The 59,651-nt window shown below is 35.7% G+C and overlaps 1 protein-coding gene and 1 pseudogene across 1 annotated transcript; one reads left to right on the top strand and one right to left on the bottom strand.

Annotated features, from left to right (window-relative positions):
• Positions 1-13,596: 13,596 nt before the first annotated feature.
• On the bottom strand, positions 13,597-29,628 carry LOC138312617 (rab proteins geranylgeranyltransferase component A 2-like). The gene is made up of 17 exons (XM_069253423.1): positions 29,573-29,628; positions 28,474-28,540; positions 28,027-28,093; positions 25,845-25,981; positions 25,314-25,620; positions 24,631-24,747; positions 24,041-24,161; positions 23,686-23,801; positions 23,104-23,210; positions 20,425-20,499; positions 19,155-19,199; positions 18,912-18,971; positions 18,588-18,648; positions 18,190-18,286; positions 17,874-17,963; positions 17,335-17,480; positions 13,597-15,985 (listed from the first exon to the last, which is right to left on the bottom strand). Exons 1-17 carry the CDS (start codon positions 29,619-29,621, stop codon positions 15,611-15,613), a joined length of 2,037 nt encoding a protein of 678 aa, XP_069109524.1. The 5' UTR covers positions 29,622-29,628; the 3' UTR covers positions 13,597-15,610.
• Positions 29,629-29,849: 221 nt separating this feature from the next.
• LOC138312618 (TBC domain-containing protein kinase-like protein) lies at positions 29,850-58,730 on the top strand (annotated as a pseudogene).
• Positions 58,731-59,651: the final 921 nt, after the last annotated feature.

Raw genomic sequence — 59,651 nt, 5'->3', positions numbered from 1 at the left:
ATTCGGCTTCCGTACAAGGCAGATGGTTGCCATTTGTGGTGTTCGAACATGTCGCTATAGAGACATATCTATTTTATATAGTACACATGCTATTGCTAGTTCTAAACTTAGACATAATGAAGCTGGTCAGGCCACTCTGTCGTTGTTTGGAGGAAGAGTCGTCAAAGATAACATAAAATTGTCGTGTCACGGCAGTGTCTTCTTTATAAGTAATGGTATTATGTATATGAGTATCTCACTAAGGTATTCCAGTTACTTTTTGTGGTGTATCGTATAAACTATCTTTGACTCCGAGATTCAAATTTGCTCTATACATTCATGTTGACAGAACGGACAGGTTTCGGGAACTTCTTATGGAACCATTAGGCATCCCTGCCTGGAGACTGGATGTTAATCTCTCATTATTTGTTTATTTCATATGTGATAATACGTTACTCACTTAGAAAACCTTCAAGCCTTAAAGTCACGAGAAAAAACGAACCGGGTAACCAAGTCACAAGCCCGGCCGGAAGGATACGAGTTCCAAATCCACAGAAAATAGGAAGGCAGTTCAATCCTGATGTCATGATCTCTCCTGTAGTGTATTACCATTTCTAACTGTGATTTAATAGCATGACAATTCAGACTATGACACTAAAATAGGTTTCGTACCTACAGAATCAATCATTCACTCTGGCTCTACAATAATTTATCTCAGCGAGAATTCACAGATGATGAAGAGTTTGTTTTTTAAAATGGATTGATGTGACGTTTGTGTCACTCTTGTTTTGTTGATGCTTTCCAATATAACAGACGGTCCTGGTGTCGATAGAATCTAGCCATAAAAATAGCCTGAACCTGAAACTAATTTGCAATAGGAGAAGCAACTTTAGCAATTTTTATTACTCCCTGATATGTAGTAAATGATGTATTAAAAATTCCCAAATAATCCCAAAAGGGGAAAATTGAAAATATCAGCTTTTACTAAGACCTATATAGCCTCGCAGATAAGCACTGTAGATTTAAGGGGGTAGGGTAATAAAATTATTCTTTCTTGGAAAATGTAATTGCAACAGAAGCAACTATGCATTTTTCTTACTTCCTGATATGTAGTAAATGATGGTGTATTAAAATTCCCAAATAATCCCAAAAGGGGAAAATTGAAAAATATCAGCTTTTCTAAGACCTATATAGCCACGCAGATAAGCACTGTAGATTAAGGGGGTAGGGTAATAAAATTATTCTTTCATGGAAAGTATTTTATATGTACACAGTATATACTTGCAATATTAAATAAAGATAGATTAAACTTTGTTATGATATTTGTTTCTGTAAAAATCATTCTATTATGAAGGTCAAATAAAGGTCAAAACTGACGAATTGGTGAAAAAATGATGAAAAACCAGCAGTGCTTTCAGATTTACTCTCTTGTAGGTTTATAATGCATTTATATCACTTAAATCATTTTCATCTTTGCACAAAGTTAAAATAAATTCATACACACTACAAAATATAACCATGCCAACTATATAATGTCCCATTACATTGTTAGCTCGCTACTCGGAGCTTACGGAATCACTTTGGTGTCAGTGTCGGCGTCGGTGTTAGAAATCCCATGTTAAGGTTTTGGTTATGTATTGTAATATATACTGCTATTTTTAACAACTGACATTCATTTCTACAATATACTTAGATTAAAATTGTTATGATAAGTATGGACAAGCATTTAAAGAAGGACAATGCTGGATTTGGAGAATTTCAAGAGGCCCAATTGGCCGAAGTAGGCAGGTTAATCAACTACGTATACAGAATATCTATTTATTAATGACCATATCCACCGTAATTAGCGCCCATTTTTACTCTTTCCACACTCATGGCACATTAATCTGTCACAGTAAACATACATACTCCTTCTTTCCTTTGATTACGCATTAGTACGTAATGATTCACATATGGAAGACTCACAAGTTCATGGAATACGATGCCTGTAAGCATCACACAGTTGTACAGTGAACTGCGTTCAAGCGTCCGGAATTGCTTTTCGGTTCGTTCAAACAACCAATCACATCGTTAAATTCATCGGATGATGGGGGCATTTATATTAACTTCAGCATTAAGGGAGTGGGACGACTGGTTCACCCGTCAGTATAATGTCTTCGGCGGAATGCTTCAGTGATATAGCACTATAAAAAGGCCAAGACTTCCACTATACAACACGAATATACAACAGTCTCCCAAAGCAATCTAGTTAAAATTAGACTTGTAATTCCGCTCCCACTACGATATTCTACGTTACGCTTCAATACAAGATCTAACGATACCCCGTTCGGGGTCACCTCAGCATGACCCCTGGCCTAGATTTGAAGCCAATGAAAAATTGGCAATGACGTCATACTTCGATTTATGTATTGAAGCGTAACTTAGAGTATCGTAGTGGGAGCGGAATTACAAGTCTAATTTTTTGTCTCCCAAAGCTGCCACCACGCTCTTCATACACACAACACACAGCATACATGGGAGGTCATCCCTACATGATCTTAGCTGTTAATAGGACGTTAATTTAATCAAACAAACAAGTAAGCAAACAAACAAATCAATTCCTCCAGAAGAGGGGAGGGGGCGCCAATTACGGCGAATACAGCATGTATATAAAGAACTAAAATGATTAAGAAGCGGAACCTATATATGACGTCAAATTGTTTAAAATGTAATTAGCGAAGTGATGTGACAGTATTGTCCTTGTACCAATAGCTTACCTTCAAATAATACAGCCTCATATATGCATGTATATTATGGTTTGTGTCATGGGGATTGGTTGTGGTCTACAACATTACGTTGACGTTGTATAAAGTGATATTCTAAAAAAAATAAGAACAGTTTATATTTTTGGCGGGAACCCACTGGTTACATTATACGTTAACTTCCATAGGTACATGTGTGTAGAAAAGCGAAGTTCAATTTTCATCTATACTTTAAAATAAACTTTAATCAAATCTAATTACAATCAGACTTGGGACCAGAGGAAATAATTCGTTATTATAGAAATTTGATATAGAGTTTCTGAAACTATAAGTTAATTAAAGTCATAGGCCGATTGCAACCCGAATCAACATAGTTATCAAGCTAACTCACAAATTCCGAAGTCAGCAACAATGTCTACTTTGACAGATTTTCCATTATCGACAATTAATTGTACACTTGTTTGATCGTATTTGATTTTCTATAAATTAATTCCCCTTTTAAACCCCAAGTTTCACTTTAAAACAAGGCTACATCCAACACTTTCTGGGGAAAACATTGTTATAGAGCAAACATTTTCTTGAAGGGACCACGAAATCACTCCTATCAAAAGATAATTCGTTATAAGGAAATCCGCTATACATTTCTCAAAGAAGTATAAATAAAGAGGAGCCATAAACCCAAGATTTGAATTTACTTCGTAATAAATAAAAATGCGTATCAAGCAAATTCGTCTTAAGGAAGTTTTACTGTATATTGACTTTATTCATCACTGTGTGCATTTACTACTTATTCAGAGCTACATCTATATGCCCTTTGACATTTGTTTGTTAAAATATTTATTTCATTTGCTTGATATTGTTGTTTCTGTTATTAATAAGAAGGTGTAAAAGTCTATAACATGATGACTAGTTTCCACTGTAAAGTCATTTTTCAATATGTATCCATAAAGAACATGTAGAAGTTGATTATCATATACATGTATGTTCATGTAGTTATAGATTAATTGGAAACATACATACATGTACATCCCCAACCCGCCAAGTTCACTTTTTAATTCTGCTTCTTCCAGTTTCATTTCTAAATATTTCCTCAAATATATAAATGCTCTGATTGGACATTGTTTTACCGTCTTTGTGAATTTGGTAACCGAACTCCGCTAAAAGAGTTTATACAAAAGTTTTTGACGTCATCAAGTTAATGACTGTTTAATGAAGGTTTAATCCTCGATTAACTTTTAATAGACCTTTGAACAACTGGCCCCAGATAAATAAATACATGGAACTAACTGACCATTAGTATCTGTTATATGTAGAGCTATGACACGTATTAAGAAATAAAATGGCAATAAAGTAAAATAATTACAAAAATAAAAGAAAATAGTACATATAAAATACACAGTTAAAAACAAAAACAATAATGACGTCACAAAAATCCAAACCACTCTTCGGAATAAGTATTAAATATTGAATTTTATCGAAAATACAAAATGTATGTGTAAAATGGAAATTTTGATCAATATCGCGCTAGTACAAACAGGCTTCCATACTTTTTTCGTCAATGAAACAGGGTTATCAAAACTGGCAACTTTTAAAACTTAAATACATCGTAATGATAGAACCATTACTCATTAAAGATAAATTAAAGCAAACACTGACAAAATATCGAAATTCAGATATGTTTTATTTAACATAAATGCAATATTATGTCGTCGTCAAATTGTACTTCCGTCGGGTAGGTTACCGTCAACGATCGCTAACCATTTCAACACATCTGTGAAGTACATGGTACTATGTATAATATAACTTAAAAAAATCATGAACTTAGCTCACACTATCATAAATCTGCCAATGATGCACGATTGTCAATAATCAGCGCTTTTGTTTATGTGAATTGTCTACTCATGCCAACATTGTAGCTCTTTTGCGCCTCCTTTGTGGAACTCTTCCGATCTACGGCGGCCCATACGGGACACATTTACCGGCGGTGTAGATGGCTTTATAAATAGGTAAAATTAACCACTTTCCCCTTATGGGATTTTTTGGGAATTTTTACCAGTTACTTATAGTCGAAATCTAAAAACATTCCAACAAAAATAATTTCTGTTGCAATTAGTTTGACGTTAAAACCTAGTTTGACTGGTCTAATATGGGCCTAGAGAAAGAGAGCGAAGGTTTATTGACACGTTGACACTTGGTATATATACAAATGCACAAGTACATACAAGTATGCACAAATTTCATTTCAAGAAGAAATAGATTTTCCTTTATAATTTCATTAATTCGCCTAATGTTTCTATGATAAAATCGACCGACCATTAATTGGCCTGACAGAACATAGACCAGAAATTTAAGATATAAATCTATGTCTCTGAGTAGACACCTTAATTTTAAAGTTTACTAATTCACTCTACACGCACCACTGTGTGTTGAACTTGTACAAAATGATTAAGGTGATCTGTATTTTAAATAATCAAATTGTATAAGTGTCATCAAGTTGCAATTATCACTAAATTTAATTAAATATCAATTTACTTACGGTTGTGCTTATCCATGCAGTAATTTACTGTATATGTGATAAAATGAAAGCACGAGCACATTTTTTTCGACCAGATGGTAATTTGATATATAACATACAGACGTACTGCACACTCGAGGAATGTCAATGGAAATTGGGCGTTCATTTCCACGTTTAGGGTGGTACCACCGGGAAAACAGACCACAGACGAAAACGTTTAAGATAAGATGAGATAAAAAGATATACCGTCCTCTAAACTAGTCAAAGTAACAATTAATCGAGATAACGGATTTTTTTAAAGATCACCGAAAGTGAAAATTGATGCATGTACAAAAAGTTTTAAAAGAATTGGAATAAAATAACTTTAAAGGTAATTATTTTATTGTCACAATCAAATACACTTCTTCCAGGATTAACTTCATGTACATGAATATGACCACCTTTAACTATCCAGGGGTGAAAATCGCATGAAATTTGTCATTAAAAACAAAAGGAATTATGTTTGTTTGATTATTTTAACGTCCTATTTAACAGCCAGGGTCATGTAAGAACCATGTTCAATTGTTCTATCTTTCACACTTAGTCTCATTTGTCCAACAGAATACCTTACCTGTTTACCTAAAGACACCGGCCTCCCATGTATGCAGTGTGTGAAGTGAAAGGTGCGGGTTTTGGGAGACTACAGTATGTTCGTGTTGTGCCTTCTTGTATAGTGGAACTGTTGCCCTTTTTAAGTGCTATATCACTGAAGCATGCCGCCGAAGACACCAAACAACACACCCCACAGGGATCTGAGAATTAGTTACATATTATTTAATCAAGGACCCACCACAGCACAGGGACCTGGCACGAAAATTTTTAACCAACAGTATACATATATATATATACATGTATACTGTTGGTTAAAATTTTCGTGCCAGGTCCCTGTGCACAAGAGTGCCCGAAGACCATTTTTTTTAGACATTTTAGAGGTCTAGAAGATTAAAAACGAGAAAAATCATACTCTACATCCAAAGAAAAGAGTATGGTTTTTATCGTTTTTTAATATAGACCTCTAAAATGTCTAAAAATGGTCTTAGGGCACTCTGGTGGGTCCATGATTGATTAATCTGTAACTAATTCTCAGATCCCTGTGATTATACTGACAACGGGCGAACCAGTCGTCCCGCTCCCAGTATGCTAAGCAGGAGCAGAAACTATCACTTTTCTAGACTTTGGTGTGTCTCGGCACACAGGGGCCTAACACAATGAAAATGGATGTTGTCATACATTTTTTGTATTTGGTGGATGGACTGATGAGTATACATGTATATGACTATCATGTGATTTTTTTTTTTCAGAAAATATGAGTTTTAAAAAATTATTTAAACAAGAGATCCCAGAGGGATCTTGGCGCCCACCAAAGAATAGTCTATGTCTGACAAACGAAAGAGGGATCTTTTCTCTGCTTTTTAAACTTTTACTACATATTAATACATGTAGGTTGCCTAGGGCCCTTATAAAATTTGAGAAAGATCATATTTGAGTACCTTCTGAGATAACAGTAACAAATTTCAATAATAACAAGAGGTCCATGGGCCTTAGCGGTCACCTGAGTTCGGATATAGAATGAAACAAAGACATATAAACACTATATATTGGCCCATCAGGTCCTTGAAATCAGTCAGTGATTTTATAACTGACTTTTCAATCTATGAAGAGTATCTGGTTCCATCAAATCTGTGAATTCAGAAGATTTTTTTTTCCAATTTTAGTCAATTTGACCCCTTTTGGCCCCACCCATCTACCCCTGGGGTTTGGCCAGGACCAAAATGGATATGATGCTGAAATGGGTAATAATTTTAACCAAGTTTGACTCATTTCCTATGAAAATTAAGCAAATAATGCTCATAAATGTGTTTTTTCCACTATAAACTATAATAGATTTGCCCCCCTACTCAGGGGTATGTCAGAGATACCAGGACCATGAAATTCACAATTTTTGTAAAGGGCCTTAAAAAGACCTTTAAATCTATGAAGAGTATTTGGTTCCATCAAATCTGTGAATTTAGAAGGAGACTTGAAATTTTAGCCATTTTGACCAATTTCGGCCTCCTGGGGGTCGGCCAGGACCAATATGGATATGATGTTAAAATATTATCTCAGGCTAACAATTGGTACAAAGCTTGACTCATTTCCTATTACAAATGACCAAATAATGCTCAAAAATGTGTTTTCCCTATATTAACTATAGTAAACTTTATCCCCTCCCAGGGGGGGGGGGGGGGGGGAGGAGGGGGAGGGAATGTGAGACCCCATTGCAGGGTCATACAATTCACAATTTTTGTAAAGTGAAATTGGAATTTCTGAAGAAGATTTTTGAAGTTTTAGCCTATTTGATCCCTTTTGGCTCTACACCTCAGGCCCCTAGGGGGCTATGACCATATAATTCGGTTGATACAACTCAAATACAATTTCGGTTGACCTTTGACTATGGAAGGTTTCTGCAAAATTTCAACAAATTTGGTTAAATAGTTTTGGAGAAGAAGTCAAAAAAGTAAACTGTTTATCACCATACGACGCATGACGCACGAAGACAGACAAAAGGCAATTAGAATAGGTCATTTGAGACTTCGTATCAGGTGACCTAAATGTCCAATATGCACAACGAAGGTCCTAGGGGAACTTACATATAAAATTTGAGACAGATCACTTCAGTACTTTCTGAGAAATAGCGGTAACATTCATTAATAATCAAATTCCAAGATGGTGGCCTGTCGGCCATCTTGTTGACTGATTGGTCCCAAAATGCAATAGCACAACTAGACCAGTAGGGGAACCTTCACATGAAATTTGAGACAGATCCCTTCAGTACTTTCTGAGAAATAGTGGTAACAATCTTCAACTATCAAAATCAAAGATGGCGGCTTGTCAGCCATCTTGTTCACCGATTGGTCCCAAAATGCGATAGGCACAACAAAAATCCTAGGGGAACCTGCACATGCAATTTGACACAGATCGCTTTAGTGCTTTTTGAGAAATAGCGGTAACAAACTTCAATTGTCAAAATCCAAGATGGCGTCCTGTCGGCCATCTTGTTCATCAATTGGTCCCAAAATGCGATAGGCACAATAAGAATCCTAGGGGAACCTGCACATGCAATTTGACACAGATCCCTTCAGTACATTTTGAGAAATAGCGGTAACAAACTTCAACTGTCAAAATCAGGCCAGGACCAAAATGGATATGATGCTAAAATGGGTAATAATTTTAACCAAGTTTGACTCATTTCCTATGAAAATTAAGCAAATAATGCTCATAAATGTGTTTTTCCACTATAAACTATAATAGATTTGCCCCCCTACTCAGGGGTATGTCCGAGATACCAGGACCATGAAATTCACAATTTTTGTAAAGGGCCTTAAAAAGACCTTTAAATCTATGAAGAGTATTTGGTTCCATCAAATCTGTGAATTTAGAAGGAGACTTGAAATTTTAGCCATTTTGACCAATTTCGGCCTCGTGGGGGTCGGCCAGGACCAATATGGATATGATGTTAAAATATTATCTCAGGCTAATAATTCGTACAAAGCTTGACTCATTTCCTATTACAAATGACCAAATAATGCTCAAAAATGTGTTTTCCCTATATTAACTATAGTAAACTTTATCCCCTCCCAGGGGGAGGGGGGGGAATGTGAGACCCCATTGCAGGGTCATACAATTCACAATTTTTGTAAAGTGAAATTGGAATTTATGAAGAAGATTTTTGAAGTTTTAGCCTATTTGATCCCTTTTGGCCCTACACCTCAGGCCCCTAGGGGGCTATGACCATATAATTCGGTTGATACAACTCAAATACAATTTCGGTTGACCTTTGACTATGGAAGGTTTCTGCAAAATTTCAACAAATTTGGTTAAATAGTTTTGGAGAAGAAGTCAAAAAAGTAAACTGTTTATCACCATATGACGCATGACGCACGAAGACAGACAAAAGGCAATTAGAATAGGTCATTTGAGACTTCGTATCAGGTGACCTAAATGTCCAATATGCACAACGAAGGTCCTAGGGGAACTTACATATAAAATTTGAGACAGATCACTTCAGTACTTTCTGAGAAATAGCGGTAACATTCATTAATAATCAAATTCCAAGATGGTGGCCTGTCGGCCATCTTGTTGACTGATTGGTCCCAAAATGCAATAGCACAACTAGACCAGTAGGGGAACCTTCACATGAAATTTGAGACAGATCCCTTCAGTACTTTCTGAGAAATAGTGGTAACAATCTTCAACTATCAAAATCAAAGATGGCGGCTTGTCAGCCATCTTGTTCACCGATTGGTCCCAAAATGCGATAGGCACAACAAAAATCCTAGGGGAACCTGCACATGCAATTTGACACAGATCGCTTTAGTGCTTTTTGAGAAATAGCGGTAACAAACTGCAATTGTCAAAATCCAAGATGGCGTCCTGTCGGCCATCTTGTTCATCAATTGGTCCCAAAATGCGATAGGCACAATAAGAATCCTAGGGGAACCTGCACATGCAATTTGACACAGATCCCTTCAGTACATTTTGAGAAATAGCGGTAACAAACTTCAACTGTCAAAATCCAAGATGGCGTCCTGTCGGCCATCTTGTTCACTGATCAGTACCAAAATGTAATATGCATAACCAGGGACCTATGGTAACCTGTACATGAAATTTGAGACAGATCCCTTCAGTACTTTCTGGGAAATAGTGGTAACAAGCTTCAACTATCAAAATCCAAGATGGCGGCTTGTCGGCCATCTTGTTTACCGATTGGTACCAAAATGTAACATGCATAACCAGGGGCCTATGGTAACCTGTACATGAAATTTGATAGAGATCCCTTCAGTACTTTCTGAGAAATAGTGGTAACAAGCTTCAACTATCAAAATCCAAGATGGCGGCCTGTCGGTCATCTCGTTGACTGATTGGTCCCAAAATGCAATATACACAACTAGACCCCAAGGGGAACCTACATGTGAAATTTGAGAGAGATCCCTTGGTCTGTACTTTCTGAGAAATAGCGGTAACAAGCTTTAAAGGCCCACTACCTTTCCGGAGCAAAATTTAAAGTTTTCTTAAAAACATAAATAACATAAGAAAATACATATCGATGGCCAAATATCAGGTTACAACACCAAACATATGCAAGATTTCATGATAAGAGGGGAGAGCCATTTCGCTGTTTTGCCGTCTGGCACAGTGATAGTCAACTACCGAGTGGTATTAAGGACGATGGCAGGAAACATAATAAAACCCGCATTATGAAAATTAACATTTTAATTGTTTTAATTATTGTTCAGAAGATGATGATAAGTGTAGTATTAACGGTAAGTTAATAACTTTTGTGAATCTACAAGGCCCAATACCTTCCTGAAATGGCTTTTAATCTTTAAAATGTTAATGTAAAACAAGATCGATAATTTTGTAGAGTCGCAAAAGTCGTGGGTCGTAGTATGTTTCCCACCGTCGTCCTAAATACCACTCGGTAGTTGGCTATCACTGCGCCAGACGGCAAAACAGCGAAATGACTCTCCCCTGTTATCATAAATTACGCAAGAAATCTTGCATATGTTTGGTGTTGTAACCTGATATTTGGCCATCGATATATATTTTCTTATGTTATTTATGTTTTTAAGAAAACTTTAAATTTTGCTCCGGAAAGGTTGTGGGCCTTTGTTAACTATCAAAATCCAAGATGGCTGCCTGGCGGCCATTTTGTTTACCGATTGGTCCCAAAATGCAATATGCACAACTAGGGCCCTAGGGGAACCTACATATGAAATTTGAGAAAGATCCCTTCAGCACTTTCTGAGAAATAGCGGTAACAAGAATTGTTAACGGACAGAAGGACGAATGACGGACCACGGACAAAAAGCGATTTCAATAGCCCACCATCTGATGATGGTAGGCTAAAAATCGGGATATATACTATTCAGATCTCTTATTATTTTTTTTAAATCACATGACTGTCATATATATATATATACTCATCAGCCATCCAAATATAAAAAATTGTATGACAATATCCATTTTCATTGTGTTGGCCCCATGTGTCTTGGCATGGGGACAGAATAAGGCATGGGGACAGAACCCAGAGCTTTCCACACATGGGCAAACGCTCAACTCAAGGCCAAAAATGAGGCGGTGCATTAGGAAAGATAAAGTCAGTTAGGAAGAAGAGAAAAGATAACATCCTAAATTTAGTCACCTTTTACGATCATGCAATAGGGACAGCAGGTACAATTCTAATGCCTTAAGGAATATGCCAATTATAAAGAAATTGTCTAATATATAATCAAACCTATGTTTGACAGTTGGAGTCCGATGGGAAAGCTAATGATCTCTGTAATGCTATTCAAAAAGTCTGAAAACTGCATGAATCAATTTTCTTTTACTGATTTACAAAAGTTATAATACCGTATTTGACCACAAATAATGCCCATCTATTTCCCCCCGAGCTACAATTTATGCCAGCGTTTATATTACAGAGGATAACCATATCTTCATCAATGGTCAAGCGTGAACTAACATATATATGTAGAACAGCTCTAGTTCAATGTCTGTGTACCTGTACTCATACATAAAGGTACACTGGAAGTGAAAGGGCACCAGTGAAAGACTATGCAGACTAATATATTACAAGATGATTAGGCCAAAAAAAATAATATGTCTTGTTTAGGGTTACCTGACCGACCTTCATTTTTTTCCCCCGACCCTAATTTTTGTCAACTTTTCTAGGAGTTGGGATTTCGGTTTCAGACTCCAGTTCCGGCCATAATTTTTAAGTGAAAGATTTAAAAAAAAAAAAATTCTCCCGACCTACTGACCCTATTTTTTCTGCCAATGTAACCCTAAACAGACATACTTTTTTTGGTCTTACCATAAATCCCTTTGGAATATTGTCATTGTAAGAATTATTCTACTGGTTGAGATGTAGTTCAATTTTTTAATTCACATATATACTGTGGTCCCATGTAAAGGGGAAAATATTAAATTTTGAACAGAAACGCAACTTAACTTTCTATCCATGTTTTACCTGGTATCAAACAGACCATTAATTCGTCATATGCTCCATATTGACTATGTAGCCAGACAAGTAGGTATTACAGTTCAAAAATACAAGAGGCCCAGCAGGCCTGTATCGATCACCTGGTTATTGTAATGCAAAGTAATATGCTTATAAAGTCCTAAATAGTAGAGATTTAAAGGATCTACCTCATTTCCCTTCCCTGCCCCCTGGGATCATAGCCAAAATTTATACAAAATCTAGCTGTTCCTCTTCCCCAAAGGAATTTTTTTGCCAAATTTAGTTACATTCCATTCAGAACTAGTAGCGATAAAAAACTTTACCTCCATTTCCCCTAATGGGCCCCGCACCTCCTGCCCCTGGGGACTCAGAGTTAAAACTTATACAAACTGTTCTTCTGCCAACAAGGATGTTCCTAGTCATATTTGGTTACATTCCATGGAGAACTCCATGAGAAGTAGTGATTTAAATGATTTACCTCTATTTCCCCTATTGGGCCATGCCCCTCATGCCCGGATGGGCCAAAGCCAAAATTTATCCAAACTCTGTTCTCCTTCCCCGAAGGATGTTTTTAGCCAGATTTGGTTACATCTATCCAGAACTCTAGGACTAGTAGCGATTTAAAAGATTTACCTCTATTTCCCCTATTACCAATTGATACAAACTCTGTTCCCCTTAACCTAAGGATATTTCTAGCCAAATTTGGTTAAATTCCATGCAGAATTCTATAACTAGTAGCAATTGAAAGGATTTACCTCTATTTCCCCTATCAGACCCCGCCCCTCCTGCCCCTAGGGGGTCGGAGCCAAAGTTTATACAAACTCTGTTCCCCTTCCCCCAAGGATATTTTTGGGCAAATTTGGCAACATTCCATTCAGAACTCCATGACTAGTAGCAATTTAAAGAATTTACCTCTATTTCCCCTATTGGGCCCGCCCCTCCTGCCCCTTGGGGGTCAGGACAAAATTTATACAAACTCTGTTCCCCTTCCCCCAAGGATATTTTTGAACAAATTTGGTAACATTCCATTCAGAACTCTAGGACTAGTAGCGATTTGAAGGATTTACCTCTATTTCCTCTATTGGGCCCGCCCCTCCTGCCCCTGGGGGGTCAGAGCCAACATTTATACAAACTCTGTTCCCCTTAACCTAAGGATGTTTCTGGCCAAATTTGGTTACATTCCATGCAGAACTATATGACTATAGTAGCGATTTAAAGGTTGATCGACAGATGGATGACGGACGACGGATGCAGCGCCAAGATATAAACTTACAGGCCCTTTGGGCCAGGTTAGCTAATAAATACTAGTACATCCCATGGACATTTCCATTTCAATTTTATTAACATGTGTAAAATAGTCTAACAATTGTCTCACATATAAGTTATATAAGTAGACATTTATACACACATGCTTTTTATTTAGATGTACTGCTGTGGAAAATAAGAGAGATATATAATTTTAAACACTGTTCCTATTCTCAACGGGGATGACAATGTAAACAATGTAGACAGGTTTTACACTTGGAAGCTAACACGACCACCATATACAGTGTAGAATCACAACTGTTATTGCTATCAGTATAAAAGACAAAATCTGAGTAGATATTAAACATAATTATGGGTTTTGTATATAACTTATAAATATTCAGCTAAAAAAAAAAAAGTCATTTGCTCATATTAATTGATACAATTCTAATACTAGTACATGTATATATTGTTTGGGTAATTTGAATGGGATTCCTAATTTGCATTAATATCATTGATAAGTGTGTTTTCAAGATTAAATTTGAAACCATTAAGTTTAAATTTTACACTCTATCTAGATCATTGCAACAGTTGTCATTCTGTCTTTTTCTGATGACTAGAAGATGATCACATTTGTAACACATTTACGATTTCATAATACACATTTACATTACAGCTAATGATATTGCTAAATCCATCAATTATAAAAGTTTCTTTTATTTCTTGACACTTAAAACATGATATTAACTCCACCGCCGACAAATGGTGTTTTTTCACTATCAAAAACAGGAGCAGACGATTTAGTATTTTTCTTCAGTTGCAAAAGTTACTTACTTTACACCATTACCAACATTGAAAAGTTTAAGCTTCTAATTTTACTTCAAGTTAAAAATATGAAAAATAATTAACTGCATCCCGAAAAAAATCTGTGGCACTATATCCTTTATGGAATAAAGTACTGATTGCGCATGCACCAAAGGCAAAATAAGTTATTTTATATTATTTTTTGTGTTAATTAGACATATATATATACACGATAAAACGTCAATTATTGTTCAAATAATAAATATCATTTATGCTCTGATGGCGGTGGAGCATCTTTAACAATTTCTCTTCGCGAACAACAATAACATACAAACATACATTGTAACAAACATCATATTTTCCCCGATAAAAAACAATTATTTCTTGATCACATAAAAGAACTTTGGTACAACACTATAATTGGCTCATAGATAAAATAAGGTTTGATTTCCAAATAGTCCCACTTAATGTAGATACTAGGGGGTTAGGAAAGCTAGTGTGCTAGGCTTCGTTATTACCTGAACAAATTTCTTAAGCCCCATCAATCAAAACAGTTCCAAATGTATGAGGAATTTCACCAAACACACACACACATCTTCACAGAAGATCATAGAATACATACACAGGTATGAAACAAAGGGGAAGCCAGGGTGCCGTATAAGTACTGGTATATGCACTTTTAACTGGGGTACACTGGACTATACATAACCAGAAAACTTCTCAACATTCCTGATTGTGAATGTTCCTGACTGACGGATGCTGTTTACTTTGTCAATAATCAAATCCATTTCTGGATTTTGAGTTTTCTGGACTACCGGCGTCCAGATTATCGTGGGTCCCCTGTATATATAGAATATATAATATAATGTGTAACCACAGCACCCCAAATCTCCCCAAAATGTTACATGTCTTCCTGATATCATACATGGAGTGAAACAAAGCACACAATCACAGTATTAAGCTTGTGCATGTCCTGCAAACATGATGGATAAACAGGTAATTAAGCACATTTTTAGGATTTACAAATGTCCATTCTGATCTATCGAAGTTACTTCCCTTTGTTTTGATCTGTCTGTACTTGCGGAAGTTACCAGTTTATATACTATAGTATATGCTGACATCTCAAGTATGAATCAATACAATATCATCTATATTTATTTGAAACTTCATTCAGGTTGTCCCAAGTCTTTGTTACAACAGGCTTTTAATGATTTTACTTTTCTCTACGATGAGTTTTGTTCTATTCTCTGATGTGTTAGGTATCATCCGTTTTCTTCTGAGTATTTAGGATTGATCCACCTGTATCTCCTGAGACAAGTTATTTTTTCCTTTCTCTGACTGGCTAATTGTTGAATTATCTGTATAAGGTGTTAATTCATCTGATGGTGTTGATGTAACCTCAGTGCCTTTCTTCTCTTCAGTTTCTTTGCTCTCGTTGCCTTCATTAGATGCTGTCTTGTCCGTTTGGCTGTCAGTAACTGTTTCTGTAACAGTGCTAGCCTCTGTACCAGTTTCTTTATTTTCCTCTGTGAAATCGGACTGTTGATTGCTTTCACCCACTGTAGCCTCATTCTCATCCACATATATAATATCCTCTGGGTTTGGAGGTCGCGGCAGGAATTCCTCATCAGGCATAATATCAGCAAAGATCTGCCGGGTCTGTGAAAGATTGGTAAAATTAATATGTCTGGTAGGAAACAGTATACATTTGCTTTAGTTTATTTTGTTATATGTCCTTTTAACAACCAGTCATTTTAAGACATGCCAGGTACGGGGAATGCTGGAGGAACTAGTGGAGAAAAATCACCAACCTATGGTCAGTACCTTGCAACTGCCCTAAATAGTTTTAAAACGAAACAATTTGGTTTAAAATTTAATCTTGTGGATATATATCTAGGTTTAAAGCTCTCATATATATTACAGCAAATTAACTTTCAATTATCAAATGTAAAAACAATATAAACACAAGGACATAGTCATCCAGATCCCCCGCCAATGGAGATATCAAAGCTGAAGTAAGTTTGATTGTGGAGACTTATGTGTATGAAAAAAAACAGGAAAAAGGAAGTTGAGCTAAAAAAAGATGGAGTATAATTCAAGTAGAGCGGGGCTGCAATTGTTGAATCAGGAATACAGCCTTGACATTTATATAAGACTATATACACAAAGATGGGTGGAGTTTTGCAAAGTTACATTTACCATTTACCATGATATTTTCAGCAATGTTTCCATGGTAATGGAAAAAGTGCAAAAAATGAAAACCTTAAAATAGCAAAAGGTACTACTAGACCATAAAAAGAATGTGTCTATGAAGTTTCGTGGAAATATCTCTGCTGGTTTTAGAGTTATGCTCCGGAAATGAACCTGCTACAAAAATATGATATTTTCAGCAATGTTTCTATGGTTACAGAAAAAATCACTAAAAGTGAAAACCTAAAAATAGCGAAAGGCACTACTAGACTATAAGAACAATGTGTCTATGAAGTTTCATGGAAATATCTCTGCTGGTTTTAGAGTTGTGCTCCGGAAACGATTCTTACAAAAAAATCTGCCATTTTCAGCAATGTTTCCATGGTTACAGAAAAAAGTACAAAAAGTGAAAACCTTAAAATAGCAAAAGGCACTACTAGACCATAAGACTAATGTGCCTATGGAGTTCCGTGCATATATCTCAACCGGTTGTCCAGTTATGCTGCGGAAACGAACCTGGTACAAAAATATGATATTTTCAGCAATGTTTCCATGGTTACGGAAAAAAATGCAAAAAATGCAAACCTAAAAATAGCAAAAGGCACTACTAGACCATAAGACCAATGTGTGTATGAAGTTTCGTGGGAATATCTCTACTGGTTTTAGAGTTATGCTCCGGAAACCATTCGTACGGACGGACAGACGGACGGACGGAACCCATTTGTATATCCCCCGCCAACTTTGTTGGGCGGGGGATAATAAATGCACATTTCAACGAAATATATACACATCTAGGATGATACTGGAGGCAAACTTACCTGAGTTACAATATCATTAAGATCTATTTCTGGTCCAGGCCCGGACAACAGAATTATATTATCAGGAGTTCTCTCCCCTCTACTCAAGTCTTCATAATAGGTCTGACTGAAGTACATGGACCACAGGACATTAGGCTGCTCTTTATCTAAAATGTAAAAGGTTGTTAATTTTAATTGTTTTTGTGTTTATTAGTTTAACATCCTATTAACAGCCAGGGTCATATAAAATCGTGCCAGGTTACATTTTTTGTATTTGATGGAAGAAAGCCGGATTATCCGTAGAAAAACCACCGAATAGCGGCCAGTACTTTGAAACTGCCCACATGGGATTGGAACTAGCCACTCAGAGGTGGAGGGCTTGTGGTAATATGTCAAGACATCTTAACCACTCAGCCACTGCGGCCCCATGTTAAGAACTCATTATCAAGCTACATGGTAATATAAGCTCTTTACCAGCAAATGTACAAGTCATAAATATAAAGACTAGCTAGTATGCACAGTGACATGTAATATTTTGCAGTAGAAAATTTTTAACTGACCTGTAGAATCAAATAACTTTTGTGTCACAGCTTTCAAATCGTCCCGGGGATGGATATCTCCTGATCCAGCCCTAGACATGTGTACAGCATCTGTTGTAATAAAACATATATAGTAAATTTAGTGTAAAAATTGTATTCACTGTTCTTATATTGCAGTAATTGATAAGGCTCTGGTACTGTGGTAAGGATAACACTTACGAAGGCCTTGAGGACAAGTCATGGATGATAGGGGTAGTTCTAGTACAGCTGTATATAAACTTATGAAGGCCTATGGCAAGCATGGATGATAGTTCTAGTACAGCTGTATATAACTTACGAAGGCCTTGAGGACAAGTCATGGATGATGGGGGCAGTTCTAGTACAGCTGTGGGTCGATCTCCATCATCAGAATCAGGTAAATACATCAATGATAGCTAAAACAGAAGTTTGTTGGTATCAGTAAACTTCCCTCTCATAAAAAGTAGAATGTCAAGAATGAACCTAAAAGACTATGCTAAAAATCAACACTTTTTTTAATTAGATTTATAGAACCCTTCGAATACCATATTTTTTCACTGTAAATATGTTATGGTATGTCTTTGCAGATTAAATCTGATTTATATTTTGTTTATCCCAATTTACCGTAATTAAATATACAGATTACCACAAATCCTCAGATTGTCACATTTATCTTGTAATACAAACCAACTTCTGACTTATTTTATCAATAATTACCTGTTGGTCTTCTGTATGTAAAACAGACTTATCTGTGATAAATATGCCTCGGTTCACATGTCTGGAATGTATGCAGAATCCATATCAAAATTTTCTCAGTCCAAGATGTATTCACTTTGCTTCAGATAACCAATATATCACAATTGAAATTTTACATTCATTATTTTAAATTGATCAGCAAAACTATTCACGACTTTTGAATTATTTTAAAATAAGATACTACATTGAATAGTGAAGAAATGTTTTTGACTATTAATGTCGAACTGAAAATAATGTATTTGATGTGTTGTGTATAATTTCTATTCCAGGTTAAGGGACACTTACCGTTTTGCTTTGTACTTCAAGTCTTCTGGATTTGCATAGGAGGATTCAATAATGAAATACCTGAGAAAAGAACATTTAATCCCTTTTAATAGTACAAAATACTTTTTTTTTAATTACCGTAGTCAAAAGCTTTTAAGATCTTCATTGAAAATGCCATTTAATCTTTTTTTTTTGTCTCATATAAACTCATGAAATATTAAGCTACAACTATCAAATTGTATTGTTCTACATTGTATTACATACTTGCAATTAACCCTTTGTCCATTAGTCAGCACAACACCTGCACATCTGTAACAGTAAACATACAAGTCTTTTTATACAGTAAAACCTGCAATAGCAGACACCTCTATATAGCGGACACCTGTCCTTAACAGACAGTGCATCACTATATAAATGTAATGTATATAGCGGACACCTCCTCAATGCGGACAGCGGATACTAAATTTAGTCCGTAAGTTGGTAAAATTTCCATATAACGGATGAAAATCACTGTATGAATTGAATGTGTATAGCGGACACTTTCTATAAAAAAGCGGAACTTAAATTTAACCTGAAGACAGTAAATATTCTATAATACAAACAGAGGACATTATCGGTACAACAGAGGAAGCCATATCTTCCTGCATTGGTCAATAAGAGTATATAGAGTATTGTAGTATCTTACATGAGAGCTCTTTACTCGTTTCACTCTGTACCACCTGACAACTATCAAACTTACCTACTGAGGCTCTGTACCACCTGACAACTATCAAACTTACCTACTGAGGCTCTGTACCACCTGACAACTATCAAACTTACCTACTGAGGCTCTGTACCACCTGACAACTATCAAATTTACCTACTGAGGCTCTGTACCACCTGACAACTATCAAACTTACATACTGAGGCTCTGTACCACCTGACACTATCAAACTTACCTACTGAGGCTCTGTACCACCTGACAACTATCAAACTTACCTACTGAGGCTCTGTATCACCTGACAACTATCAAACTTACCTACTGAGGCTCTGTACCACCTGACACTATCAAACTTACCTACTGAGGCTCTGTACCACCTGACAACTATCAAACTTACCTACTGAGGCTCTGTACCACCTGACAACTATCAAACTTACCTACTGAGGCTCTGTACCACCTGACAACTATCAAACTTACCTACTGAGGCTCTGTACCACCTGACACTATCAAACTTACCTACTGAGGCTCTGTACCACCTGACAACTATCAAACTTACCTACTGAGGCTCTGTACCACCTGACAACTATCAAACTTACCTACTGAGGCTCTGTACCACCTGACACTATCAAACTTACCTACTGAGGCTCTGTACCACCTGACAACTATCAAACTTACCTACTGAGGCTCTGTACCACCTGACAACTATCAAACTTACCTACTGAGGCTCTGTACCACCTGACAACTATCAAACTTACCTACTGAGGCTCTGTACCACCTGACAACTATCAAACTTACCTACTGAGGCTCTGTACCACCTGCAACTATCAAACTTACTTATTATCAGCTCCGTGGATGACAGCACTCACAGCAGTACGTAAACAGTAAACACCGCCAAACACAGCACACATCCTGTCAGATGGAACATACAGTTGGTTTATAGCATGAACATACTGCTGACTTACAGCACACATCCTGTCAGATGGAACATTTAAAAAAAACAGTTGGTTGTAGCATGAACATGCTGCTGACTTACAGCACACATCCTGTCAGATGTAAAACACAGTTGGTTATAGCATGAACATGCTGCTGACTTACAGCACACATCCTGTCAGATGTAACATACAGTTGGTTATAGAATGAACATGCTGCTGACTTACAGCACACATCCTGTCAGATGTAACATACAGTTGGTTATAGCATGAACATGCTGCTGACTTACAGCACACATCCTGTCAGATGTAAAACACAATTGGTTATAGCATGAACATGCTGCTGACTTACAGCACACATCCTGTCAGATGTAAAACACAGTTGGTTATAGCATGAACATGCTGCTGACTTACAGCACACATCCTGTCAGATATAACATACAGATGGTTATAGCATGAACATGCTGCTGACTTACAGCACACATCCTGTCAGATGTAATATACAGTTGGTTATAGCATGAACATGCTGCTGACTTACAGCACACATCCTGTCAGATGTAAAACACAGTTGGTTATAGCATGAACATGCTGCTGACTTACAGCACACATCCTGTCAGATATAACATACAGATGGTTATAGCATGAACATGCTGCTGACTTACAGCACACATCCTGTCAGATGTAACATACAGTTGGTTATAGAATGAACATGCTGCTGACTTACAGCACACATCCTGTCAGATGTAAAACATAGTTGGTTATAGCATGAACATGCTGCTGACTTACAGCACACATCCTGTCAGATGTAAAACACAATTGGTTATAGCATGAACATGCTGCTGACTTACAGCACACATCCTGTCAGATGTAAACACAGTTGGTTATAGCATGAACATGCTGCTGACTTACAGCACACATCCTGTCAGATGTAACATACAGTTGGTTAAAGCATTACACAACATGCTGCATAACATGACTTACAGCACACATCCTGTCAGATGTAATACACAGTTGGTTATAGCATGAACATGCTGCTGACTTACAGCACACATCCTGTCAGATGTAATATACAGTTGGTTATAGCATGAACATGCTGCTGACTTACAGCACACATCCTGTCAGATGTAACATACAGTTGGTTATAGCATGAACATGCTGCTGACTTACAGCACACATCCTGTCAGATGTATACATACAGTTGGTTATAGAATGAACATGCTGCTGACTTACAGCACACATCCTGTCAGATATAACATACAGTTGGTTATAGCATGAACATGCTGCTGACTTACAGCACACATCCTGTCAGATGTAACATACAGTTGGTTATAGAATGAACATGCTGCTGACTTACAGCAGCACATCCTGTCAGATATAACATACATATGGTTATAGCATGAACATGGTTATAGCTGACTTACAGCACACATCCTGTCAGATGTAACATACAGTTGGTTATAGAATGAATCAACATGCTGCTGACTTACAGACACATCCTGTCAGATATAACATACATATGGTTATAGCATGAACATGCTGCTGACTTACAGCACACATCCAGTCAGATATAACATACATATGGTTATAGCATGAACATGCTGCTGACTTACAGCACACATCCTGTCAGATGTAACATACAGATGGTTATAGCATGAACATGCTGCTGACTTACAGCACACATCCTGTCAGATGTAACAATACAATTGGTTATAGCATGAACATGCTGCTGACTTACAGCACACATCCTGTCAGATGTAATATACAATTGGTTATAGCATGAACATGCTGCTGACTTACAGCACACATCCTGTCAGATATAACATACAGATGGTTATAGCATGAACATGCTGCTGACTTACAGCACACATCCTGTCAGATGTAAAATACAGATGGTTATGGCATGAACATGCTGCTGACTTACAGTACACATCCTGTCAGATGTAATACACAGTTGGTTATAGCATAAACATGCTGCTGACTTACAGCACACATCCTGTCAGATGTAATATACAATTGGTTATAGCATGAACATGCTGCTGACTTACAGCACACATCCTGTCAGATGTAACATACAGATGGTTATAGCATGAACATGCTGCTGACTTACAGCACACATCCTGTCAGATGTAACATACAGATGGTTATGGCATGAACATGCTGCTGACTTACAGTACACATCCTGTCAGATGTAATACACAGTTGGTTATAGCATAAACATGCTGCTGACTTACAGCACACATCCTGTCAGATGTAACATACAGTTGGTTATAGCTTGAACATGCTGCTGACTTACAGCACACATCCTGTCAGATGTAACACACATTTGGTTATAGCATAAATATGCCACAGGTCAATTGATGCATACTGATTATTCAAAACAATTTTAGTATTAATTTAATTTATATGATTTTTATGAATATAATAATTTATACTTGATCAGAACACTGAATTTTAGAAACACGGCCACATGTTATGCTTAGCTGACTTGCAAATATGACAATCTCTTGTCTGCCAATAGAACAAAATGAGAAATAATTGAATTTCAAAGACGAATATTTAATGTATGGTTACCATTGAAACTTACCTACAGAAGCTCTGTGGGAGTTCACCACTGCCATAAAGAGGCCACAGGAAAGCTGTGTTACCATAGCGACCAAGTGAGTGAAGGAACTTTTTTGTTCTTGCTAACCCCTGTGTAATTATAATTTTATCAGATTCCTTATTTTCTGCCTTTCGTATTTGCTTAGTGATACAATATATGAAAACACTTTACAGTATATTGGAAGTAGGACCTTTAATTGCTTCTAGATATCCTACAAAAATACATTGATTAATTTACTGGTAGTATATTTTTAATGTAAATGGTCTATGTGCATTACGGTCTGTATTGAACAAGTAAAAATGTAATGTCAAAAATGCTTTGTACTCCTTTATCCCAGCTGACCTTATGGTTATGAAAAAGAAGTTGGAATTGAAAATATTTACAATGACAGACTTAAAGCTCAATACAGATTACTGCTATTTTTATCACACTAACAAGCAGATATATGGTGCTTGTTTGGTATTATGGTGCACTGTAACAGAGCCAAGAGGTATATATTGGGTTAAAGATGTATTATTATAGTCAATTGAGATTGAAATGTAAGGAAGATAAATATGATCCTACCTCTGTTGTTGACACAGTATCTGTCACCATGGCGATGGAATGTTGCACAAAATGGCAAATATTTTTTGTTAATTTCTGTGATTTCAAGAAGTCTTTAAAAGGCTTATCTGCAAAATCTGAAACATATTGGAAACGTAATTAGCAATAGAATTGAAAATGAAAACATAATGATTTAACATAAAACACATTATGTTTACAATCTTTCCATCAACAAATCAATGAAAAATCAATAATAATCTCCAACAGTCGATGAAAGCATTCTGATGGTAAATGTTCGCGATTTTTCCAATGGTTCTATTTTCCAATTACTTGGACATTTCACATCACACAAAATATGATGTTATATCTAGTGTACCTTGATACTGGTCTTCGTGATTTGTATAATCAGCACAGAAGGTGAGCAGTTTCATCAACATGCGCTTCTCCAGCATGGACACATCCTTACTACTGAACACATCTGCCCGAGAACAAGGAACCTACACAACAAAAACAGTAGGAATTTCAGTTCTTTTGAAGGAATTTCAGTTCTATCTAAAATCATAGAAATTTACATTATTGCTGTGTATTGAATTACCATTTCAAGCACAATGACAATTTGTTATGTTAAATTCTTCATAAGCATAAGTCTAAGCTATGTTTTTATAAAAGTTAACTTTTTATTTTTTAATCCAGAGTGTTGTATTTGCTGTAATTATCTCCCCTTATCTCTCCTAATTATATGGTGGTTTGCTATTGAAAAATTTTATGAAAGAACATTTCTGGAAAAAATCTAAATTATTTAAAGACATATTGATGATCTAACTTAAAAAAGAAAATTCATCTCAGAAAAGAGAATTATTAATTGTGTCTATTTAAAGATTGTTTACTGTTTTTGTCCAGAACAAAGATTAATGTCATTTTAATGATTATCTAATCTCACCCACCAACATTCTTTAGTTCTTTTACCTTCTCGAGTTTGTCGTTAAGGAAGGTGAGTACCCTGGTTACCGTCCTAAACTCACAGTACTTAGCAATATCAGATGATATCAATAGTTCCACCATATTCCCTGCACAATACAGCAACTGCAACATAACATTAGATAAGATGCTAATCATTGAGAAATCATAATACATGTAGTTCAAATCTGGTCAATATTGAGATAGGACACAACACTTTTATATATAATGCTACAATATACACATAAAAAATAGGCCCAGGTGACCTGTATCAATCACTCATTTCATTCATAAGAAAAAATTTAAAGGACTTCAATTTATTCCCCTATTGAGTCCCAGCCACATTTAAATTCAATCACAAAAACTGCTTTCCTTCCATGCAAAGAATGATTTTGATGGTTAAAATCCACTCTGTAGCAATTGAAAATAGACAAATGTCAGCAGATGTCGAGATAATGAATGCCAAACCATGACATAAGCAGATGACCGTAATAGGATGTACCCAATCCTGTGTAGTGATTTTTCAAAGCAACGAGTCATTTTTAGCATTTCTAATATCAAAGTTGCAGTTGGACTTTTAACGTTTTGATATATGTGCCATGCATTATTAATAATGACTATTGATATTACAAAGATTATAATAGCAATATATACTAGTGATAATGAAATTTATTTTGAACCATAAAACTTACCCTTGGTGCCAGGTCTAGGTTAAACTTGCGCCATTCCTTCTTCAGTTTAGTGGCAGTCCATGATTTTTTACTTTCTTTCTCTACAATTTTTTCTGTCTGTGGAGGTTTGGTCTCTTCAGACTTTTGTTTTGGCAATGTTTCTGTGTTTGGCTTAGACTGCTCTGCAGGCTCCCCTGATTTAGTCACTGATTCTTTGTTCAAGTCTTCATCTTTTGTTTCTTCTGGCAAAACTTGGCTTGAATTTTCTGTTTTTTCATTCTTACTTTCATTTGATTTATCAGTTTTATCCAAAACTGGTTCCTCATCACTAATATAAAGAGTTGTTAATATAATTAGATATAAATTTAAATTTACAAATTTTTTGGAAGATTTCATGGTTAAATACTTGGAAATTAGTATATAAAATTGACAAATATTTCAATGATGACTTTGCAATAAGATAGTTTTTTCTGGCTACGTATTCTAAGACCATTCCTTTGCCTAATTTTGCAAAACCTAAACTTTTCATTGGTAAGTATAAGTTCATATTACCTGACATGGTACTCTGTTGCTATGTTGAAGTAGGTTTTCCCCTTAACACACAGATCTAATCGGGACAGTGTCTCCCCAGGTTGTAGAATCGTGTCCTCATCTATGGTGGGGTGTTCTAGGTCATGTTCACCTGATACCTGTTACAGTAATTATTTAATCAAGCATTGAATAATCAGGCAATTAATCATTAAATTTAAAGTTTAGGTTCTTTGTTTTAAATACATGTATATGTACCAGTAATTGATTTCTAGCCATTAAATCATATGTTACTAAAAATCATTTATTTACATTTACATCTGACATCAAATTATCAACATATTTTAAAGGAATGTTTGTTTGTTTAGAAACATTTGTTTTGGAATTACTTTGAATAATCAAAGTACTGCAAATACAACGCAGCAGAAAAAAAAAATAGAATGAAATCAAATGAATTTCCAAAATATATAAACCATTATAATATATATATTTGATATCAATTATTTCCAGAATATTCAACTAATTGCAGAAAATACATATATGTTTTGTTTGACATTCTTCTTAATTAAAATTCCTGTATGAAATAAAAGATTTTAAAATTATAAAGAAAACAAAAGTCTCATATTCATTAAAAATGAGTTTTTATCCTATACTCTTGACTCTTATGTTTCACATACACTTATTTAGGTAAAATCATGCACATGAGGGCAGCCTTATATTGCCTTTACCTCAGATCTGTTTTCAGCAGTCATTTAGAAACATTATTTTAATGTACACAGAAAGAACCTCTGATTAGTTTACTTTATAACTCTCAGGTCTATCAGCCTTATATAGTAAGTCCAATTTCTATAGTCATTAACAGAGATTATGTAAGTTAAAGGAGTCACCAGTGTGCATAGATTGTGTGTATACACATGCACAGACAACAGTGATCTACCTGACTGTGTTAGTTCAAAAGTACGACTCTTTGCAGATGACTGTCTACTATACCGAGAAATCAACAAATACCAAGACCATCAATTATTACAGGATGACCTACACAATTTGGAACAATGGGCAAACAATTGGGGAATGAAATTTAATGCAAAAAAGTGCTACATCATGAACATAAAAGGAAAAAGTCACAAATTTTACACCTTAAACGGACACATTCTGGAGCAAGTAAAAAACAATCCATATCTTGGTCTTACTGTTTTCGGACGATTTGAAATGGGACACTCATATAACAAAAATAGCAAAAAAGCTAGCTCCACATTAGGCTTTCTAAAACGGAACCTGAAACACTGCCCAACTACGTGCAAAAAAATAGCATATATTTCACTGGTGCGCTCCATCCTTGAGTATGGTGCAATAATTTGGGACCCTTATATCAAAAAAGACATTGACAAACTTGAAAGAATACAAAGACTAGCAGCCAGATTCATTTCCAATGACTACAAGACCAGGGAGGAAGGATGCGTTACAAGAATGCTAGAGGATCTGAAACTACCATCACTTCAGATCAGACGTGAACAACAGAGACTGACCTTCCTATATAAAGTGGTGGAGGGGATGCTACCATCAATACCCCCAGATCAGTACTTAACAAAACAACGACCCAAAAGAAACATCAAAGCTAAGTATTACGAAAATCACATCACCACAAATGTTGTTGAAAAAAATGTCACCAGAAATTCAAAACCCCTCACGGTACCGACACACAACTGTGAGCAATACAGGAATTCCTTCTTTGTGCGTACAGTCATTGACTGGAACCACTTAGAGGAAAAGGTAGTATGTGCCCCAACATTGGAGGCTTTTAAACATGCCCTGTAAGATGAGGATCCTCTCTCTACCGTTGTGTTAAAACCGGAAACGGGTTCTACAACATATCATATATAGATATAGATAGAACAGTCAGGGAGTTATGGTATATGGTAGACCTAGATGGCACTTTGGTATTATATACTTTGTATTCTACCAATCAGAAGGCATTCTTCCCAAAACTGCCTTACAGCCAACTGCAGTAATTTGGAAAGGCTCCCTTCTGATTGGACCAAATGAATATTATTCAATGTATAGGGCATTGATGAATGTAAGTTAATAAATGAAATAGTTTAAGAGGTCACCACTAGATGTCATTGTAGGGCAAGTCCTACACATACTGTATATTAATACCAGATAGCAATAATACAAACATCTACACACATAGTATTAAAAAAGTTACCTCCTTTGTCCATTTGTTTATATTTTCTAGATTAAATGAAGCCCACTGACCACTGTAGTATTCATTCCTGTTGACATACAAAACAGAGGCAATATTTCAGTAAAACTCCTTGTAGAACACACTGCAGGCTTTGAATAATTTGTTGTGAAAACCATTTTTGATGATCAACAAACTAAATATCTCTATACTCACAGATTTTATAATTACTGTAACTTTTCTTGCCTAAAAACTTTAAAAGTTTAAAAAAAAAACCTAAATAGTATCTAACATTAAAAGTAACAATGGAAATATATTTTTGTTAAAATATGATAACATACCAGATATATGTTTGTTTTAGACATTATAGTTTTTCTCCTTTTTTCATTTATATATAGGCACGGTTTGATAACCATTTACAGTCCAATTTACCTGTATCACAACAAACAATAAAACATGAATTAAACTTACCTATCAATGTGTAATACTTTTTGACCCACTCTGGATAGAGCTGCAGCTACAATACTCTCAGGCATCCCTACAAGGGGAAAACATGAGCTTATCAATATACATCATAATTAGATGTTTATTTTAATTTATTAGTCACATTAATTTTAACTTAGACAGGGAAAAGATATTAACTCAAGCCCAGTATGCTGTTGTCTTTGGGCTAATAAATTAAACACAGAAGTGACGTATACATAAAGTATGTATAATTAATAATAAATAATAGTATAGAAAGTGCGGCTAGATTTCATTAATGATAGCTTAAATGACAAATCGAATAAAAGTTAAAATACAAACAGAAATAATTAATTTACTATTGAGGAATATTTCAAGTCATGATCAGCAATCTGTTCTGTAAACATGTAAATGTATATTTTAGTGTAGAAGGAGTGGTTCGATGTGGCTTGTAACTACTATAAAGTGCTGAATAAAGGGACCTATCAATCTGCTGATGAAATATGGTTTTCTAACTTCTATGAGTCAGTTAAGTTGAAATTGATAAAGTCGCAGATTTACACACGGGAGAACGCGTAGCTAATGACTCAATAACGACTGGAATGCATATACGTGTTTTTTCCCTGTCTATATTGGATTCTAACATTTTTTCTTTTCCTTTCTTGCATACACTCACTCAATTTGACATAAACTTCAGTTTGATGAAGGTGATCATTATAAAGAAGATGCAGGTGAAATTAATATGAATATATAGCATGATTAGATGTTAATATGAAAATTAATTTTCTTTTGAAACAGCTAAATCAAAAACTAGCAACCGGTATATTTACAAATGCAAAATAAATAAGAGATATAATCATTATATTAAAATCATTCAGAAAATTCTAAACATGACTATGAGTCATGATCGTGAATGACATGTTGTTCTGACGAAAGATAAAACTAAAACAGTAAAATCTAGGCCTAGCACTAAAAGGATATATGTATCGCTGTTCTTCTTTCTTGGAAGAGTAGGAAATGACACAAGTATTAACAAAATGACACTTAAAGTTTATCAAAGCAATTTGGTAACTTAAATGTCACAGATTAGTTGAATAAAGTCATATACCAGTGCCGAGGACAACAACATCAAAATCTCCTGGTAGTTCGTCTGCCATGTTGGTTTTGTTTATCCAATGATAGCCGAAGTTTCGCACAGCGTTTTCCTTTTTTATTTTGTCTAATGGTTAGAATCTAAATGATAAAGAAAGCGTGAAAAGAAATTTGATTTTTTTACTATGAAAATATAGATATTACCGTAGAAGCGATCGCATAACGCAACAAATAATTTAAAATCGCTGATAATTTTTTTATACGAAACGATGTCTAAACTTCATTGTGTTACACCCCCCGGTGCTCTGTAGTTTCATTTTGCCTACAAATATGACTCAAAGAAGGACTAGCTGCAGATTTGGAGGGCATTATGTCTGATTTACGTGTAAACCCGTAATGTATGTATTGGTGAATTCTGTTAAAATGCTTTGATAGATAAATATATGGTGATCGTCGTAGCCATACCCGATGTAAGTGCATGTCAACTGTACACAACGCAATACACCGCATACATGGGAGGCCGTCCTTACATGACCATAGCTGTTAATAGGACGTTAATTAAGCGAACAAACGAACTCAACTGTACACCTGTGTATGTACACAGGAGTCTGACGTTCTGTCAATAATATATAGTGTAGCGGGATTGAACTGGGTCGAACATCGGTAGCTCAGTCGCACTGGTAGCCCTGTTCTGTTAATTTTCGTTCTTAAACTGTTATTTTAACCATATTCGTGATTTTCTAACTATTTATGTTGGTTATATCTGTTTTACTGTTATTATCAAAATGTTAGTTATCTTAAACTAAAAGCATGTTATTATTTTCTAGCACACGTTATACTTTTGCTGCTGTGTTATCTCTATCTTTGCATGCGTTTGTCTTTTTAAATGATGTTAGATTTAGTGGCTGATGTTATTATTTATTTTGCATTGTTATTCATTTCATTTCACGTGTTAGTGTCAGCAATGATTGTTAATGATTTTGTTTCCCATGTTATTGCCAGAATGTTACGTGATTTTTATGTGAAACTTTGTTAGCATCAACAGAACATGTGAATATTTACGTGACCACGTTACGAGTATCGTTGGAAACGTTATTTTTTTTGAAAGTGTTATTTTTGTCGTGGAAATACCACTGCCTATTGTTCTCATAGACCCCCTACGGCGACAGCGCAGTGAGCCGGCAGGCGAGCTTCGCTAGTGTGTTGACCACTCACCCATAACGAGAGCACGGCTCCCAAGATATAGTCGACTGGCGGTAGCGCTGTCACTGTATCGCTACCGTATCGCATGTGCTGTGCAACTGAGCATGGAATATATATAGTTTTCAGTTACTATATTTACAGTTCTTTTTCTCCAAAGTTTGCATTCACTGTATAACTTTATTGAAAATTCCTTACATATTAGGGTTGTGATGGAATCGGCAAAGACGTTTAAATCCTTGGAATCGGTCATAGCTTAACTACACTGTACAAAGATTTGATGTTTTTAGCCCACCATCATCAGATGGTGGGCTATTCAAATCGCCTTTCGTCCGTGGTCCGTCCGTCCGTCCGTCCGTCTCCGTCCGTCCGTCCGTCCGTCCGTTAACAATTCTTGTTACCGCTGCTATTTCTCAGAAAGTACTGAAGGGATCTTTCTCCAATTTCATATGTAGGTTTCCCTAGGAACCTAGTTGTGCATATTGCATTTTGGGACCGATCGGTCAACAAGATGGCCGACAGGCGGCCATCTTGGATTTTGATAGTTAAAGTTTGTTACCGCTATTTCTCAAAAAGTGCTGAAGGGATCTTTCTCATATTTCATATATAGGTCCCCCTAGGGCCCTAGTTGTGCATATTGCATTTTGAGACCGACAGGCGGCCATCTTGGATTTTGATAGTTAAAGTTTGTTACCGCTATTTCTCAAAAAGTGCTGAAGGGATCTTTCTCAAATTTCATATATAGGTCCCCCTAGGGCCCTAGTTGTGCATATTGCATTTTGAGACCGATCAGTAAACAAGATGGCCGACCGACAGCCATATTGGATTTTGATAGTTAAAGTTTGTTACCGCTATTTCTCAGAAAGTACTGAAGGGATCTTTCTCAAATTTCATATACAGGTTCCCCTAGGACCCTTGTTGTGCATATTGCATTTTGGGACCGATCGGTTAACAAAATGGCCGACAGGCGGCCATCTTGGATTTTGGTAGTTAAAGTTTGTTAGCACTATTTCTCAGAAAGTACTGAAGGGATCCTTCTCAAATTTCATAGTTAGGTTCCCCTAGGGCCCTAGTTGTGCATATTGCATTTTGGGACGATCGGTCAACAAGATGGCCGCGACAGGCGGCCATCTTGGATTTTGATAGTTAAAGTTTGTTACCGCTATTTCTCAGAAAGTACTGAAGGGATCTTTCTCAAATTTCATATACAGGTTCCCCTAGGACCCTTGTTGTGCATATTGCATTTTGGGACCGATCGGTTAACAAAATGGCCGACAGGCGGCCATCTTGGATTTTGGTAGTTAAAGTTTGTTACCACTATTTCTCAGAAAGTACTGAAGGGATCCTTCTCAAATTTCATAGTTAGGTTCCCCTAGGACCCTTGTTGTGCATATTGCATTTTGGGACGATCGGTCAACAAGATGGCCGACAGGCGGCCATCTTGGATTTTGATAGTTAAAGTTTGTTACCGCTATTTCTCAAAAAGTGCTGAAGGGATCTTTCTTAAATTTCATATATAGGTTCCCCTAGGGCCCTAGTTGTGCATATTGCATTTTGGGACCGATCGGTAAACAAGATGGCCGACAGGCGGCCATCTTGGATTTTGATAGTTAAAGTTTGTTACCGCTATTTCTCAGAAAGTACTGAAGGGATCTTTCTCAAATTTCATATACAGGTTCCCCTAGGACCCTTGTTGTGCATATTGCATTTTGGGACCGATCGGTCTACAAGATGGCCGACCGACAGCCATATTGGATTTTGATAGTTAAAGTTTGTTACCGCTATTTCTCAGAAAGTACTGAAGGGATCTTTCTCAAATTTTATATGTAGGTTCCCCTTGTATCCTAGTTGTGCATTGTACCTTTTAGGACTGATGCATAATGCCTTTCGGGACTGATCGGTAAACAAGATGGCCAACCGGCCGCCATCTTAGATTTCATTGTTGAAGTTTGTTACCACTATTTCTTAGAAAGTACTATAGTGATCTGTCTCAAATTTTATATGTCATGTGTTTGAAAAAGTTTGAAAAGCAGGGAAAAGATCCCTCTTTCCATTGTCAGACATAGATCTTTCTTTGGTGGGCGCCAAGATCCCTCTGGGATCTCTTGTTTTTAGTGTATTTTAAGTGTATTTGATTATTACGTTATAAATATAATATATAGATATGTTTCTGATAACGTACGTAATCTGTTTTGATTAACGAAATTGTGTACATTTCTTGAATGGCTGATTTATATATATCACAACATTATTTGAGGCATATTTTGGAACAAGTGCTATATATTCAAAATGAACATTACAAAATCTACTATACCGACGGTAATTCTATATGATATGTCGTATCGTACAGGGAAGACACAAATAAATATCAAATGCACGTCCCTTGAATACAGTTACAATATGCATGATGCAAACTGACATGCATTTATTTAATTAAATACACTGTATTGTACGTTTTGTCTACGTTATGAAAAGTGAAATATATATTCAAGTTCATGCTAAAATCACTGTCAAAACAAACTCCATTGTAATCCGACTTGCTACCGCGCACGGACATGTAACATGCGCAGCGACCCGTGAAAATTGCCCGCGGGTCAAGCAGTCGTGGATCTTTTATTTTCGTCAAGTATTATTATCTACGCTAGAAGGCCGTTACCATTAATTTGTATGTACTGTTTGGAATCGGCTTGTTAACTTAAGCCATTAACTTTTAACTTCAACAAAGATTATTGAAAAATGGTACCATGACATAGAGTCATCTAGCTAAAGGAAAACTATACTCTTCTATCAAAGAATTTGTGTCACGATAAAATGAGGTGTGTTCTCCTTTCAAGACACTCGGAGTCATTAGTTGCCGGACACCTAGATATCCGCATTTCGGTGTCAGGACATGTATTGTGGTAACGAGACTTATTTGGTGCGTGACGTAATCGACCCTATGCGAGGCAGCGCAGCTCATCACTATCAATGCTTGCATACGGCGCTCGACACACCTACCTGTGATTTTCAAAAACGTATTTTCAGCGATTGGGGATTGTTGCTACGTTTCTCTGATTTTTTTTAAAATTATTAAATAGCATTGTCATGAACTTTCGTTTTCTTATAAAATGTTAAGCAATGCGGGACGAAAGCGTAATTGTGAGAACCGCGATGAACAACGTAACCCTGTACAATTTCACCTGGATGCGGAGGCTGGTGGATAATTATGTATATTTAATGAGGGTAAAACTTTCGTGTAGATTTCTTACTTTTTTCAATGATTTATGTATTCTTTCTAAAGACTGTAGTAAAAAGTAAACACATACGTGTATTCATCTTTGCGATTAACATTTTTCTACATATTTAATTCTCCCTTTCTCTTTCTTTCTTTCTTTCTCTCCCCCCCTCTCTGAGTGACAGGTCACAGCACTTACAGGTTCTCGCCATGTCTGCTAGTGTGATTATCCTGTTTAGACAGGAATTCACACTAGACCTATACACGTTGGAGAAGGTTAACGGAATCGTGATGCGCCCTGACTTACGAGGCTCGACTTACGGGACGCTTATATTTCATTGTATTTAGGCGCCACTAGTAGGAGCACGAAGCGAGAAAATGGCCGACAATAATTGTATACACTTTATAGACAAAGATATTGAAAGGGAACATTAACATTGAAAGTTGCTAGTAGACGTAAAAAATAATCTCTTTATGAGTTGCAAATTGGTTGAAATCTTAGCGAAGTACGGGATTGGCTGGGCATGTGGTTACGTTAAGTATAGTAATCTTCAGAATGTGCACACAAGTCATCTACAAGTATTTAAACCAGAGACTTAAAGGATTTGTGCAGTCAAAAAAAATAATTTCAGTTTATGCTGGAAATGGCTTTATCAGATCGTGTAGAAATTTAAACCTCTCGGCGCCCGCGCGCGACCGGAATAACCTGTAAACCGCCGATATCGAGGTCAAATTTTCTGACCACCCCGATCATGCATATTTTCTAGCTCTAAACCGTGTGACGTCATAATAGTCCGTGGCTTATAGCTGTACTATAACTGATGTGCTATCACTTACATCGACGGTCACAGGAAAAGCCGACCAAATATTTTTTTTATGATTACTTTTGAGTGAAGTTAATCGTACAATAATGTTGGCTGTAATATAAATAACTAAAAGAGTGAAATTCGATGTTTCAATACAGAGGACTCCACATAATCGAATAACGGTTATTCGAATATTTCGGTTATTTGCATAAAATTCTGCGGTAACCGATTTTTTCCTTCTTTATCTTTGTTTTTCAACTCCGTGTATTTGCATAGACTTTTACATGACCTTCGGTTATTTGAATAAAATATTTGGGAAATTCTGAAAATAAAATCGAATATTTTTCAATTTTGCAATATATTTTTAGCGAAATTCGCCGATATATGTTTCAAGATACTTCGCTTTTACTAGAAATCATCCTGGTAACAGATTAACGTTATAGTATGGCTTGTTATTTTATGCATGAATCTGCAAAGGTATTCGACGCTGTTACGATTTACATCAGCAGCGGTTGATCATAACTTTGGTATATTCACTGACTCAAACGTCTAATTAAAGCATCTGCACTTTCAAATATGTTTATTTATTAACGTAACGTACCTTAGTTCGCGATCGGTTGGAGAAACCATGCTTCCATACAACAATCGCCATTCATGAGTAGTCTCGTTCAACCAGAGTCTTGTTGACTACGACAGACATGTGCGTATCAAGCGTCTCGTTGAACGAGACAAAAAAGCATGCAAAGTCGGCGTACAATGACTACCGCAAGTTTTCGTACAGTATGTAAGCTTAGGATACAAAAGATACTTGCTACGTTAATTGTTTCATTGCTACTTGAATATGAATTAATTTCTGAAATGTTATCAAGCTATTCGCCGTATAGATAGACAATACAGGGAGAATTCTCAAAAGACATTTAGGTCGAGTGAACGCATGGCTTCATACCTGCCGCCATTTTCGAATTCATATGCACATGTGTAAAAGCAACACTACTAGTTGATCGGCACTTTGAAGTTTAATCACGATCGTAAGTTCATTTTGCCAGGCAAATGTACGTAAATTTGTTTATTATTTAGGTTCAGAATTGTAGACACAAATCCAATCCTGTTTAGTAGAATCTAATTGCATTTGATATCGATCGTTTAGCTGTTTCTCAAATATTCACGTGTCGATCTAACGTAAACAAGAATCTAATATTTTTTTGTTATTAAAGTTAAACAATTAAAATCGATTTACAACTTCGAAAATAATTACTTGTGGTTCGTTTTAAGTGTAAATAATTTACGTATTTATCAAGTAAACGAAACGATATTTATTTGCCTATTCACATACATATGTGTGGGGTCAAACGGAGGTGCAAAATGTCATCTCCGCCTATTCGAATACTCCGGTTATTTGCATATTTTCTTCTGGAAAATGACCTATGCAAATAAGCGGAATCCTCTGTACTCTATTTTATGCTCTAATAGCAGGTATCTTCGTGTAATTATGAAAGAAAATCCACACAGAAATAAAAGTTTCAGATTTTTTGTCGAGGAGTTCAGCAACGAATAAGCTTTAATAAGATAACATTTTCCTGTAGTCTGTATCTTTGATACATTGTGAATTGCAAAGTTTGTGACTATAAAAATGAAATTTTACGTTACAATTTAAGAAATCCTTGATTAGAGCATCAAGGATATGATGCTTGACATACGTACACACCGATGTTTGATCATTACAAACATTGTGTTTGTGTGTTGCTAACCGAATAAAAATCGAGATACATTTATTGCAATACCGTAGAACGTTTCAACATGTGGTAGAAAGAATTAACTTTTGATATTATAAAAGATCATATAATTGAGATATTAAGCAAAACAAACTATTTTTTCAGACCGTGCGGTCGCTTTCAATTTTTAATCGATATACGAGTAGATACACCGATATTATAGATATATAATTAGCCATGCCTTTGGTTTGATGGTTATGTAATACCTTGACCAGGATGTTGTTTACCTGTACACGCCGCCATTCATCGAACTCACCTGCAATTACCTGGCCGCGGGCAATTTGCTATTCGGTGGACTATATCGGGTATTTGCTATTGTCTTACTGTCAATCAGGTTAGGACATCCGTTAATTGGATTGTGATTTGAATTATGGAAACCCCGTACAACTATGCACTAGGTTTTTTATTGTCACCTCCATTTTTAAAATGAAGATGTAAAAGCAAATGGAAATAAAATATACCTGATCATACCTAGGAATATATATTACATATACATATATATATATGTCGTACACAGATAAAACAAAAATGGAAAGTGACTTATTCAGAAACAAAAATGGTTCTAAGAACTATTTCAACTAAAGGTTTAACCTAAAATTATTCCAGTCTAGTACTGTAATTACGGAATCGTCGCATATAGCAATCTTCCGTAATTTCTAAGGTATTAGTAAAAATTCTAAGCATGAATTTTCACAGTTTCGAATCTAAATGTGCATGTATAGTCATACAAGAAGGGTTACAACATTATCAATCTAAATATACTTATCTAAATATCACTTAGTATATTTTATAAAAGGTACAAGATATTATATCTAGTTATAATCCCTGTATACAGGTAATTTCAATTTTCATTTGAACACTTTATGTGGTTACTTTTTGGATGATACGATAAATGTTCATATATCATACTATTAAATATCGGTATGATATACAAAACGGTCGACAATGAATATACTATTTTAAGGATTAAGTATAATTTTGAAATAATAAATTTATAAAATCTACATTTAAACTGTAATTTAGGAACATATATCAGAAATACCATTGATGTATTTCTGCTTTTTAGTAAAACGTTATGGATAAAGTTTCAAAGGCAACAATATAGATATACATATAATTTTCGGTATAAGTTCGGTACTGTTACTCCAATATCACATAACTGATAACCGTCCACATTTTATTTTTACTCAAAACTGTGCCATGTTTGCATCGTTATGGCAGAAGTTTGAAATAAAAACACGGATTCTAGATATATTCATGCTAAATTTGGGGATTTTACTCGTAAAAAGATAGTGTTACGTGATACTGTTTTTTTATTACACTGAAATTCACATCATAGCTATCTAAATCTCAGTCCAGACTGATCCGAACATCATTTTGATATCGCTATCAAATTGGACTGATTATCTAACCGTAAGTAAGATATATACTTGTTTGAATTTTTGAAATGGTGTAAATGGAATGTTTTGAAACTGAAAATATCTACATCACAAAGCTAGAATAACCATTTACTCGAAAAACTCGTATACGTATACGTATATATGCTGTATACAGGTATAGTACTATAGGCTTACCTTGTGTAGCCGCGGACTACTCTGACATCACAAGACCACGAGACCGCCTAGCTCATTATCTCTGAACCGTAGTCGACACTACCCGTAAATCACGACCAAAACCAACCGATAGCGCTAGTGTGATGTAGATATTTGGAATTTTCGTTAAGATACAATGCAGTAGAAATTCGAAATTCTTTATTTTGCGTAAGTATACAACTTATTGGAATATTAACATAAAAATATACATATATACAATCAACAAGGGTAAACATTAAATTATCATTTACAAATTGAAATGCATATATGTGATTAAGTGATTCTGCTGTTGTTTGCCTCAATTATGTACTTGCCTAATAAATTAAGATCTTTTATGTTATGTGTATTTAGCAATTCAATAACTTTGTAAACAGATGGCTTTACCCAAAAATAGTTTTTAATGTATTTTCTCCGAATATCTGATCAGGTATATTTTATTTCCATTTGCTTTTACATCTTCATTTTAAAAATGGAGGTGACAATAAAAAACCTAGTGCATAGATGTACGGGGTTTCCATAATTCAAATCACAATCTAATTAACGGATGTCCTAACCTGATTGACAGTAAGACAATAGCAAATACCCGATATAGTCCACCGAATAGCAAATTGCCCGCGGCCAGGTAATTGCAGGTGAGTTCGATGAATGGCGGCGTGTACAGGTAAACAACATTCTGGTCAAGGTATTACATAACCATCAAACCAAAGGCATGGCTAATTATATACTGAATGATTTCAGAATAAAATCTGTTGTCTATGTGTACAAGATGTGTAAATCATATTATGCTTAATCATGTATTAATTGAAAAAAGAGGAGTTGATATATTTTTAAAGTATAACACTTTAATGTGAATTACATGCTGTATCCTTAAAACTATAGAATAGATGTGCGAGACTGTAACGCCTTGCTGGTACTTGTAGGGCTCTGCCCACCCCTACTGTTAGTTGTATAATTTTGTTATAAATCTAATATAACAAAAGAATAATGGGTAATGAATAATAATTAAGTTAATAAAAAGCATCGGGTTGCACACTTTGTTATGCCATCCTATATTTAACATATAAATGAATATTTATAAGATATTTTGTATATACTAGTACTTATACTTGTACTTATATTATTGAACAAATAACTATTTATTAATGTAATGTTTACTTTGTATTACTCTTATATTTAAAAATGCTTTGTATATTTGTGTTTATTATTCATGCTTTTGTAATCTTCAAATTTGGAGGCAATAAAGAGAATAATAATATCCTTGATGCTCTAATCAAGGATTTCTTAAATTGTAACGTAAAATTTCATTTTACAGTCACAAACTTTGCAATTCACAATGTATCAAAGATACAGACTACAGGAAAATGTTATCTTATTAAAGCTTATTCGTTGCTGAACTCCCTGACAAAAAATCTGAAACTTTTATTTCTGTGTGGATTTTCTTTCATAATTACACGAAGATACCTGCTATTAGAGCATAAAATAGAGTATTTGAAACATCAAATTTCACTCTTTTAGTTATTTATATTACAGCCAACGTTATTGTACGATTAACTTCACTCAAAAGTAATCATAAAAAAATATTTGGTCGGCTTTTCCTGTGACCGTCGATGTAAGTGATAGCACATCAGTTATAGTACAGCTATAAGCCACGGACTATTATGACGTCACACGGTTTAGAGCTAGAAAATATGCATGATCGGGTGGTCAGAAAATGTGACCTCGATATCGGCGGTTTACAGGTTATTCCGGTCGCGCGCGCGGCGCGGAGGGGTTTAAATTTATACACAATCTGATAAAGCCATTTCCAGCATAAAACTGAAATTATTATTTTTGACTGCACAAATCCTTTAAGTCTCTGGTTTAAATACTTGTAGATGACTTGTGTGCACATTCTGAAGATTACTATACATAACGTAACCACACGCCCAGCCAATCCCGTACTTCGCTAAGATTTCAACCAATTTGCAACTCATAAAGAGATTATTTTTACGTCTACTTGCAACTTTCAATGTTAATGTTCCCTTTCAATATCTTTGTCTATAAAGTGTATACAATTATTGTCGGCCATTTTCTCGCTTCGTGCTCCTACTAGTGGCGCCTAAATACAATGAAATATAAGCGCCCCGTAAGTCGAGCCTCGTAAGTCAGGGCGCATCACGATTCCGTTAACCTTCTCCACCGTGTATAGGTCTAGTGTGAATTCCTGTCTAAACAGGATAATCACACTAGCAGACATGGCGAGAACCTGTAAGTGCTGTGACCTGTCACTCAGAGAGGGAGGGAGAGAAAGAAAGAAAGAAAGAGAAAGGGAGAATTAAATATGTAGAAAAATGTTAATCGCAAAGATGAATACAAGTATGTGTTACTTTTTACTACAGTCTTTAGAAAGAATGCATAAATCATTGAAAAAAGTAAGAAATCTACACGAAAGTTTTACCCTCATTAAATATTATACAATTATGGCCCTCTGTGGAGGGATACATCTAGAATTGTCTCCCTGGGAAAGAGTTATTTTCTCGAGGGCGAAGCCCGAGAGAAAATAACTCTTTCCAGGGAGACAATTCTAGATGTATCCCGACACATAGGGACATAATTATTTTATTATACCGAACAAAATCAAAAGAAAAAAAATCTCTGTTAAAAGAATCCATGGAGATATTTCCCAACAACAACGTTGTTAAATTTCGTTGGGCTACAAAAAAATAAACAACAGCGTTGCCATTGTTGGTTGACGTTGCAGATGACGTCAACTTCCGGTCACGTGCGGAGCTTCCAAGGGGTTATTTCCCTGGGGTTATTTCCCTGGGGTTATTTCCCTCGGGGGTTATTTCCCTGGGGTTATTTCCCTCGGGGGTTATTTCCCTGGGGTTATTTCCCTCGCCTTCCAATTCCGGGGAAACATCTAACTTATTCAATGTCATGTGATCAAGTTTAATCCAATCAGAACATTCTAAATAAAAGTGAGGTATAATAAACATAATTATCCTCCAGCCTCCGCATCCAGGTGAAATTGTACAGGGTTACGTTGTTCATCGCGGTTCTCACAATTACGCTTTCGTCCCGCATTGCTTAACATTTTATAAGAAAACGAAATTTCATGACAATGCTATTTAATAATTTTAAAAAAAATCAGAGAAACGTAGCAACAACCCCCAATCGCTGAAAATACGTTTTTGAAAATCACAGGTAGGTGTGTCGAGCGCCGTATGCAAGCATTGATAGTGATGAGCTGCGCTGCCTCGCATAGGGTCGATTACGTCACGCACCAAATAAGTCTCGTTACCACAATACATGTCCTGACACCGAAATGCGGATATCTAGGTGTCCGGCAACTAATGACTCCGAGTGTCTTGAAAGGAGAACACACCTCATTTTATCGTGACACAAATTCTTTGATAGAAGAGTATAGTTTTCCTTTAGCTAGATGACTCTATGTCATGGTACCATTTTTCAATAATCTTTGTTGAAGTTAAAAGTTAATGGCTTAAGTTAACAAGCCGATTCCAAACAGTACATACAAATTAATGGTAACGGCCTTCTAGCGTAGATAATAATACTTGACGAAAATAAAAGATCCACGACTGCTTGACCCGCGGGCAATTTTCACGGGTCGCTGCGCATGTTACATGTCCCTGCGCGGTACATTGTAGCAAGTCGGATACAATGGAGTTTGTTTTGACAGTGATTTTAGCATGAACTTGAATATATATTTCACTTTTCATAACGTAGACAAAACGTACAAAACAGTGTATTTAATTAAATAAATGCATGTCAGTTTGCATCATGCATATTGTAACTGTATTCAAGTGACGTGCATTTGATATTTTTATTTGTGTCTTCCCTGTACGATACGACATATCATATAGAATTACCGTCGGTATAGTAGATTTTGTAATGTTCATTTTGAATATATAGCACTTGTTCCAAAATATGCCTCAAATAATGTTGTGATATATATAAATCAGCCATTCAAAAATGTACACAATTTCGTTAATCAAAACAGATTCCACAATATGCATAACTTCGACAAGTAATTTTGTTACTCAGCCATTCAAGAAAAATACACAATTTCGCTAATCAAAACAGATTACGTACGTTATCAGAAACATATCTATATATTATATTTATAACGCAATAATCAATAAACTTGAAATACACAATATGTTAAAAAACATCAAATCTTTGTACAGTGTAGTTAAACTATGACCGATTCCAAGGATTTAAACGTCCTTGCCGATTCCATCACAACCCTAATATGTAAGGAATTTTCAATAAAGTTATACAGTGAATGCAAACTTTGGAGAAAAAGAACTGTAAATATAGTAACTGAAAACTATATATATTCCATGCTCAGTTGCACAGCACATTGCGATACGGTAGCGATACAGTGACAGCGCTACCGCCAGTCGACTCTATCTTGGGAGCCGTGCTCTCGTTATGGGTGAGTGGTCAACACACCACTAGCGAAGCTCGCCCGCCGGCTCACTGCGCTGTCGCCGTAGGGGGTCAATGAGAACAATAGGCAGTGGTATTTCCACGACAAAAATAACACTTTCAAAAAAAAATAACGTTTCCAACGATACTCGTAACGTGGTCACGTAAATATTCACATGTTCTGTTGATGCTAACAAAGTTTCACATAAAAATCACGTAACATTCTGGCAATAACATGGGAAACAAAATCATTAACAATCATTGCTAACACTAACACGTGAAATGAAATGAATAACAATGCAAAATAAATAATAACATCAGCCACTAAATCTAACATCATTTAAAAAAGACAAACGCATGCAAAGATAGAGATAACACAGCAGCAAAAGTATAACGTGTGCTAGAAAATAATAACATTCTTTTAGTTTAAGATAACTAAAATTTTGATAATAACAGTAAAACAGATATAACCAACATAAATAGTTAGAAAATCACGAATATGGTTAAAATAACAGTTTAAGAACGAAAATTAACAGAACAGGGCTACCAGTGTTAGTGGTTACCAGTTCATTGGTGTACAGAGGGTCCAGGGTTCGAATCCCGGTCTACCGTCTAGTTGTACATTTTCTCCTTTTCCTGTTCCAATAGTATAGGCACTAGTATAGGTTTCAAAGAAGTATATATGGTCAAGTGCCCTAAAATCGTCAGGGACCTGTTTTCGTCATGTTTACAATTTTGCTTATACATGTATCTCATGAACTAGGCTATCGTGTGATTTGATAAAGAGTGTCGTCTGCCAAAGCAGATTTGATCAAGGAAGATTTGTCATGCTTAAAACAGATTGTGTGCTATAACCCAAGTGATTTTATAAAAATGATGTAGCAATATACCCCAAAATGAAGGTATTTTTTGAAGTCCATTTTAAATGAAACTTTAAAACCCTACCGTCAGCGTTTGACTGTCCACGTGCACTGATCAGCAGTATATCAACAAAGTACCGGAAGTCATGTGTCTGATCATGTGATTCATATCCCAGATTTTGGGTTATTACAAATTATTTTGGCGATTCAACTTACCCGAAATTTTTGGTGCGGTACTGTTGAAAACATAACATTATTCTATGTAAACAGAGGTGTTCGCCACTTTCCATGACCAAGAGGTTTAAAGACTTAAAATCGATGTAACAACAAGAAATTTTCAGCTTAAACACGATCTTACAAGCGCCTGCTGCTCATTATTTATTTGGAATTACCTCAAGTTTCGTGATAAGCCAAACAGCCCCCCTGATGAAAATAGGTCCCTATTGTGTCGGCCATCACCCAGCGACCGACGGGTAGAAATCTTCCCTATCGCGATAGATAAATAACGAATTGATAGACAACTTGTTGTACAAGTAAGACAAAATATTATATATTTGTTTTTGATAAAATTGGTACATTTTATTTCTTGCTGGTTTGTTGATATACAGAAGATTTGATTACCCTGACGAATATTGGTCATTTAAGGTTACATGTAGTACATAGGGGTATTTTTTTTTACACATGTCAGAAACATATATACATAAAGATTGGAAACTCCTTCTCTGTCTTTGTTGACTTGGTTAACTCATTTTAAGTGTATTCTTTTAAACATGATATTTTTGCATCAACGCAAAGTTTAAATATTATATCATGGTTTGATGTGATTAGTTTTCCCCATTTGATGATATTTAATATGATTTTTGAAAGCATGAAAATAATCAATTTTACCTGGTTTTTCGAAAATCAGCCAGTCAAAACCGGAAGAGCATTTTGTTTTATTAATAAATAAATTAAATATTATTTTTTCTATCCAACATCGTATTCAAACCATCTGAAAATTACTGTTACAAAATATCAAAATTATTTTTCTATATTCAACTATTTAAGAGTTTATCTAAAAACCCGTAAGCATATACAGAGGTACATCTGCCAATTGTAAAAATGGAGGAGTTGCCAGTCTCTATGTATATATGTTTCTGTATATGTATACTATATATTATTGACAGAACGTCCAACTTCTGTGGTATGTATTGTATTGTTGTACAAATGTATATGTCAAAGCTACTGTTGTAGCGGAAAAGATATCACCTTCTGACTGACTTTTCACTCACAGTCAGTAGGTGATATCTTTTCCACTTCAACAGTAGCTATCTGTCACATACTGTTCATTTGTACCACTGACAATAATTTGGGGTTCTTTGTGCTCTCAGGGATGATTAAGAAGCTAGGATCGTATCCATGGTGTCAGGAAGCCGATTCATGATGCATATCGTATCAATTTTAACTATTCAAGAACAGGGCAAAATACATTTTTGTCGAGTGCCTCGACCAGGAATCTGGACTGGGTCTCCAGCATGAAAATCCACAACTTTACCGACTGAGTCAAAGAAGCATGCTCTGTCAGGTGAATGACAGATGTTACCACATCGACCTACATTTCTCATCATGATTTCTTATTAAATGTCATCCAGAGACTGGCTCCTAAACCCCTTTTTATAAGTTATTTATTGTTGGGCGCCAGTGTAGAAGAACAGAGAAAAATACACATTTAAGTCAAGTGCTCCAACAAGGAATCAAACCAAGGTCCACAGTGTGAAAATCGGATCCATGACTCTATTCAGTGAATAGAAATAATAATTGTGTATATTAGTATTTCCTATTAATTAATCACATTCGTTATGATTATTATTTTTTTTTAATTTCGCAGTGTTATCTGTTATCTGTGTGAATCTACATCAGAATGACAACACTAGGTAAAGCAGAATTTGGAGTGACCACTTTCTTCACCCGAAGCCATCCTAATGATAAATGTGGAGCCAACGGCCTTCCTCTTACTCCTAATTCAGTCAAAGTCTTGGGACGTTTCCAGAACCTCAGACATCTGAGTCATCCACAGATCTGCAAATACCTGGACATCGTTAAGGACAAACATGGTATGGCAATGAGTCTGATATACCACCAGAAGCTGTTGATTAATTACTACTGTATTGTACATACAGTGTAACCTGTCAAAACCGTCCCATGTTTAAACCAGATTAAGGTTTATTAGATACAGGGTTTCGAGATACCAAAATGGAATGAGTGTAAAGCACAATTTACTATTAATTAGTTTCACATTCCGATGATTTCCACTTCAAAAAAATCATATGTCAAAATGTGATGTCATAACCACGGGTAAATGGTACTTTACCCACATCGTTTTGATACCTCAAAATTGACATGTTTTATGGCATTTGCCTTCTTAATTATAGCAATTAAAACTTCATCATCTGAAAACCTTCATGATATATACTACTACGTAATAGTACTGACCAAAAATACTGGTCCTGTTGGTAGTTGCTAAATGCAAGGCTTCATTATCAAATTATCTTAAGAAAGTTGATCCAGTTGACGTTGAAGCTTTTTAATTGTCCATAAAAATGTGTTTAAATAAAAGTTAAATACTTGACAGTTGTTTGGGTGACAACTGATACAATATTGCATCAATCAGTGAAGAAGCTGCTCAAGACTTGTGGAGAAGATGTTGCAGTAAACAATTTCATTTCATAAGTTAAGATTGCATAGTCTTTAATTTACATACAGTGTTTGTGTCATTCAGATGAAAGAAGCTATTCTTATAGCTATCTAATATATAGATAGTGATTTATTTTTCCTTTTTCACAGAACGAATGGTGATAGTATCAGAACATTACAGAAACTGTCTCAACAGCAAACCAAGTCAATATTCAAGGTACAATCTATATTATTTTGATATTGTGTGATTTAGTGATAATCAAAGAGGTTAGATTATTTTGAACTTAATTACTTAATGACTTTTCTGATGAAGATTGGCCTTGCCATCTGAAATGTATAAAGAAATAAATATTTACTAATTTATGGATTTTTGGTATTGTTGCAATCTTGACTTTGATGAATGTATAGGTACAGCTACTGTTATATAATATTTCCTTTTACAGTAAAGACAAAGTATTAGAGATTGCTTATGGAGTCCTGAAAGGTCTAGCCTACCTGAACTCACTAGGAATCACCCACAGGAACCTCTCCAAGGAAAACATCTTGTTTGATTCTGACGTAAGATACAACCTAACTTGTATGGAATTCAATAAGAAATCACTGTAAATAGAGTGGCATATAATTCCTTGGTACAGTTGACCCTCGATTATTTGAATACTTGTGTCCTGAGCCCAAATTACTGGACTGCAGGATTACATTCACTTAATAAAGACTCAAATATAGGTTCTCCGATATTTGCATCTTGATTGTGAGTTTTCCAGACTATCAGCATAGAAATTTCACTGTGTATTAAGCTCTTTTAGAGAAAAGAGCTGACTTTCGTTGTAAGTTCTGTAATTTTGTTTTATGCATCTGTTCGGACATTTATACATTTGTTTATAAAGATATTTAATAATTTACCATTACAGGGGCATGTGAAGCTAGCAGAGTATGGTCTTTACTTTATGACAGGGTATGGTGCTGATGTGGCCTTTCCTATAGGGTATGTGGTTTTCCTTTCAGATATTTTTTGCTGTGTGCAGAAAACCTACCTCAATGACCCCGGTGCTTTGTTTCCTAACTCACTGTTCCAAATTATTTGATTTGTCCAGATATAATTCTGATATTTTAATATAAGGGAAGCACACTATGATGCCCATTTAGGTTACCAGCCATATTCTTGCATGACTGGGGATTTAGACCAGTACAGGTCATTTAATTTCAGCTCTGCTTTTGTTTTCCAGGAAGCCTCAGTACCTCGCTCCAGAGGTTTTATCAGAAGCTCCTATCACTGTTGATGAACATTCAGATGTGGAACCTGAAGTTGTCAACCCCTCCGGGCCGAAGGTTGATGTGTGGGTCACTGGGTATGATCTTACTGGAGGTCATGTGTGTAAGTGTATTTGGTACCTACATGTATGTAATGCACCTTCATTTGCAAGATAAAGTCTAATTAAGGTCTTCTGTTTGAATGATGTTGATAGGACTTTCTCTCTATTATTCAGTTAATGGAAGTGGAATTAACCTCTCAGTTAATGAGACTATACAACTTATTTATTTGAATATTATTAAAGGCCCACTACCTTGCAGGAATTGCTTTTGATTTTTAAAATGGGAACGTAAAATAAAATTGGAAATTTTGTAGAGCTGCAAGTTATTAGCTTAATGTTATTACTTCACTTATCAATAGCTTCTGAACAATTTCATTTCATATTTTAGACTCATATGGTTTTACTAATAAAATTTATACATGTTTAATATATCTGAAACATTCTTGATTAAATTAGTTTATTGTTCATGTTGCAGTCACAAGACTTATGGCCTGGTCTGACAATGCCACAAGTATTCTACAAGATATTTGCTTTTCTAAAGTCAGGTGAGTGATAATATCTGCGCAAATTGATTTTCTAAAAATTAAGTTTCGAAAAATTTATTTTAAGAATTTAAACAACAAAATGGAATCTTCCCTTTTGAAATCTGCTCCTATTCTAGCATAATGAGTTTGTGTCTATTTGATAAACCTAGACTACTTTGATGCTTTGGTTTTCTGTTATAGACACTGCGTAAAGGTATTCTACTTGTGAATGTTTTAGATCAGTCCCCATTACACAGTATAGCCAAGGACAATAGTCTTACAGAAACCATCAAGGTAGGTATCATTGTGTGGTACTCTGTAATACATTTATTTCGAGATACCAAAACGACATTGGTGAAGTGTGATTTACTGTTGGTTAGTCACACCTTCCTCCTCATTGTATAAATGTCTTCTGTTCATACTTGGACAGGCATATCTTTTGTCCATGCATTGTTATGTTCAATCTTCGATTCAGCACCTAAATCATCAGTTAATATGGTAATGATTAATAAGATGAATGATTTGATGATCCAATATATTTGTAATTTGACAGTGTGTTTGTCAAAGTAAAGCTTCAGTATAAATTAACCTTAATGATTCTAATAAAATGGATTTGCATTTGTGTTTCAGACTTTACCCCCAGATATTGTAGATTTCCTAAATAAATGTTTGACAGTATCGGCTAAACAAAGGTAAGTCAAGAATGCAAAGGTGATAATAATATATAAGGTAAGGGAGATAACTACGAAAGATAAGGGAGATAACAAAGGTTAGGGATATAAGTACATAACAGAATAATGGAGATAACATATGGAGGTAAAGAAGGAAGGGAGATAACATGAAGGTAAGGGGGATAACTGAATAAAGATGAGGAAGATAAATGATGAAGATAAAGCAGTGATCATAATACAAATCCCCAACAATGTTGTGATTCAGATTGGTGGTCTTATTTAAGAGCAGCAAATTCTTAGAACATGAATACAGGCCTGAGTGTAAAATCTGATAATGACACTAAGAGATGATTGCAGTCCAAGTAATCCATGTTAATTGACTAATAGATGTATTGATGTACAGTCTGTATTGATAAATACAGAACTGTTCTTGGATACTTGTTTAGTGTTTAATGTCATTAATCTTTTCAGACCTGATCCTGCTGAATTATTAAAGCATGAAATTTTTACAGAGCTCCGGATGAAAGAGGTAAATTCACACTTACATGTAATACATGTACTTCTGTTTGTTGAAGAAATCATGAATAAATTGCTCTCTTAAAACCGAACCTTATGAAAAATCAATATCAAAGCTGAAGACTCAGAATATTGTCTAATGTCAATGTTGAGTTGTGTCTTGTTTTAACTAAACATGCCTCATGAAATGAGTTTAATCATAATGTTGTTTTAGACATTGAAAGTAACATTTCATTAAGCGTACAAAGTATTCTATTGTCAAGAGTCTTGTAATAAGCAAGTATAAAAATAGAGTCTCTTTCCATTCCAGTTGCCATATAAGAATGGGTTTCAGCTGTTCTCCATGCAGCCCAGGTGTAAAGATCTAGAATTACCAGTGTACAGTGAAAACGGTTCAGTGCAAGGTTTGTGGTGCTAATAATGTATAGTTGCTTACTTTCTTAGGGAGAAAATTTCATCTTTATGCTTCTTTTTAGGGAGAAAATTTCATCTTTTATGCTAATTTTTGGGGAGAACATTTTGGACATTTTTCAATTTAATTTCTAACAGTAATATGCTGTACAAATTCATTTGGTAAAGATTTGGAGTTTGTTTAGTTTTAAGTCCTATAAACAGCCAGGGTCATGTAAGGATGTGCGAGGTTTGATGGTGAAGAAAAACCAAACTACTTTGAGAAAAACAACAGACCAGCAGTTAGTACCTGGCAACTGCCCCACATGGGATTCAAACTTGCGACCCACCCGCATGGTAAAGAAAACCAGATAAGAAAAAAATCAAATGTTGTGTTGTAATCAATATGAGATATGCAGGCCAAGTAATATTTGATGGTAATCTTTACAGATGAGGACTTTGACCATCTGTCCTTAAGGAACATGGAGGAAGTTTACTACCTTTGGAGGCTGGCTGGAGGCGATCTAGAGAGTCTACTACGCAAGGAAGGACTTGTCAAAACCAAACCTCCAATCACTCTCCTACCGAGGTCAGTCCAAACAAAATCTCTATTAAGGTGTCTTTTACTTAGCTAGGGGGTCATAGCAAGGCAGTCTTAATAAACAAACATATCATTAGTCAAAATAGTCATCAATCATCAAAGCCATTTATCTAGATACAATGTAGAGTAAACCTTTCACACTTTTTTAACCATTTGCATAAGACTACTTTCTTGGGAGTCCAAATGAATTATTTACCACACAATTTAATTTGTGTATAATGACCACTGCGCTTTAAATATGTTTATTCTGATAATTTGACTGTCTGAATTATTTGATGTGTCAGATTGTGTGGTGTTCCTTTAATATTTTACTTTGAATTCTTTTCTATAATTCATATTTTCCTATAATCATTAGCTTCTGTACAAATGATGGAGACGTGTTTGGACAGAGAAGAGACCGTGCTGAACTGCTGGACAGTATCGTTATCATAGCGTCTCAGGAACAGCTCAGAAATGTAACTATGCCAACCATCCTCATTACTAGGAGATGTTACCAGAGAACCAAATTATGTTTCTAATATATAATTCAATTTTGCTTGTTACGAGCATTTTCATTGGCTTAAAAATTTACTTTATCATCCCATAAAGGAAAAAAATGGTGTCGCCATTTGTAACTTCGCTTCTGATTGGCTGAGATGACGGCGTAATAATTTCATAGACAAAAGAGTCCCAAAATGAATTTTAAATGTCGAAGAGATTATCTTTAATAAATTGAATTATAAGGATTATTTAAGTAGATTTTATATGTTATGGAGATATAACACAAAAATTTGAGTGTTACTCTAAATAAACAGCGAAGGAGATGTTACCAGGGAACCAAATTATGTTTCTAATATATAGAACATTCATTACAAACATGTTGGAGTTTAGCTGTTGAATTAATAATGGCAATATTTAGATACCTACATGTATGGCAGTTGATGTATTTGTACATTTCTAGAAATCCATTGTAATTTTTACGTTTCTAAAAAGCTGCAAATTTTCATACATTTACCTCCATATATTAGAACTTAAGATTTGAACATGAAAGTTATAAAGAACTTTTTGTAATTAATCTATTTTACAGAGACTATCAGAAGTGGATGAAAAAGCATATTACCCCGTTATTGGAAGATGAGTAAGTCTTCATCATTATGTTATATTTAAACTCTTATCAGGTTACTAAAGATGGTTACCTTGTGAAATATGATAACAAAAGTATGCAGGACTGTACGATATATACATACTGAAATATTTTCTGTTAAAAAATAATGTTAATGTCTTTCGGGGTAATCTCTCTCCTCTGTAACAGACAGATTAACACCATTGTCCCTCAGGACTTCTGATCTCTGTCAATTCGATAATAGTTGTTCTCTTTCCATTGTAACAGACAGAGTAACACCAATGGTAGCCTGCCTCTGTCCCCCAGTAGTTCTGACCTTTTGTTACATTTGATGATTGTTTTCTCTCCACTATAACAGACAGAGTAACACCAATGGTAGCCTGCCTCTGTCCCCCAGTAGCTCTGATCTGTCGTTACATTTGATAATGATTGTTTTCTCTCCCACTATAACAGACAGAGTAACACCAATGGTAGCCTGCCTCTGTCCCCCCAGTAGTTCTGATCTGTCGTTACATTTGATAATGATTGTTTTCTCTCCCACTATAACAGACAGAGTAACACCAATGGTAGCCTGCCTCTGTCCCCCATTAGTTTTGATGTGTCGTTACATTTGATAATGATTGTTTTCTCTCCACCATAATAGACAGAGTAACACCAATGGTAGCCTGCCTCTGTCCCCCAGTAGTTCTGATCTATCCAACACGGCTAGTCTACCACTGGTTATTAAAGAAAAAGATGTAGAATATCAGGTAATTGTTCCATAAAAATATTAAAAAGTATTTGTCATTATCTTATGTCAAAATTATATCAAATGAAAAACATTTTTTTCAGAAAGAAGCCTATAAGATTTCAATCTTTCTAAAATTCAATTACAATTTATGAATTGTAAAATTTGAAAACACTTACATATGTATGTATGAGAAAACTTTTGAAAGAATATGTTAATTTGATATTTCTTTAGGATGTAAGTTAGAATTGCTAAATTTTTAAGCTTGAATCTTGTTCATTCCATATTTTTCATCGGGTTATATACTGTATTGAGCGTCTGCTAAAAGCCTACCCCTACAAGAGAGCTCATATCTGGAAGGAGGCTCGTGTTGACATCCCCCCCGCTAGTTAGGCTCATGTCTGGGCAGCTCTCCTGGAAGTAGAGGTAAAAAAACACTTCATGTGGATGACACTTTTAATATTTTAATAATTAATATCTTTTTCGAGGGTTGATAAATCACTATATCCACCTGAAACAGGTCAATATCTGTTTTATGATAACCAGTATATAATTTCATCAGCTCATAAATACCATATATCCTGTACCAGTAAATACATTGTACAATGTACCTTTATGGGGCTTATTTGAATCTCTGATTAAAAAGTGTCTGAATCTTAATCCTCACTGAGTTCAATACTAATTTCTACTACAGATCCTGTATAATCTTTGTTGAGATCCATATGTTGTTATATTGCCTGAGTAGAATAAATAATGACCAAGGCCATAGCCCGAGTTCATTATTTTAAATTCTACAAGGGCGATATACCACCATATGAACCAAAACAAAGGTTCTTAATTTTCATATTAGATATGATAATTATTTTAAATGTTTGCTTTGTACTAAGTAATATAGAAATGCATGGAGAATGGCTCGACTTGACATGGGGATATTGTGACGTCATAATCCCAATATCGACTTGGGAGCGACGTCATAATAGGAATATAAAAAAATTCGGAGTGACAGCACAATAGGGAATATTGACTTGGTGTTTCTAAAAATTGAAACATCGAGTCAATATGCTTTCTGAAAATGGAAACATCAGGTCAATATGCTAAATATCGCCCTCCACTTGACAGTGAATTAACCAAATGGTGGAAATGATGAAAAATTGGTGCGATATCTAATATATACATATATTCACTTATTTTCAGGGTGATATTGAAAGTGTGTACAGTAATATTGACAAAGACACTGTCACGTCCACTGATCGACAGGTAAGTCATCTTTACAACAGTTATTTAATAACTTCTAATTTTAGATTATCTCCCCCTAGTTTTTGCATTTAGAATCCAGAATCAGTTATGTCATAGAAATGAAATTTCCAAAGTCAAAATTTAGTGATAACCTAATTCTTCTAGAGACTGGTGGTGATTCCTAAAGGCTACTCTCATTTGTTATTTTCCACAGATTGAAATAGATATTCCCCAATGTCACCAATACCATGAACTGCTGTCCTCACACTATATGTATTATCATTCCTTGCTTTCCTCAGATTGAGGTAGATATTCCCGATGTCACCAGTACCATGTACTGCTGTCCTCACACTATATGTATAATCTGATCTTTCCTTGCTTTCCTCAGATTGAGGTAAGATATTCCCCCGATGTCACCAGTACCATGAACTGCTGTCCTCACACTATAATGTATAATCTTTCCGTGTTTTCCTCAGATTGAGGTAGATATTCCCCAGACCATGACTAATGTCACCATAGTATACACCTTGTTTTCCTCATGAATGACTAGATATGTCCTCGATCACCACTATGAACTGCTGTATATTATCATTCCTTGTTTTCCTCAGATTGAGGTAGATATTCCCCCGATGTCACCAGTACCATGAACTGCTGTCCTCACACTATATGTATTATTATTCCTTATTTTTCTTCAGATTGAGGTAGATATTCCTCGATGTCACCAGTACCATGAACTGCTGTCCTCACACTATATGTATTATCTTTCCTTGTTTTTCCTCAGATTGAGGTAGATATTCCTCGATGTCTCCAGTACCATGAACTGCTGTCCTCACATTATATGTATTATCATTCCTTGCTTTCTTCAGATTGAGGTAGATATTCCTCGATGTCACCAGTACCATGAACTGCTGTCCTCACACTATATGTATTATCATTCTTTGCTTTCCTCAGATTGAGGTAGATATTCCCCGATGTCACCAGTACCATGAAACTGCTGCTGTCCTCACACTATATGTATTATCATTCCTTGTTTTCCTCAATTTGAGGTAGCTATATGTATTATCATTCCTTGTTTTCCTCAGATTGAGGTAGATATTCCCCGATGTCACAAGTACCATGAACTGCTGTCTTCATACTATATATGTATAATCTTTCCTTGTTTTCCTCAGATTGAGGTAGATATTCCCCGATGTCACCAGTATCATGAACTACTGTCTTCATACTATATGTATAATCTTTTCTTGTTTTCTTTCAGATTGAGGTAGATATTCCCCGATGTCACCAGTACCATGAACTACTGTCCTCACACTATATGTATAATCTTTCCTTGTTTTTCCTCAGATTGAGGTAGATATTCCCCGATGTCACCAGTACCATGAACTAATGTCCTCACACAAATATTATGTATTATCTTTCCTTGTTTTGCTCAGATTGAGGTAGATATTCCCCGATGTCACCAGTACCATGAACTACTGTCCCTCACACTATATGTATAATCTTCCTTGGTGTTTCTCAGATTGAAGTAGAAATTCCCGATGTCACTAGTACCATGAACTGCTGTCCGCACACTATATGTATTATTATTCCTTGTTTTCCTCAATTTGAGGTAGCTATATGTATTATCATTCCTTGTTTTCCTCAGATTGAGGTAGATATTCCCCGATGTCACAAGTACCATGAACTGCTGTCTTCATACTATATGTATAATCTTTCCTTGTTTTCCTCAGATTGTGTGATGGGTAACCGATATTGACCCCGATGTCACCAGTATCATGAACAGTACTGTCTTCATACTATATGTATAATCTTTCCTTGTTTTCCTTCGTTTTTCTTTTCTTGTTTGTCTTCAGATTGAGGAGTAGATATTCCCCGATTCACCAGTACCATGAAACTACTGTCCTGCACACTGATATGATATCTATTCTTGTTTCCTAAGATGAGGTAGATATTCCCCGATGTCACCAGTACCATGAACAATGTCCTCACACAATATATTATCTTTCCTTGTTTTGCTCAGATTGAGGTAGATATTCCCCGATGTCACCAGTACCATGAACTACTGTCCTCACACTATATGTATAATCTTCCTTGTGTTTCTCAGATTGAAGTAGATATTCCCCGATGTCACTAGTACCATGAACTGCTGTCCGCACACTATATGTATTATTATTCCTTGTTTTCCTCAGATTGAGGTAGATATTCCTCGATGTCACCAGTACCATGAACTGCTGTCCTCACACTATATGTATTATCATTCCTTGTTTTCTTCAGATTGAGGTAGATATTCCCCGATGTCACCAGTACCATGAACTGCTGTCCTCACACTATATGTATTATCATTCCTTGCTTTCCTCAGATTGAGGTAGATATTCCCCGATGTCACCAGTACCATGAACTGCTGTCCTCACACTATATGTATTATCATTCCTTGCTTTCCTCAGATTGTGGTAGATATTCCCCGATGTCACTAGTACCATGAACTACTGTCCTCACACTATATGTATTATCATTCCTTGCTTTCCTCAGATTGAGGTAGATATTCCCCGATGTCACTAGTACCATGAACTGCTGTCCTCACACTATATGTATTATCATTCCTTGCTTTCCTCAGATTGAGGTAGATATTCCCCGATGTCACCAGTACCATGAACTAATGTCCTTACACAATATGTATATATCTTTCCTTGTTTTGCTCAGATTGAGGTAGATATTCCCCGATGTCACCAGTACCATGAACTGCTGTCCTCACACTATATGTATTATATCAATCCTTGTTTTTCCTCAGATTGAGGTAGATATTCCCCGATGTCACCAGTACCATGAACTGCTGTCCTCACACTATATGTATATATCTTTCCTTGTGTTCCTCAGATTGATGGTAGATATTCCCTGATGTCAGTAGTACCATGAACTGCTGTCATCACACTATATGTATAATCTTTCCTTGTTTTCTTCAGATTGAGGTAGATATTCCCCAATGTCACCGATGTTACCATGAACTGCTGTCCTCACACTATATGTATAATCTTTCCTTGTTTCCTCAGATTGAGGTAGATATTCCCTGATGTCACCAGTACCATGAACTGCTGTCCTCACACTATATGTATTATCTTTCCTTTTTTTCTTCAGATTGAGGTAGATATTCCCCGATGTCACCAGTACCATGAACTGCTGTCCTCACACTATATGTATTATCATTCCTTGTTTTCCTCAGATTGAGGTAGATATTCCCCGATGTCACCAGTACCATGAACTACTGTCCTCACACTATATGTATAATCTTTCCTTGTTTTCTTCAGATTGAGGTAGATATTCCCCGATGTCACCAGTACCATGAACTGCTGTCCTCACACTATATGTATTATCATTCCTTGTTTTCTTCAGATTGAGGTAGATATTCCCCGATGTCACTAGTACCATGAACTACTGTCCTCACACTATATGTATTATCATTCCTTGCTTTCCTCAGATTGTGGTAGATATTCCCCGATGTCACTAGTACCATGAACTACTGTCCTCACACTATATGTATTATCATTCCTTGCTTTCCTCAGATTGAGGTAGATATTCCCCGATGTCACTAGTACCATGAACTACTGTCCTCACACTATATGTATTATCTTTCCTTGTTTTCCTCAGATTGAGGTAGATATTCCCGATGTCACCAGTACCATGAACTAATGTCCTTACACAATATGTATTATCTTTCCTTGTTTTGCTCAGATTGAGGTAGATATTCCCCGATGTCACCAGTACCATGAACTGCTGTCCTCACACTATATGTATTATCATTCCTTGTTTTTCCTCAGATTGAGGTAGATATAGATCCCCGATGTCACCAGTACCATGAACTGCTGTCCTCACACTATATGTATAATCTTTCCTTGTGTTCCTCAGATTGAGGTAGATATTCCCTGATGTCAGTAGTACCATGAACTGCTGTCCGCACACTATATGTATTATCTTTCCTTGTTTTCCTCAGATTGAGGTAGATATTCCCCGATGTCACCGATGTACCATGAACTGCTGTCCTCACACTATATGTATAATCTTTTCTTGTTTCCTCAGATTGAGGTAGATATTCCCTGATGTCACTAGTACCATGAACTGCTGTCCTCACACTATATGTATTATCTTTCCTTGTTTTCTTCAGATTGAGGTAGATATTCCCGATGTCACCAGTACCATGAACTGCTGTCCTCACACTATATGTATTATCATTCCTTGCTTTCCTCTCAGATTGAGGTAGATATTCCTCGATGTCACCAGTACCATGAACTACTGTCCTCACACTATATGTATAATCTTTCCTTGTTTTCTTCAGATTGAGGTAGATATTCCCCAATGTCACCAGTACCATGAACTACTGTCCTCACACTATATGTATTATCTTTCCTTGTTTTCTTCAGATTGAGGTAGATATTCCTCGATGTCACCAGTACCATGAACTACTGTCCTCCCCGACAGCTCATGCGAAGTTTAAGCGTGTACTGAAGGCCTGGGTAGTTAGTCATCCACAGTACGTATACTGGCAAGGACTGGACAGTCTGTGTGCTCCCTTCCTCGCTCTCAACTTTGCAAATGAAGGTACAGAATCATTTTCTTTTGTTTTCATTGCAATAAATGCTCTTAATATGAATTCAAATAACAATATAAGCAGATTTTTAAAAAGCTAAATAAAACTGTAGTTTTGAATTCTTTTTGCATATGAAAATATGAACTCATTTGTTCCTTAATAAATCTTTAAATGACTTTTGATCGCAAATAACCTGTAAAAATGTTCTATATAAATTTAAGGTGACATTCACTTTAATATTTTCAGCTCTGGCTTATGCCTGTCTAACTGCATTCATTCCTAAGTATCTCCACAAAATATTTTTGAAGGATAATTCTCAGGTAATTCAAGGTAAGTAGTACATGTAAATTATATCAACATAATAAAGTATTGATAATCTTTCAATGTTAATAACAATGGAAATTTTACCGTTAATTCTCCTACTATAGGCAGTGAGTTGGAAGCTTATGTATATTGCTTTGCTTGCTAGATAATGGCCATGGATCTGTGGTTTTTCTTCAGGATTTTTGGCTTTCCTTCACCACGAATCCTATTATAGTTAAATTATCTGAATAGTTGAAAAACTTGCTGAAGTAAAAACAGGAATTTAAATAAGACTATAGAAATCTGATGATGTCAGTTTACACATTCTTTCTCACCTGCTGCTATACATGTATACATGTATATGCTTACAGAATACCTGGCTGTATTTAGTCACCTTATAGCATTCCATGACCCAGAACTCAGCAACCATCTCGATGGAATCGGCTTCATTCCAGATGTAAGTTGACATATATAACATGTTGTAATTCTGTCACTCCATGTATTATATACGTTGATAAGATATGGAAATGTTTTATTTCAATATTTTCTGGACATTGATCCGGTACATTGACAATAACATTAATTAACTATAAATTGTTGTGGTTTGTTACAGCTGTATGCCATCCCATGGTTCCTGACTATGTATGCCCGTAAGTATAAGGATTAGGCAGGTTCTCTTCATATTAGACCCTGCTACCCTCAAGAGTTTTTATGTGATATTGGAATTTATCAAAACTAAAAATTGATTAAAAGGTATCATAAATATTGAAGTTTCAAGAAGTACATGTACATATTCAATCCTTAGTTGCGCCAAAACGTCAGTTTCAAGATATCGAAATGATGTTAGTAAGGTACAACTTCCTTTAATTATTGGGACATTTTGGTATCTCTAAACTGCCATATTAACTTGATTAGACATTAGGTAGAATGTTCAGACAATTGTTATAAAGTTTCTGCAAGCCAACTTCAGTCATAATGCTAATTACCATGCAGTATAGTCTGTGCATTCATATTTCTTGACAGATACCTTAACTTGACAGTAAATATTAGATCGTACACCTGTATATACTGTACCTATATGTTTACCTTGACAGACGTGTTCCCCCTCCATAAGATCGTACACCTGTATATACTGTACCTATCGTCATGTTTACCTTGACAGACGACATGTTCCCCCTCCATAAGATCGTACACCTGTATATACTGTACCTATATGTTTACCTTGACAGACGTGTTCCCCCTCCATAAGATCGTACACCTGTATATAGCTGTACCTATATGTTTACCTTGACAGACGGGGATGTTCCCCCTCCATAAGACAGTACATGTATTTCTCTGACAGATACCTCCATAAGATCGTAAAACCTGTATCACACTGTAAATATATGATCCTTGACAGACATTACATAGGATCGTACAACCTGTATATACTCGTAATCCTATATTGTTTACCTTGACAGACGTGTGACCCTCTCCATAAAGATACGTACTCATGTGTATACTGTACCTAAATTGTTTACCTAATAGACTGTGATTCAGATCGTGTGTTCCTCCCTCCATCTTGATCGTTACGTCACCTGTATATTAC

This window comes from Argopecten irradians, unplaced genomic scaffold (genome assembly GCF_041381155.1).
Source record: "Argopecten irradians isolate NY unplaced genomic scaffold, Ai_NY scaffold_0391, whole genome shotgun sequence".
Classification (NCBI taxonomy): domain Eukaryota; kingdom Metazoa; phylum Mollusca; class Bivalvia; order Pectinida; family Pectinidae; genus Argopecten; species Argopecten irradians.
The sequence above is the reverse complement of the archived record's forward strand: the minus strand, read 5'-3'. Positions and strand labels throughout refer to the sequence as shown.

Excerpts from the sequence above, each read along its gene's own strand:
- LOC138312617 (XM_069253423.1), bottom strand. The coding sequence starts at position 29,621 with ATGGCAGACGAACTACCAGGAGATTTTGATGTTGTTGTCCTCGGCACT. Across the intron at positions 25,621-25,844 it reads GCAACAGAGTACCATGTCAG|TGATGAGGAACCAGTTTTGG; the intron begins GTAATATGAACT and ends TCTTTATATTAG. Across the intron at positions 18,649-18,911 it reads TTGAAGTACAAAGCAAAACG|ACATGTGAACCGAGGCATAT; the intron begins GTAAGTGTCCCT and ends CATACATTCCAG.